We start from the raw sequence: 71,635 nt of genomic DNA on the forward strand, positions 1-71,635 counted from the left end.
AGGCCTCATAGAGGTGTGGATGATGCAGTGGTCACTCTGTTGAACTTCCTTTATCTCCATCTTGATGGCGCCAAAGCTCATGCTCGGCTCTTATTTATTGATTTTTCTTCAGCTTTTAATACTATCCAGCCACATCTTTTAGTTGATAAACTTCTTAACCAGTTTAAACTTGATTTTAATCTCGTTGGTTGGATTTTAGACTTTTTAACTGACAGTGAAGAGGATTCCCATGGGCCTGTTGTGGATGAGTTTGTTTGGTGGTGTGATCAGTCCTTCTTAATGATTAACACCTTGAAAACCAAGGACATGGTAACTGACTTCAGGAAGACATCCCCCCATCCTGCACTAACAGGGGTAAATGGTGCAGCCATTGAACTGGTGGACAGTTATAAGTATTTGGGGCTTGTTCTTGATAAGGCTCTGTCCTTTGAGTCACATCTTGCTGCTACAGTGAAAAAGGCTCAACAAAGACTGTACTTTTTAAGGAGGTTGAGAGGTTTTAATGTTTCATCTGAAGTGATGACTCTTTTTTATAAAAGTTTTATTGAATCTGTTTTAACCTTCTGTATCTGTCACGTCCGGTGTGGCAGACGTGTGGAATATATTAGGACCCAAAATGCGGCAGCTCAGGTGCAGGTGAGTATTTATTAAACAAAAGGAAATACAAACAACAATGGCACTGGGAACATGAACCTGGAACCTAAACTGGGTAAAACTAACAAAACAAACCAGAAACGAAGATGCAGGGAGGTCCGGGGAAATACACACGGAGAGACGCAGGGAGACCGAGGGGAAACAACACAGACGAACCAGCAACGAGAACGGGTGAACACACACTATAAATACACACCAGTAATCAGGGGATGGGAAACAGGAGGGAAACACATCTGGGAAACATAACAGCTGACGGGGCAGGGGAAACGTAAACAGAACACGCTGACATAAGACAGAGACCTTCAAAGTAAAACAGGAAACACATGCACGTAATGACACAGACTCAGAGACGCGGACTAAACACTGAGACCTACTACACTAAGGGGATGCACAAGCAGGGAAGACACCAAACAGAGGGAACACCACTAAACCCTAGGAAACCCAAATCAACAGTCATAATACAAACCATCAAAAGTAAAAGTCCAGAACCAAAAACACTGGGTCACCGACCCAGGACCATGACAGTATCATTGCTTGGTACGGTAATATGTCCCTGAATAATAAGACCAGACTTAACAACCTGGTTAAAGTGGCAGGTCAGATTTCAGGGAGGCCTCAGGTCCAGCTTGTGGACTTTTATAACAGGCAGGTGCTGAGGAAGGCGACCTCTGTCCTGTTGTGTTCAGATCATCCTCTCTTTAATGATTTTCAACTGCTTCCATCAGGTCGTCGTTATAAAGTGCCTGCAGTGAAGACAAAGAGACATAGATTGTCTTTTGTACCTACTGCTATTATCATAGTTAATAACACTAAACCATAAGTGTTGTTGCCATTGCATATTGCACTTTTTTGATGAAAAATCTAGGTTATTTTCTCAGGCTTATATTATATTATATTATTTTGGTGTGTGTATGTGATGTGTTGGTTGTCTGTTTGTTTGTTTGTACGGACATACTGCAAATCAATTTCCCGTTAGGGACAATAAAGTTACCATTGACCATTGCTGGACCCTTCAGTGCTTTAGGTCAGTTGTACTGTCTTTTTGTCTGCTGTTAATTCTTCAAGTCCACGGTGTTGTTCTGTCTGTCTTCTGTCTTCATCAGGAGATTAACTGTCCTTTAAGCGTCTTCTCAGGATGAGGACAGGATGAGAGGTGAAGCTGTGAAATCTGAAACCAAAGCCTGTTTTCGTCCCAATTCTGTTAATCTATCATTTTTCTGCTGTATTCTTCCAGGAGGTTGAGCAAGTCCATGGGCACCTGTATTAACACACTAAGACATTTATTTAATATCATTTTCATTACTATTACTTTGCACTTTCATTCTCTAATTCCTCTGTTTTCATTTTGAAACGTCTCTCACAAGCTCACAAGCTCTATTCAGACTTCCTGCTTCACTTCCTGCCAGACACACACACACACACACACACACACACACACACACACACACTCTTCACTCACTGGACTTTCATCCGTTTCTACAGCCTAATCGAGCTCTTATTTTATGTTCACACTCTATATACCCTCTGTAACTCTACTAATTTTATTATAAAAAGAATGCACCCTCAGCACACACACACACACACACGCACACACACACACACACACACACATATACTAAGCTCTTTGCATTTGCAAACATTAACCAAACGACATCCTTCACATCAAAATCCTCAGCATGGTTAGCAGAATTCTTGCACACTTGCAGCAATACACAATAATCAGACAACCCAAGTACATACAGACACAAACACCATGATCCCTACGGGGGTTTTCTGGCGTCCAACGCCCGGGTCCAACCCTTATGCCCGCTTCTGCTGATACCAGACTTTTCTTACACAATTTCGACAAATTTAAAAGCCTCTAAGCCCAGGTCCAACCTTGCTGGTCAATCAACCCGCTTCGGGAACGCCCTCACCGATAACGGTCAAATTTCTAGGCCCTATATTAATTTAAGCGCTCCCTGCAGCTTGACCGGAAGCTCCACTTAACCAGCGTCTCAGTATTTAACTGGCGCCTGAAGCTTTACTTAAAGCTGTTCCTGTCACCCGCATTGAAATGGTCACGCCTGAGCCAAGCTCTTCGCTCAAACAGCGCAGAAAAGAAGTGATCCTCGACCACTTGGTTATTAACGGGAGTTCGAATCCCCGTGGGAACCACCCGGGCTAACTGGACGTCACCAGGCCTGACCGCGCGTCCACGATCAGGAGTCGTTGCCACATGCTGAACACTGCGCTCCTAGGAGTCCAACCCCAGTCCTAGATCAAATTAAATACATTTAGAAGCACCACTGTGGACTGTAATCGCCAGTTTATTTATCTGATGCTCGGGTCCAAGCCTATAATCAATTTGGGAATTAAATCCCTTAACCGAATGTCCTAATCATGGTGCCCCGGAAGCTTATGTGAAATGGACTCAGCTGCTCTACCGTAATGTCACAAGCGAGGTCCGATGTTCAGCGGGAATATCACCAGCCTTCCCAATTACCGTTGGTGTCCACCAAGGCTCGGCCCTCTCGCCCCTGCTGTTCACTCTCTGTATGGACACCGCGACGGCTGATCTGCAATCACCACATCCATGGAGCCTCCTGTATGCAGATGATGTGTGCCTATCAGAAACAGAAAACTGCCTAGCCCTGCAAATCCAAACACAAGCATGGAAAGACCGGCTCTCCGAAAACGGCATGCGCCTGAACATCAAGAAGACAGAGTACCTTGAATGCGGCCCCCAGACCAACAGTACCATCACTATCGACGGCGAGCCGCTGACTAAAGTTGCCCAATTCAAGTACCTCGGGTCCCTTGTCACCTCAGACTGCGAAACCCTGCCAGACGCCAGACTCCGTGTCAACACAGCGTGGATGAAGTGGCGTCAGGTGAGTGGAGTCTTATGCGACAAGAGAATGCCAATCTATCTTAAGGCGAAAGTCTATAAGTCGATTGTGCGCCCAGTGGCACTCTACGGGTCAGAGTGCTGGCCAGCGACGACCAAACATGAACAAGCTCTTCACACCATGGAGATGAAGATGCTGAGGTGGCCTCTGGGTCTCACACGTGACCGAGTGAGGAACGAAGAGGTCAGGAAACAATGGGGAGTGACACCGATCACAGACAAGATGCGAGAAGCGAGGCTCCGATGGTATGGCCATGTTGTCCGTAGCGATAAAAATTCTATCGCAAAGACAGCCCACCAATTAGATCTGGAGGGAAACAGGCCACAAGGAAGACCAAAAAAGCGCTGGATGGACCGAATCAAGGATGATATGAAGGCTGTGAATGTTACACCAGAAGACGCCCTTGATAGGAAGAAGTGGAGGAAGGCATGCAAGATAGCGGACCCTGCGTCGCGGGATATAAACCGCTAGGAAGAAGAAGAACCGAATGTCCTAATCTAATCTCTTTTCTTGGCTGACGTAACACAATTGACACACATAACACATCAACTTTAAGCACACGTCACATCAACTTTAAAATTCACCCCAGCATTAACAACAAGTTTTCATCAAATATTCCCCAGACTTTACTTTTTATTTATCACAAATGACCCAAAATCACCATGGACATGTCACCCGAAATCTACTTAACAGATTTTATAATTTACTTTGATGTCACCACTACTGAGCCAATTTAATGGTGAAGATCATCAGCTCGGCGAACAGATAATTTAGAATTCATCCAATCTGCACAATTGGCTTTTTTCTTTGAACAGGCTGTGCTTACCTTTAAATCTTTTTAGACCGGTCTCCTGTTCGCCTCATCGGCTTGGTTTATAAAGGCCTCTCTTATTAAAATACATAAAACAATCTAATCAGAAAATAAGCTCTAAGAATATATATTTATCTTGTAACATTGTTTAAGTTAATGAACAATTGTGTTGAAAACTGAGATTACAATATCAATCAAGATAATTATAATTATGGTTTTTGCTGTAATTAAACAGTCATGTGGAAATGTGTCAACCACAGAACTTTAGAGGCCTTTTGTTCAATTATGTGTGGACTGTTTCTTTAGTCTCTACACAAATTGTTCTCAGTGTCTATGAGACTGATGAAATATCCATGTGTGCTGAAAGAGACTGTGCTGGTCTGACCCCCTCAGCCGAGGTATTGTGGGTAATGAAAGAGCAGATAGGTTGGCTAAAGCAGCTGTTAAAAAAGTAGACATAGATGTGCAGATACCATTGTTGAAATCTGAGGGAAAAGTATAGTTTGGACACAAAGTAAGAATTTCTGGAGAATGGCATGGGATCATGGAACAAAAGGGAGACATGGGGTACAAAACACAATAGAAGTTAAGAGGAGTCGTGGGTTAAATAGGCAGCAGGAGAAAACAAACAGGTCATTGCTTTCTGAATGGTTCTCTTTTTATGATGGGGAAACATCCGACTGGGTTATGTGATGGTGTAATGCTATGGAGACGGCTGAACATGTGGTTATTAGTTGCAGGAAGTATAGAAGTCAAAGGAGAGTGTTGAGGGTAGGAACTGGTGGTGAAATGAAACTTACATTTGAAAAAGTGGTTAATCAGTTAATTCACTATGAGGTGAAAGGAGTGGTTTTTCATTTTGAGAAATACTGATGTCATCAAGAGGATCTGAGGATCTGGAAGAGAAGTAAGAGTAAAAGCCAGGAGATGGCAGTAGTTCAACATCTTTGGATGCAAGCTGCTGTTAAAAATGACAGAAGAAGAAGTTTGCTTGATCATTCCTCAGCTCGTCTGTGTGAAGCTGAGTGTAAAGAGGCTCCTGCTGTTAGAGAAACACTCTGTTTAACAGAGTCAGACATGTTCAGACTCAATTTCAGTCAGAAACTCAGCATCACATTGATGAAGCTGCAGATTCATTGTGGTTAATTTCTCATTAATTTCTTTGCTACCAGCTGAAATTTAAATGTAATTTAAAAGAAGGATTCAAGGTTATTGGGTTTTTGAACCCAAAGATATCACATGAACGTATATGAATTGTATGATATGTCTCTTCTATTTTTCCATCCATCCGTTTGCTTCCACATATCCTTTTCAGGGTCGTGGGCGGTGCTGGAGCTGTCATCTTCTTCTTCTATTTTTCTATGATCATATTTTGATGTTGATTGTGATTGGTTTTATTTGTTTCTTCGGCGGTTGTAGTGTTTTAATATTTAGACTTTTTTCCATTATTTTAATTGTGTATAAAGTTTGATTTGAATGAAATTTACACTCAAATGCTTTCAGTGTTGCTGTGTTGAGTGTTTGCATGTTTAACGTTTGTATGGAAGACTGGTGGGGGAGGCTGTTACATCTTGCAGGAGGTCTCCTCTCTCCAGGAACTCACTCTGCAGGTGGGGGAGATACAGGAGAGGTGGAGGAAGAACTCAGCCTGGGTGTCTATTGTCTTGTGTAGTCTGGAGGATGAGTGGATGACACGGTGGGTGCAGTTTCTCTGTGGTGGGATCGGGTGGGCCGTCCCGAGCTCTGTGGGGCCGGGCGGCGCTGCTGAACTGGGCCCCGGTCCGGATGGGCCTGGGCCCCCTTGCCCCTCCCTTCCTTCCCTCCCCATCTCCAGCTGCCTCCCTCTTCCCGCTCCACCACAATCACCCACACATGCAGGGCCTTGGGGTAAAGGTGTGTCACCAGGGTGCAGGGAGGCATCCCCCCCCCCCCCCTCTGTCCCCTTCTGGCTGCCTGTGCCTCAATTTTATCCCACAACTTAGACATTCACATTACTCACACTCTCATAACACATACATATAGGACCTTGGGGGTGGGCACGCTACACGGCATCCAGAAGACCATCAGGGTGTACAACCTCACCCCTGGCGCCGTTGCCCACCTCTCAATTTTAAATACACGTATACATTGAGGGCTATCAGGAGGGGCTCTGTGCTTACCTGCTGCTGAGTAATTGCATATGATAGCATGAGGGTGGGAATGGATGTTTGTATCTGTGTGTGCCTGTTTGTCTGTGTCTATATGTCAGGTTGGGTATCAGACGCCAACTCTCTGGGGACATCTCAGGCCCTCCAAGGCACGGAGGCCTATCTCCCCCCACCACTCCCCCTGCCAGTGGCAGACGCCCTCAGACATCGGTGCGTTGGTGGTTCTTTGTGTCCAGGGATGGGCGTCCAGGTACGCACTGGCTCACTCCTGGTGGCTGCTTGTCGGGGCCTGGAACCTGGGGCTCGCTCGGGCTCCTTCGGGGGTGGGGTGCCCTCGGCCTCTCAGCCTGGGGCTCGGTCACTCTGGCACAGCTGGCTGCCGGCGGAGCTCACGGGCATGTCACTGCAACCCCCCCTGGCTTCTGCTCCGTGGCTGACCCCTCATCTGGGACTCTCCTCAGCTCTTTCCGGGATAGTGGCGCAGCTGCCCCTCTGTTGGTCTTCCTTGCTCTCTTGTGCTCTGAGGGCCTCTGGATGTCTGGAGCCTGGATCTCCTCCATACCTGCTTCATGCTCAGGAGGAGGAGGAGGCAGAGCATCGTCTTTGACAACTTCCTACCAGACCAGTGGAAGTGGAAGCTTCAATGAAGAAAGATTCCTGCTCCCAGCCGTTCATTGGCTCGGCATTTTAAACCCCTAAAGGGCCACCTGACCTGCATTAAATAAACAGGGTCAATAAAAACATTCACAAGAATAATACAAAACTTTCAGCCAGTTTAGCTTAATACATTAACTTTTTCTTGTGTACACAGTAATTCATAAATAAATAAACAATGTATATTATCAATAAAGATTGATCTAAACAGTTTAACTGCTATGTACAGATAAAGGTTGCATAGCTTTAAAACATTTGCTATCCAGCAAATATCAGTCAAACTCAACACAAAAGGCAACATAACAATCGTTCAAATTGTTTGGACCGCTGATCCAAATCAACTGGCTTTGGTCAAACAGATGTGTGCCGTGTTGGGCAGGTTACTTTGAAAAAGTAATTAATTATAGTTACTAGTTACTTCTTCAATAAAGTAACTGAGTTAGTAACTGAGTTACAATATTCTAAAAGTAATTAATGACTTGAAAAGTAACTATTGCGTTACTTTAAAAAAAACGTTTAACCCTGTGGGCTCCTGGGTATAATTGGTCATTTTTAACTACTTTTAATGTTTCCTCCACATTTCACCTTTAAAAACTATTTACTTTGTCTTGTTTGGTATCATCAGCACAACCTCACGTGTCTGAATTTACAGTTATGTTTTCATTTTGACATACTGTATTAACACAATTGATCTAAAATCAGACAAAAAATATAAAATAAGAGTAGAAAAAAGTTCTATTTTTACTGTAACAACCACAAACATGTTTAATGAATCATATTTCATAACTTTAAATGCAAATATAATTTGTCAATTTAAAAATCCTATGCACAAGTTTTGCAAACAACAAAGTTATTTGCAGCCATTTACCTTTTACCTTGATTTTTTAAATAACCATTTCAAACTATTTACAGAACAATCAGCTGTTCTTCAATAAGATGCCACAAATTATTTGTGCCACTCCAAAAAAATCATTTCTGTCCACTATAAAGGAGAACATCACAGCCTGATACCTGCAGGTCTGACAGCAGCAGGTGTATCACTCCTGTTTCTACCTGGAGACAGCAGTCGCCTCATTGTTCTGACACACAACACAAACACAACACTACACACTAACTACACAAGACAACACATTAACTACACACTCCAAACACGCTAAACGTCACAAATCTCTCACATCTCAAAACTCGCTCTCTCTTTTTCTGCTCTCTCTCTCTCTCTCTCTCACCCACACACACACACACACACTCCTAAAACTTCCCCAGAGTGCTTGCTAGCGCTGTCCTTACATGATGAAACTATTGAGGAAAAAACACGTATATATTGTTTATCATGACTCTGGTTTACGTGGCCTATAAATCTATAAATAAAAATAAACTATCAACACAATTTATAAACTGGTATATATCACGTGTTGCTTTGTCTTTAAGTGGTCATGTGATTGGCTTACCATGACTACTTTATTCTTCCTCAGTCACAGCAGCACTCATGCGATTGTTTTGCCCCCTGAGCTCCAGGTGTTGTGCTAGACAGTGATCGTGATTACCGCCCGCGGGAGCGCGCAGCGGGTTGCGGGTTTACCTGGTCATGTTCTCATTCACGGGGCGATCGCAAAATCCAAAGCAAAAAATTAACACCACGCCGATGCTGTTCACAGGACAGCAAGAGTAACGATCAGGAGCATCTCGTCTTCGTTATCGTTCCCCTCGTACGTGTTATTACTGCCATTTCAGTGTTTTCGCTTCACAACTAAAGAGTACAGTTTACTTTGTGCGCACTCAAATGGAGTCAAGTCAATTACTATGGGCTCAAAATGTGGTCATAAATATTTTGTACTTGTAAATCAGGATTTGTATGTGTAAAAAGAATTTGTGTGTGGACTTAGCCAAAAAACCCCTTGCAAGTTACAAGTATGAATTTTGACCCTATTTTTCTTCCTGTCATCTGATTGGTCAATGTCATGTCAATCACAAATGTAACAATCCAATCAGAGAACAGATGGGTTTGGCTGTCGGAGGGGCACTTTTTTGAACTGCAGGTCTTTGAAGGGAATAAATGCACTTTTACATGCCAACCCAGCGTTTTCCTTCATCACCACGAAGGAAAACAGTCTGTGGTCGTCCGAGTTTGGTGATTTTTGTGTCACAGGTCTACGTGTTTAATACAGCGCTGCGGACCGCGGGGGGGGGGGGCAGTGTTTTGGAAATGACAGTCTTCATTACAAAGCTTTCTTCGTTATGAATTAGCATACATGAACATTTGAAGAACTAGCAAAAAAACCCAGAAACTCTTGTAGAGGACATAAAGTCAGAGATAGAAACAACAAGGAGCAGGTGCATCTAGTAGAGCTGCTGCAAAAACCCACAGAGCTCAGCAGCCAGCGCAACAAATTCTGGATCCTTTGCTTTTAGTTAGCAGTTAGCATTAGCAGCACATGCTGCGTCGGATGTGAAAGGACCTTTATGCTGCGCACTGTGACTCACAGCAATGGTCCCGGGTCAGCCCTGACTTTGTGTTAAACTAATCCTAAAGTAATGATGGTATTTCTAACCACTGACATACCACAACTTTATCCTTTCAACAGCTGCTGAAAGTTAGCGGACCTAGCTGCTATCGGATATTTATATAGAGATCCTCCAGCTTCAAACTGTATTACCCTTCAAGGACCTGCACTTCAAAAAAGTGCCCCTCCGACTGCCAAACCCATCTGTTCTCTGATTGGATTGTTACATTTGTGATTGACATGACATTGACCAATCAGATGACAGGAAGAAAAATAGGGTCAAAATTCGTACTTGTAACTTGCAGGGGGGTTTTTGGCTAAGTCCACACACAAATCTTTTTTACACATACAAATCTTTTTTACGCACGCACAAATTCTTTTTACACATACAAATCTTTTTTACACACATACAAATCTTTTTTACACACACACAAATCTTTTTTACACACACACAAATTCTTTTTTACACATACAAATTTTTTTTACACACATACAAATCTTTTTTACACACACACAAATTCTTTTTTACACATACAAATTTTTTTTACACACACACAAATCTTTTTTACACACACACAAATTCTTTTTACACATACAAATCCTGATTTACAAGTACAAAATATTTATGACCACATTTTGAGCCCATAAATTACCGCCACCTGTGGTCAAGTGCCATAGCCTACAGCCAGATTAACTTGTGACACACATCTGAGCCACGTTTGAATTCCTGTTTCATGCACAATACATTTGTAACTTTTAGTTTTTTTTTATTTTTAAAGAAAACACCAGCAATAACAAAAACGCTGCAAAAGCACAAAAAACACAACAGAAAGAGGAAAAAAGAAAATGCAAATTCAAAAAACAAAAACACAAATAGGAAAAAAAAAAACGGAAGTGTTTCTGGGGAGACAATAGTAATTAGTAATAAACAGAGCCAGTGTGACTAAGTGGAGCTTGTGAGAGTGAGTGGATTGAAGAAAGTGAGGGACTCAGATGTGTCAGTTGGTTTGTCTTTGTTTTTGAGTGTGGAGGAGAGTTAGATTGGGTTGGTTTTAAAGCTAAGTTAAGAATATTCTGAATTTCAATTCAGTTTTATTTATATAGCACCAAATCACAACAACAGTCGCCTCAAGGCGCTTTATATTGTACAGTTTAATTTCCAAAACTTGCATATGATCTTCAGTTTGCAGCTGGACTATCACATAGCAGCTGGAGCAGTCTCACATGGAGGCCAGTCCACTGCTGCCACCTGTGGCCAAGTGCCATAGCCTACTACTAGATGAACTTGTGACACACATCTGCAGTAGAGGCTGAGTGGCTGCTCTCACACCTGGAGCATCCAAATCGACCCACAAACACGTTGAAAGATGCAACGCCATCAATTTGGATTGTCCAGTGTGCTTCTTAATTCAGATCAAACTGAGGTTATTGTACTCGGCCCTGAAAATCTTAGAAATATGGTATCTAAGCAGATTCTTACTCTGGATGGCATTACCTTGGCCTCCAGTAATGCTGTGAGGAACCTTGGAGTCATTTTTGACCAGGACATGTCCTTCAACGCACATATTAAACAAATATGTAAGACTGCTTTCTTCCATTTGCGCAACATCTCTAAAATTAGAAATATCCTGTCTCAGAGTGATGCTGAAAAACTAGTTCATGCATTTATTACTTCCAGGCTGGACTACTGTAATTCTTTATTATCAGGATGTCCCAAAAACTCGCTGAAAAGCCTTCAGTTAATCCAAAATGCTGCAGCAAGAGTCCTGACAGGGACTAGAAAGAGAGAGCAGATTTCTCCTGTACTGGCTTCCCTTCATTGGCTTCCTGTTAAATCCAGAATTCAAAATCCTGCTCCTCACATACAAGGTCTTAAATAATCAGGCCCCATCTTATCTTAATGACCTTGTAGTACCATATCACCCTATTAGAGCACTTCGCTCTCACACTGCAGGCTTACTTGTTGTTCCTAGAGTATTTAAAAGTAGAATGGGAGGCAGAGCCTTCAGTTTTCAGGCCCCTCTTCTGTGGAACCAGCTTCCAGTTTGGATTCAGGAGACAGACACTATCTCTACTTTCAAGATTAGGCTTCAAACTTTCCTTTTTGCTAAAGCATATAGTTAGGGCTGGACCAGGTGACCCTGAATCCTCCCTTAGTTATGCTGCAATAGACGTAGGCTGCCGGGGATTCCCATGATGCATTGAGTTTTTCCTTTCCAGTCACCTTTCTCACTCACTATGTGTTAACAGACCTCTCTGCATCGAATCATATCTGTTATTAATCTCTGTCTCTCTTCCACAGCATGTCTTTATCCTGTCTTCCTTCTCTCACCCCAACCAATCACAGCAGATGGCCCCGCCCCTCCCTGAGCCTGGTTCTGTCGGAGGTTTCTTCCTGTTAAAAGGGAGTTTTTCCTTCCCACTGTCGCCAAAGTGCTTGCTCATAGGGGGTCATATGATTGTTGGGTTTTTCTCTGTATTTATTATTGTGCGATCTACTGTACAATAGAAAGCGCCTTGAGGCGACTTCTGTTGTGATTTGGCGCTATATAAATAAAATTGAATTGAATTGAATCCAGACTGAGAGACCTCTTCCCTCTGACCCCTCCCCAAACCCTCAAACCCTCCTACCCACCTCGACATACAAACTCTGTGAGGCTTCACGTGTTCTGTTGATGTTTAGCCTCGAGGCTGGTGAGTGTTAACATGAATATGTTTCTTCTTATGACATAAAATAATTCCACGCTGTTCGTGTCTGTGGGTGAAATGTGAGGCCGGTCGGCTCCTCTGAGCGCTGGTTTCCTGTAAGTAGAGAGGAAGTGAGTTTAGCTGAGCCTCCGTTTAGTGTGAGAGAGCAGGAGGAGAGTGAGAGCTGTGCTGAGGCAGGGTGAGTGTTAACACCGCTCTGACATTACTGTGTCTCTGTGGCGGGAACAACAGGCTCCGTCAGTGGAGGCAAAAATAATCAGACTTTGGTTTTTCAAAGGAAACAACTTTATGTCGGAAGTTCCCGCACGCTCATTGGATAACGATGTGTCAATCTCAAGTTATTAGCCAATGGGCGCGTGGATTCACAGAAAGACCCGCCTTTATCACGGGACTTTAAAAACTACAATGGCGACAGAAACTCGGTGAGTGGAGTTCAGGCTGACGTCATGAAACTGTGACGTTTGAGCCACTTCCTGTTCTCAGTCCCAGCGTCCTGATCACCGAGGTTTCTGGGGTCCGTTCTTCGTACCTCGCTTACTACATCCAAGATCAAATCATCGCGCTAACTTTGAGCTCACTAATCCGGTTCTCCGAACACACCTGTTGTTGACGATTAGTATAGCTGGATGAAGTAATCTGAGATCACTGGGTGGCTTAAAAAGGGCTACGCATCGATAGTAGAAACATTGATCGGCAACCCTGTGATTGGTCGGCGAAGATGTCGAAGGAGCGCGCTCAGTATTTTACGGCAGCAGAGCAAGAACTCTTGATTGAGGGATATCAGGAGTTTCAGAGTTTAATTAAAACGCAGGGGAACACTGCAAAGGCTGCAAAAGCAAGGAGAGAGGGCTGGCAGAAAGTTGCTGACAAATTAAACTCGTAAGTAATTTATTATATTATATTCCATTATATCCTCTTTCACATTAGAGCCACAACAGGACCCACCAGAACATGGGAACAAGTAAAAGTGAAATATAAGAATATTCTACAGAATGGTAATATTTATCACTTATATTGCTTTTAGTCTCTTGAAAAGACACCCTGCAATAAGACAGGTGGTGGTCCTGCACCCCCTCGTCACACCCCGGATTTCTGTACCGTGACATTTATTGACATTGTGGGTTTTTTTGTGTGTACTTTTACATAACACTCCATCACTTTTACCTGTTCCCATGCAAGGGGTGACTGAGTTGGGAGATATATCTATCTATCTATCGAGAGAGAGAGAGTGTGTGTGGTAAGTAAATAACAAAAAAATCGATATCTCTCTATGAGCACACTGTCGCGCTGAGCTAAAGGATCCTGTCTATCCCGCAATATCCGCTGAATTCTGTAAACTCTCCTTATCAATCTTGCACCTTCCTTGCTCGCGTACAAACGGACAGGACATGGCTGCGACAGACTTCCCAAATCCACCTTCGCTTTTATAGCCGTGGTCTCTCATCTTGATTGCACGAAGTAATTTACTATTACTACTCTAAAATATGAATTACATCTGAAATAATCAAATACATGTAATAGAATGATTAATAGTACATTTCCCTTTTTTTCGGAAATGACCTGTATGTATCTGTATGAAATCAATAAAAGAATCAAATGCTGCATTATCTTTAGTTACATTGATAATATTTATTTATGGAAAAACAGTGGAGAAATATCGCTGTTGCTTTCATATAACTGCAGCGGACATACCTGAGAGGCCGCGATCTAATCCTGTTTACATAAAGTAAGCCTGCTCCCGAGCAGGTTTACGCTTACGGATCTGTTGCTATGACAGCAAGTCCCGGATGAGCTTCGGAGAACCGAACGATCCAAGATCACGCGAAATCGTCAACAATCAAATCCGGCTAACTTACTTAGCGAGGTACGAAGAACGGGCCCCTGTTGCTCTGATATCTGATATTGATTATATTGGTAAACAGGCTGTAGCATAAACATCAGGTCTGTTCTGAAAACTGTCTTTATTTTTTCAAAGTAAGGGAATATCTGTGGTGTGATACCGCGGGCTCATGGGCTAAGGACTTGGATTGACAAGCGCAGATGATTGTGTTGTTTCTTATAAAGGCTTGTGTGTGTGTGCCTTCCTGTGTGTGTCCTTGTGTCAGTGGAACTGAATCAGTGTGTTAGAGAAAGTGCTCCTCTGCTGTGCCGTCATCGTGTGGATGCTTCTTTTAAAGTTGGAACTCATGTTTTTATGATCTGCTTCATTTCATTGAACCTTTATTTCTAATCATGAAGTCCCTTTGAGGTTACAGCCTCCTGGTTAGGTTTAGGCTGTTCTTGTGCTTCAGGCTGAAATATGAGGAGTAAGGAGTGGGGCTGGTTAGCCCTCATGACCCTCACCATAACACATACGTCACAGGACAGTGTTTACCACAGAAACTCCATGAAATGATCAATGAGAACTTTAGAAACCCGTCAGTGTGATGCTTCCAGTACAACAGCACCTCTGAGTGTGTGTGTTTACCTCTCAGACTAACTGCACCCTGACATCAAGAAGATGGAGGAAGAGGATGGAGCAGGATCTGCAGCATCCAGCTGTGTGTCTGTGAGGAGTGACTGGTCCAAAGAAGAACCTCCAGAGTTCAGTAATGAACCTGCAGCAACAATGTAAGAGAGCTGCTGACTCATTTATTCAGTGTAAATAATGATTTTTGATGCAATGGGAGAAGAAAACAGTTTTAAAAATAAGGATTAAAATATTACAAACTATATTTTTGAGTTTCCTGATGTAGTACAAAAATATATGAACATAACTGTATATAGGACAGATATTTTACGGTTCTTTTAGGCAGCACCAAAAAACAAAAAGACTATTTTTAAGCTGTCTGAGGTAGTGAGTCAACATGTCACACTGGGTCAAAGGTCAGGGAGTAAAAGTGTGTTTTAAAGGAGCTTTAAAAGCAGTGAGTGAAGGAGCCTGTCGAGGTAAATCGTTCCATAACTGATCAAATTCAGTTGGTGGACCTCTGTGTGAAATCAAGCATCTGGTTCACAGAGAGGATAACCCTCAAATGGGCTGTACAACATTATATAGGGAGACAAAAACAGAGATTATCGTAGCCATCGCTCTCTCGCATGGACGTGGCAGTCTTGCTGTCTGCTGCCAATCCTCCCCGTACCTCCGTGACCTCGTCTGGTATCTGCTCCCTCCTCTGTAAGAGACAGTAAAGGAAAACACGTCTCTGCCTAGTCTTGAAAATCTAATTCAATTCAATTCAATTTTATTTATATAGCGCCAAATCACAACAAAAGTCGCCTCAAGGCGCTTTATATTGTACAATAGATCTCACAATAATAAATAAAGAGAAAACCCCAACAATCATATCATATGACCCCCTATGAGCAAGCACTTTGGCGACAGTGGGAAGGAAAAACTCCCTTTTAACAGGAAGAAACCTCCGGCAGAACCAGGCTCAGGGAGGGGCGGGGCCATCTGCTGTGATTGGTTGGGGTGAAAGAAGGAAAACAGGATAAAGACATGCTGTGGAAGAGAGACAGAGATTAATAACAGATATGATTCGATGCAGAGAGGTCTATTAACACATAGTGAGTGAGAAAGGTGACTGGAAGGGAAAAACTCAATGCATCATGGGAATCCCCGGCAGCCTACGTCTATTGCAGCATAACTAAGGGAGGATTCAGGGTCACCTGGTCCAGCCCTAACTATATGCTTTAGCAAAAAGGAAAGTTTGAAGCCTAATCTTGAAAGTAGAGATAGTGTCTGTCTCCCGAATCCAAACTGGAAGCTGGTTCCACAGAAGAGGGGCCTGAAAACTGAAGGCTCTGCCTCCCATTCTACTTTTAAATACTCTAGGAACAACAAGTAGGCCTGCAGTGTGAGAGCGAAGTGCTCTAATAGGGTGATATGGTACTACAAGGTCATTAAGATAAGATGGGGCCTGATTATTTAAGACCTTGTATGTGAGGAGCAGGATTTTGAATTCAATTCTGGATTTAACAGGAAGCCAATGAAGGGAAGCCAAAACAGGAGAAATCTGCTCTCTCTTTCTAGTCCCTGTCAGGACTCTTGCTGCAGCATTTTGGATTAGCTGAAGGCTTTTCAGTGAGTTTTTAGGACATCCTAATAATAAAGAATTACAGTAGTCCAGCCTGGAAGTAATAAATGCATGAACTAGTTTTTCAGCATCACTCTGAGACAGGATATTTCTAATTTTAGAGATGTTGCGCAAATGGAAGAAAGCAGTCTTACATATTTGTTTAATATGTGCATTGAAGGACATGTCCTGGTCAAAAATGACTCCAAGGTTCCTCACAGTGTTACTGGAGGCCAAGGTAATGCCATCCAGAGTAAGGATCTGCTTAGATACCATATTTCTAAGATTTTCAGGGCCGAGTACAATAACCTCAGTTTGATCTGAATTAAGAAGCAGAAAGTTAGCGGCCATCCAGGTCTTTATGTCTTTAAGACATTCCTGCAGTTTAACTAATTGGTGTGTGTTACCTGGCTTCATGGATAGATAGAGCTGCGTGTCATCTGCATAGCAGTGAAAATTTATGCTATGTCTTCTAATGATGCTGCCTAAGGGAAGCATGTATAATGTAAATAGAATTGGTCCTAGCACTGAACCCTGTGGAACACCATAATTGACCTTAGTGTGTGAAGAGGACTCTCCATTTACATGAACAAATTGGAGTCTATTAGATAGATATGATACAAACCACTGCAGCGCAGTACCTGTAATACCTACAGCATGTTCTAATCACTCTAATAGGATATTATGGTCAACAGTATCGAACGCTGCACTGAGGTCTAGCAGGACAAGCACAGAGATGAGTCCACTGTCAGAGGCCATAAGAAGATCATTTGTAACCTTCACTAAAGCTGTTTCTGTGCTGTGATGAGCTCTGAAACCTGACTGAAACTCTTCAAATAAGCCATTCCTCTGCAGATGATCAGTTAGCTGTTTGACAACTACTCTTTCAAGGATGTTTGATATGAAAGGAAGGTTGGAGATTGGCCTATAATTAGCTAAGACAGCTGGGTCTAGAGATGGCTTTTTGAGTAAAGGTTTAACTACAGCCACCTTGAAGGCCTGTGGTACATAGCTGATTATTAGAGATAGGTTGATCATATTTAAGATTGAAGAATTAATTAATGGCAGGACTTCTTTGAGCAGTTTTGTAGGAATGGGGTCTAAAAGACACGTTGATGGTTTGGAGGAATTAATTATTGAAGTTAACTCAGAAAGATCAATTGGAGAAAAAGAGTCTAACTTAACATCGATGGTACTAAAAGTAGCTGTAGATAATATTACATCTGTGGGATGATTATTGGTAATTTTTTCTCTAATGATAAGAATTTTATTTGTGAAGAAGTTCATGAAGTCATTACTAGTTAACGTTAAAGGGATTGTTGGCTCAGTAGAGCTCTGACTGTTTGTCAGCCTGGCTACAGTGCTGAAGAGAAACCTGGGGTTGTTCTTATTTTCTTCAATCAGTGATGAATAGTAAGATGTTCTGGCTTTGCGGAGGGCTTTCTTATAAAGCAGCAAACTATTTCTCCAGGCTAAATGATGATCCTCTAAATAACTAATGTTATCATCCATTGTTCTTCTAGGGCCTCTTCTTCTTGTGGCCTCAGCTAACTGCTAATATTTAAATGGCTAACATTAACATGTGTGCCAGGTTGTTCAGTGTTGTGACAGTCAGCTGCTTCAGCTGCTGCTGGGATGGGCTGTGGCAAAGAGAACAGAGAAAATCAAAATCAGAGTTTTTCTCTGGATTAAAAGCAAGGAAACAACAATATATTCTACATGGTGAAACTGATGGTTTGTGGTGTTTGGGTCTGTTTTTGTGTATTTATGCAGATAAAGTGTAAACTCAGATGAATTATACCATCAAATGTTAAAGGAAAATATCAGGATGAGTGTCTGTGAGCTGAGAAGGACGTGAAGTGAGGAGTTTATCCCAGAGCTGAAGCTGCTCTGTGTGCAGAGATGAGCTCAGATTCCTGCTGTGATTGATCAACAGTCACAGAAATGTAGACTTGTAGTTATTACTGCAGGATGGTCACAGCAGATACTGATGAACATGGATTATGAGGATGGATGATCAAGTTTCTCACTCTCTCCTTTAAATCTCAGTTTTCTTCTTCTTCACAGTTTATCTGTTAATTTATTCATGAATAACACTGAAAGAGTTTCTGTTATATTTCCTCTTGAACATCACCTTATTAGGGCGGCATTAGGAAATAGCCCCCCTCCAAAGAATGAATAAATGAATGATGATAATAATAAAATGATTAAAAAGCAGAGCTCAGAGTGGTAGAATGGTCAAACATGGATCCACGGGTGGTTCAACTGCATTTGGTGACGTGACTAAAGCAAATCTTTCAAATAATCCCACCATCAACGGGATGTTGTCTCCTTTACTACGGTTACTTTACTTGGTCACCGTGTGAATTTCTTTGAAATGAACCAAATTCTTTTATTTGTTGGTTGTTGCATATTTAAGCTCTACAGTCAGGAAAGGAGGAGATGAGGCCTCAACAATGTTGGGTTGTAGCTGTGGTTCAGGTTAGAGTGAGTGTCCATGGAATAAATGTAAGTCAGTGAACTGGAAACATGACTGTGTTCAAACTTTTCCTTTTTATAATGAGTCTAATCAAAGGTGGACAGAAGTATCTCCACTTTGACTTTTCTGTGTCACCATCAGAGCTTCTGCACAGTGTGGAGAAAGATCCAGAAGCAGAGCTGGACTGCAGACAGCCAGTCAGAGCAGCTGTGTACAAAGTAAGACTGAACATCTGTCTGCTGATGGACTCATTTCTGAAAACTGGACTTCTTGTGTTGTTCAGACATTGAAGAGTTTTCTTTCTGTTTTTCTTTCTTTCAGCAGATGTTGGTCTGCAGGAGGTTTTAGATGAACATAAGATCAGTCTGAGGAGGAGATGTGAACGTGTGACTGAAGGAAGTGATGAAACAGGAAGTAGAACCCTCCTCAACAGGATCTACACTGAGCTCTACATCACAGAGGGACAGAGTGAAGAGGTTGATACCCAACATGAGGTGAGGCAGCTGGAGACAGCTTCCAAGATGGACGCCCTCCATGACGCTCCAATCAGGTGCCAGGACATCTTTAAAGCCTTCCCTGACCAACAGAGACCCATCAGAGTGGTTCTGACCAACGGCGTGGCTGGTGTTGGAAAAACCTTCTCAGTGCAGAAGTTCACTCTGGACTGGGCAGAGGGCTTGGAGAACCAACATGTCAGTGTGGTGGTTCTGCTTTCATTCAGGGAGCTGAACCTGATCACAGATGAGCAGTACAGTCTTCTGGAGCTGCTCCATGTTTTCCATCCAACATTACAGAAGGTCACAGCAGAGAAGCTGGCTGTCTCTCAGCTTTTGTTCATCTTTGACGGCCTGGATGAAAGCAGACTTTCATTGGATTTCACCAACAGGAAGCTGCTGTCTGATGTCACACAGAAGTCATCAGTCAGCCAGCTGCTGACAAACCTCATCCAGGGGAATCTGCTTCCCTCGGCTCTCGTCTGGATAACTTCCCGACCTGCAGCGGCCAATCAGATCCCTCCTACATGTGTTGACAGGCTAACAGAAGTACGAGGCTTCACTGACGCCCAGAAGGAGGAGTACTTCAGGAGGAGATTCAGTGATGAAGAGCTGTCCAGCAGAATCATCTCCCACATGAAGACATCCAGGAGCCTCCACATCATGTGTAGTATCCCAGTCTTCTGCTGGATCACTGCTACAGTTCTGGAGCACATGTTGACTACAGAGCAGAGAGGAGAGCTGCCCAAGACCCTGACTGACATGTACTCACACTTCCTGCTGGTTCAGACAAAGAGGAAGAAGAACAAGTACCATGAGGGACGTGAGACGAGTCCACAGGAGCTGACGGAGGCTGACAGGGAAGTTCTTCTGAAGCTGGGGAGGCTGGCGTTTGAACATCTGGAGAAAGGAAACATCATGTTCTACCAAGAAGACCTGGAGCAGTGTGGTCTGGATGTGACAGAGGCCTCGGTGTACTCAGGAGTTTGTACAGAGATCTTCAAAAGAGAGTGTGTGATCTTCCAGGAACCAGTCTACTGCTTTGTTCATCTGAGCATTCAGGAGTTTCTGGCTGCTGTCTACATGTTCCACTGTCACACCAACAGGAAGACAGAGGTGCTGAAGAACTTCCTTAAACCAAAATCTTTAATTAAGATGATTTCCAGTCTTTTTGATAACAAAGATCTCCAATCACTTGATGTATTTCTGAGGAGAGTCATGGAGAAATCCCTCCAGAGTAAAAATGGCCACCTGGACCTGTTTGTTCGCTTCCTTCATGGCCTCTGTCTGGAGTCCAACCAGAGACTCTTAGTAGGTCTGCTGGGTCAGACAGAGAACGGTCCAGGAACCATCCAGAGAGTCATCAACAACCTGAAGGAGATGAACAGTGATGAAATCTCTCCTGACAGAAGCATCAACATCTTCCACTGTCTGATGGAGATGAACCACCTCTCATTATTTCAGGAGATCCAAGAGTTCCTGAAGTCAGAGAACAGATCAGAGAAGGAACTCTCTGAGATCCAGTGCTCAGCTCTGGCCTTCATGCTGCAGATGTCAGAGGAGGTTCTGGATGAGTTGGACCTGAGGAAGTACAAAACATCAGAGCGGGGACGACTGAGACTGATTCCAGCTGTGAGGAACTGCAGAAAGGCTCGGTGAGTCCAGATGTGATCATTAACATCATTGATCAGTGTAGGTTAGTAGTTTAATTTTGAAAATAAAATCAGATTGTAAGCACAAAGTGTTTGTGTCTGTACGCTGCAACCTTCCACACCATCCTTTATTGTACAGACTCAGCAGCAGCTCCATGGATCCCAAATCCAAGAGTGGAGAACAGATTTGAAGTGTGTCACATCCATGCAGTCACAGCTGTTTCCACCATGTTTCCACTGATATTAATCCTGTTCAATGACACGTTTCATATCAGTGAATATGTTCTTTAGGACGTCCACTGACATGTTTAAGTGTCCTGCTGGAAATCACTCAAATCATCCATGAAATCCATGAAAAATCCTTTTAGTGTTTCTAACTTCACCCTCTGTCCTCTCTCTCTCTCCATCCTCCTCACTGCTTCTTTCACTGATAATCACACAAACATCGTATTCAGCTACAAAATAACACAATAATATCATCTGATGATCATTATTATAAGAGCAGGATCCATATTTGATATCAGAGTAACACACTGCTTGGTTATGTGCAGTCATCATCAGTGACTGTGGCTCAAACAGAAGCTCTCTGATTGGTTGCTGACCTTGGTCACCTGTCCACTCTCACCTGTTTGTGTTTGCTCTCTCTTTGCTGTCTCCATCCTCTCTCTCCTTTCTCTCCCTCTCTGTCTTTGTACCGTCACTCAGGTCCAATGGAAACAGTGACATTTACAAACCAATCAAAGACAAACTGATCCATGTCAGGTTATAACAATATTCAAAGTGAATACAGGCTGCTGCTGGACACAGACAGGTAACATCATTTTGACTTGCTGTCACCTGGATCTGGACTCATAAACACTGAAGCCCTGAACAGGAATACAAATCATTTTCTGCCAACTAGCGACACACCAGCAGATAATGGCTCAGAAAGCTAAAATGAGCCAATCATTTCTGTGTTTAGTTCCCCTGAAATCAGATCTGATATCAGCAGCTCTGAGTTCATTCATCATTATTGTCCAGTGATGAGATTTCTGCTCCGTTTGGTAACAGTCAGCAGGTTTTTCCTGCGTGTGGACGTGAACAGTCGTACCTGACAGCAGGTAGCAAACAGAGATCATCTTTCCAGCTGGAACTCTTCACTGAGCTGAACTCATTCAAAATGTTCTGGAGTCAAAACAGGAAACAGTCCAAATGTGTGTCTTCACTCTGACTCTGGATCAGATCTCAGTGACAGACTGTGGACATTATGGAAGCCTAAATGTGACACCATCTTCCTCCTTCATCTGCAGATTAAAGCCAAACAAAGATTCTCATTAAAAGTCTGCAGGTCTGAGAGAGACTCAATCGTTGTGTCATGTCAAACACAGTAAGAGGAGCTGAAGCACAGATGTGAAGAGCAGATGTTCATCAGATTATGACCTCACTCTGTTTTGTCTTCATATACATTCAGTCTGTGTTTATAATGCAGATTTTCTGCTTTTATAATAACACATTTTATATTTTCTATCATCACAGACTGACTCAGTGTGGACTCTCAAAGACTCACTGTGAAGTTGTGGCCTCAGCTCTGAAGTCCAACCCCTCCCATCTGACAGAGCTGGACATGAGTTGGAACAACCTGCAGGGTTCAGCAATGAAGCTTCTGTGTGCTGGACTGGAGACTCTGAGGTGAGTTCACTGACTGTGGCTGTTGTAGTTGTTCTGTATTTCAGGTCTTTGATTGATGTTTGAAACTTTCTTTAGTGCCTAAATGTTCAGGATGTGTCTGAAGACAAATGTGAAGAAGTTTGAGTGCTTTCAGAAATGTTGTGTCTTTCCAAACGACTGAACAACAGTTTTTCCTTTTGGCTCCAAACAGAAGTGACAGACTTGAGCAGGGTTCATTTAAAGGCTGACAGAAGTGGAGTGGTGACGGGGAGATGTTTGACAGGACAGTGTTTCAGCCTCCACAGGTTCATGTTGTGCTCCATCAGTCAGTGAAGATGAAGTCAGTGCTGATGAGGCTGTAGAGTGTGTGAGGGATGTGAATGAGGATGATGAAGATCTGATGATAGCAGATAAAAACAGGCTGCAGAGACTTTGAGCCATACAGGGCACACAGTGTGTGTACAGAACAGCTGAAATCATTCTGGAGGCCTCACTGGAATATGGAAGCATCACAGTACAGCTTCACTAAAGTCTCTGATATGAGATGAGAAATGAAGCAGCCAGAGCTTTTTCATGAGTGGAAATCCACTGTGACTGTGAGCTGCTGCTACAGCCTCCAGATTAGCCAGCAGCTCATCCTGCTCAACATTTTCTCACCAACTTTAATGGAAGTGTGATGTTTTCAGCTGGAGTGATGGTCAGGGTGGCCTCCCTCTCCTCTTCTTCTCCTCTTCCTCTTTCATTTGTAAAGCCACTTCTGCTGCTTTCATTCATTTGGAAGTCCTGTAGCTGAGTTTGGGAGAGACTAACAGCCTCGGCAGCAGAGGGGAGAAAGGCTGTAACACCACCACTTTACTCTGTTCTACCTGTCACATCATTTTATCAGGAAACAAATATGTTTTTACTATGTTTGTCTTGAAGATGTAAGAAGATCACATGGTGCTTTTTATTATTGTGTTGGTTTGTTTCCTGTCTCTTGGATGGAGCCCAGCTGTGCGTGGCCCCTGGGCCTGTGGTCAGAGTGTGTGCTGGATAATCCGGCCCAGGATGAGGCCAAACTGACATGGGATGAAATGTCTGTCACATAATTGAGCTTAGTGTAGTTTCATTTCTGCACAATTTAAAAACAACCAAAACTTTTTTCTGTCTTTTCTATGTTATACTGTAGACTTTCTTTGATACTGTGTCCAAACGGAGCAGCTTTTACTTTGAAGGGGAGCCGTCTCTGTTTCCTCTTCAGGTTGGATGATGGAAGCAAATGAGTGTGTGATGTTCTTTCAGTGTTGCACTTTGTAGACGCTCCCTGAGCACTGGTCTCACAGCCAGCTGCACATAGAGACCAGTGTTGTTAGTCCAGGTCAGAAGATGACTTGTTGGAATGAAAATGAGCTTGTAGTTTGTCTGCTTTAATCATGTGACTGGAAAAAGGTGTTGGACTTCAAATATGTCCGTTTCTTTCACACTTCACCTTTAAAAGTGAAGCCATGTGGTTCCTGGAAGGAAAAACACGACTTTTTCAAGTCTTTGTCCTGTTTTTATGATAAATGTACGACTTTAATGTGAAACATTCAGAGTTTTTTCTCTTGTTGTGTTTGTTTGAAGCTGCTTCCTGTTGGCTTCAGCTGTTTGGAGTTTCCATTTTCTAAACTTCTACATTCTGAACCTTCTTCAGCTCTGAACAGATGATGAAACACTGAATGATTTCAAGCTCACACTTTGTCTAATAAACTTACATCTTTCATTCTTTATACAGATTGAGGGGCTGTGGTTTGTCAAAGATCAGCTGTGATTATCTGGCAGCAGCACTGAAGTCCAACTCCTCCCATCTGAGAGAGCTGGACCTGAGCTCCAACAACAACCTGCAGGATTCAGGAGTGAAGCATCTGTGTGGTTTCCTGGAGAGTCCAGGATGTCGACTTGAAACTCTGAGGTCAGTCAGCATGTTTTAGTTGTGCTGAGATGAATATGATGTGAAAGTTGTGCTGACACTAAACTGCAGACATCAGGCTGATATTATACTGATCCACACTGAGGATCTTCATGGTAAAGTCTGTTTTCTTCTTCTCTGGTTTAGTCCATTGACTGCAGCAGAACAATGTTCACATTTCAAACAGTGAGACTCAACGTATGGCCCGCGGCCCACACGCGGCCTGCCCACCTTTCCTGATTCAGAGAGAGGGGACCCTGATTAACTGTGTAGTGTTCTTCCTCACAGTTCTAAGTATCAGACACAACAATGAATAATCCACAGCTGACTGTCTTTAGCAGGTCAAAGGTCACGGCACACAGCAGACAGTGGGAAATATTCTAATTCTGATCATTTATCAGCACATATCCATATGTATGAAAACAAAGCTGACACTGTGAGACTTGATCAGAGGTAGGGATGGGTATCGTTTAGGTTTTATCCGATACCAGTACCAAAACGGGTACTTTTCAAACGGTGCCGGTGCTCAAAGCAGTGCTTAAAGAATGGAAAAAAACACAAACTTTGTCCAAAAACCTCTCATGTTTAGCTGTTTTCCACTTTTTCTTTGGTCATTTTAGCCTTTTTGGCCAGGGTGAAGGGAGCATCTGCCATCAAACAAGAAGACAGCCGCATGTAACTACCACGGTGTTTGCTAGTTCACCTTACATGCATTAATGTAATAACGTGGTTAGCCTACTCAACGTAAATTACACACGAACAACATTAAGCTACTCACGCAGTGAAGAACAGCTGCTGCTGCCATCATCATCCGTCATCATTTCTGCTACACAGGCAGGGCTAGGGGCCAGGACTCTACTCTTCGGGTTCTTGGGGCATGTTGCAAACTCCGGGTCCGATAACAGGCACCACACCCGCAGTAGATGTGCTCGGTGTGAGGTCTTGCAGCAAGCTATCAAATACGGTGCATTTCTCGGCTTTTAAAAAACCGCTATGCGTCGCCAGGTGTTTCATCAGATTCAAGGTGTTACCTCCTTTGCACAGTATCACAGTATCACCTTAAAGCACTTGTTGCAGGCTGCTGAGTTTGCATCTTTTGCTGTGAAGTACAGCCAGACTTTTGATCGCTTCGCCTTGGGCATTTTTAATCTGTAGCTCTGCTCTAAAAGAACGTACGAACCTGGGCCCGCCTGCTATCCTTGGAAAGGTAAAATGATTGGCTAGAATCCAAAGTGTATGACCTCTCAGGAAAAAAAAGCACTGAAATGTGCGCTGCTTTTCGGTCTGGTTACTACCGTTTATGTCAGAACTGGTGCCATAATGGCACCGGATACCGGTACCCATCCCTACTGAGTGCCAGAGGACACTTAACCTTTGTTTCCATATGCTGGGAACTTCCTGTTGTTCCAAGGAGGACTGGAAAATGTGTGAAAATCTCCCAGTCAGTTCCTCACAGCACACTTCAATCATTTCCCTCCCACAGCATCAGGACCAGGCCTTTTTCTCTCTTTGGTCCCACTAAGAGATTTCCACACAAACACCTCATCAGTGGACTCTCAGAGCTACCAGCCCTTTGCTACAATCACAAAGCTCTTCATTGAAATCAATGATATCAAAGCTGGAATCCAATGAGTCCAAGTCTTCTGCTGATTCAGCATCACATTCATCTTTGCTCCTTCGTCTGCATCCCCACCATGGACTTCATTCCTTTCCAAGCCAGCCTTGAGTGTCCTTTATTCAGCTCATCCTCTGCTTTACTTTTACACCTGATTTTAGCTGCTTTATCTCTCTTTCAACAAGTTTCTGTGCCTCAGTCTTTTTCTTCTCTCCCTCATAACAAGACAGCTTCTTCTGCCTGAGAACATGTTGGAGTGATTTACAAATAGACTATGTGCACGTTAGCATATGCTACTTCCGGTGCGGAAACTCCTGTGTGAAGCTTTGTTTCCGGTGTCCTATTCGCGCCTTGTTTACGGTCCAAAGCAAGTTAAGCAAATGAATGAATCAAGCGGCGATTTACATTTCTATAGATGTCTTGGGCATTTACCTAATATATCTGTAAATGATGTTCATTGACTTGTCGATATTTTTCCTCCGCGCCTCAGAGCAAAAGAGAAAAGGGATTCAAATGTTACATTTCTCAGCTGTCCCTCGTTTATCGCGGGTGTTATGTTCTAAAAATAACCAGCGATAGGTGAAATCAAGTAGCCAATTTTATTTTTGACGGTGTAAAACGTTTCGTGGACATCGTGGACATCCAGTACTGCACTTCAGAGTCACACTGCTAGCATCGATGCAGCGATTCTGTACTGTACAGGAGAGACGGCACGGAGGAGATCGTCTGCAGCGATCAGGACGCAGGACACAATGTGACGTAAAAAAAGCATGCAAACTTGTACTAAAAAATCTGTCAAACAGCGAGGTGAAAGGTGAACCGCGTTATAGCGAGGGACCTCTGTAATTTTGAAGGTAAGTCACAACATACCCTTCGTAAATACTAATGTATAGAAACCCTCACCAGCAATCGTTCATTTTTGTGTGGCTTTTTTTCACGGTTTGTTAACATGCTGTGTAGGTGTGGACATAACGGGAAACATCTGTGACTGTTGTTCACCTGTAGTTTGAATGCTGAACATGTGCCTGTTTAAATCATAAGACCAGTCACTATACAGAGATGTGCTTCTGAATGTGGACGATGTGTCTTCTGCTGCAGTGATGCAGTTCTGCTTGTGTTGAGTGATGTAAACAACTGATCGATCTTTAAACGTCAAAATTGATCATTAGATTTTTTTATGACACAACAGTGGTGAGTGTTCCCACCTTCTGCTCTTTGTAACTTAACGCCATCTTTCAGTTTTCGAGTTTTGGACATGATTTTGGAGAATATCTTCGCAGTACCGATTGACCGCAAAGTAAAGCTACCGGAAATGTACAACCCCACATCCGGTCTCAAACCAGGAAGTTAGCATTTTCTCGTGCACAGGGTCTATCCAGGGCTGCTTATTGGGGAAAATACTTCCTGTTTTCAAAGTAATCCCCATTTTTCCCTGAAAGAAATGTAAGTCGAAATCGATGATCTAAGTGAGAACATGAGCCTTTAAAAAGTCCCAGTGGGTGCAGTCAAAGCAGTCCCTCTGTCCCAGTATAGAGTCTTTGGTCCAGACTGGAACAACTGTGTGCCCAGTTTGAGCTCTCTTCAGTGCTGTGACCTGACAGACCCAGAGGGGCCATCACATCACATGTAGAAGCTCCCCTAATGGAGCCACAACACATGTCCAATACTTAGTCTGTCTTGTTGGACCAACTGGAAGAAATGATTCAAGGACTTAGTCACAGAACAGAGATTCAAATCTCCAAAATCCAACTGGCTGCATCAGGACATATAGTCTGAAACTCTGCACAGTTTCCTGTTTGAAGCTGCTTCCTGTTGGCTTCAGCTGTTTGGAGTTTCCATTTTCTAAACTTCTACATTCTGAACCTTCTTCAGCTCTGAACAGATGATGAAACACTGAATGATTTCAAGCTCACACTTTGTCTAATAAACTTACATCTTTCATTCTTTATACAGATTGTGGGACTGTGGTTTGTCAGAGATCAGCTGTGATTATCTGGCAGCAGCACTGAACTCCAACCCCTCCCATCTGAGACAGCTGGACCTGTACAACAACAACCTGCAGGATTCAGGAGTGAAGCATCTGTGTGGTTTCCTGGGGAATCCAGGATGTGGACTTGAAACTCTGGGGTCAGTCAGCATGTTTTAGTTGTGCTGAGATGAATATGATGTGAAAGTTGTGCTGACACTAAACTGCAGACATCAGGCTGATATTATACTGATCCACACTGAGGATCTTCATGGTAAAGTCTGTTTTCTTCTTCTCTGGTTTAGTCCATTGACTGCAGCAGAACAATGTTCACATTTCAAACCTTCAAAGAAGAAGAAAAATCCTCCACTGGATAATTCACTGTGAAACTCTCCAACTCTTCATTCCACCTTAAAGTCTGTGTGACACTGAAATCCAAAGCAAAATGTGCGTTTGCTTTACAGACAGCAGTCCAACACAAACATACACACATCATCCAAAACACAGTCCAACATCCAAATCTCCTCCACTGCCAGCATGAATGATGGGAAAGAGAAGGAGGAAGACTCTGACATTCAGGGTTAGAATGAGTTTCATGAAGCAGACTGTGAAGATCAAAGCTGCATTAGAAGCTTACATGAATGAATGAGTGGACAGAAGTGGACACAGATCATCTGAAGCACTTCAAAGGCTTTAAATCAGCACATTTCTCTTTATTCTTTATCAACTCTGTTAGTTTCTCTCAGTTTTCTGTGGAATGAAGCTAACAGCAGGCTAATAAGATGCTGACCAATAGGTTTCTATTAAAGGTTGTAATTTGTATCTGAAAAAGTGCTTTGGCTCAGCAGGGATCAGCTTACAGGTAGAATACAGCTGCTGGATGGGATTAGCATGTCATAGCTATCTACCAAACTGCTAACTGGGGGATTTCAGGCCATCTATGGATCATTTTTGCTAACTGTTTATTCAGCTTACGCTCACAGGGCTGCAGCCTGTGCCCTAGCTGTCATAGGGCAAGAGGCGTGGTCCACCTGCACAGGTGAGCAGTCCATCACAGGGCCAACAGAGAGAGACAGAGAAGCACTCTCTCACATCCACACCTACAGCCGATTTAGAAGCACCAATGAAGCTAAGCAGCATTTCATTGGACTGTGGGAGAACATCCAACCTCCACAGAAAGGCCAACAAGCTTCAACCTACAACCTTCTTGCTTTAAGGCACTAGTGCCAACCACTTTTCCCCATTTCAGCCCAAATCCTGCATCTTCCTGTTTCTGACTCCAGGCCAGCTCCACTAACACTTTCTCATCAGACACTGCCACCTAGTGGAGGAAGTCTTAGTTCCATTTGAAGCTTCAGATTACAGTTAGTTCCTTTACAAAGAGGTGGAGGTGGTGGGGCCACAGCACCATCATCACTGAGTGCCATAGGACACTTAACCTTTGTTTCCATATGCTGGGAACTTCCTGTTGTTCCAAGGAAGACTGGAAAATGTGTGAAAATCTCCCAGTCAGTTCCTCACAGCACACTTCAATCATTTCCCTCCCACAGCATCAGGACCAGGGCTTTTTCTCTCTTTGGTCCCACTAAGAGATTTCCACACAAACACCTCATCAGTGGGACTCTCAGAGCTACCAGCCCTTTGCTACAATCACAAAGCTCTTCATTGAAATCAATGATATCAAAGCTGGAATCAAATGAGTCCAAGTCTTCTGCTGATTCAGCATCACATCCATCTTTGCTCCTTGTTCTGCATCCCCACCATGGACTTCATTCCTTTCCAAGCCAGCCTTGAGTGTCCTTTATTCAGCTCATCCTCTGCTTTACTTTTACACCTGATTTTAGCTGCTTTATCTCTCTTTCAACAAGTTTCTGTGCCTCAATCTTTTTCTTCTCTCCCTCATAACAAGACAGCTTCTTCTGCCTGAGAACATGTTGGAGTGATTTACTAATCCAGGGCTGCTTATTGGGGAAAATACTTCCTGTTTCCAAAGTAATCCCCATTTTTCCCAGAAAGAAATGTAAGTAGAAATCGATGATCTAAGTGAGAACATGAGCCTTTAAAAAGTCCCAGTGGGTTCAGTCAAAGCAGTCCCTCAGTCCCAGTATAGAGTCTTTGGTCCAGACTGGAACAACTGTGTGCCCAGTTTGAGCTCTCTTCAGTCCTGTGACCTGACAGACCCAGAGGGGCCATCACATCACATTTAGAAGCTCCCCTAATGGAGCCACAACACATGTCCAATACTTAGTCTGTCTTGTTGGACCAACTGGAAGAAATGATTCAAGGACTTAGTCACAGAACAGAGATTCAAATCTCCAAAATCCAACTGGCTGCATCAGGACATATAGTCTGAAACTCTGCACAGTTTCCTGTTTGAAGCTGCTTCCTGTTGGCTTCAGCTGTTTGGAGTTTCCATTTTCTAAACTTCTACATTCTGAACCTTCTTCAGCTCTGAACAGATGATGAAACACTGAATGATTTCAAGCACTTTGTCTAATAAACTTACATCTTTCATTCTTTATACAGATTGAGGTTGTGTGATTTGTCAGAGATCAGCTGTTATTATCTGGCAGCAATGCTGAGGTCCATCCCCTCCCATCTGAGAGAGCTGGACCTGAGCTACAACTACAAGCTGCAGGATTCAGGAGTGATGTGTCTGTGTGGTATCCTGGAGGTTCCAGGATGTGGACTTGAAACTCTGAGGTCAGTCAGCATGTTTTAGTTGTGCTGAGATGAATATGATGTGAAAGTTGTGCTGACACTAAACTGCAGACATCAGGCTGATATTATACTGATCCACACTGAGGATCTTCATGGTAAAGTCTGTTTTCTTCTTCTCTGGTTTAGTCCATTGACTGCAGCAGAACAATGTTCACATTTCAAACAGTGAGACTCAACGTATGGCCCGCGGCCCACACGCGGCCTGCCCACCTTTCCTGATTCAGAGAGAGGGGACCCTGATTAACTGTGTAGTGTTCTTCCTCACAGTTCTAAGTATCTGACACAACAATGAATAATCCACAGCTGACTGTCTTTAGCAGGTCAAAGGTCACGGCACACAGCAGACAGTGGGAAATATTCTAATTCTGATCATTTATCAGCACATATCCATATGTATAAAAACAAAGCTGACACTGTGAGACTTGATCAGAGGTGTGATCATCACAGCAGAGGCCTTTGTGTCAAAGTCACTGAGGATCAAACAGAAACACATGAAGCAGATTTTCCTCTTCTGGCTTTTTATAGCAGATAACCTTCAAAATATTCTGCAGTCGATCAAAAACTGAAGCAAACCATGAATCAACATGTGAACATGAGCTGATGCTGCTGAAGTGAAGCAAAGTTACAGAGGTTTGATTACAGACACAGCTGAGAGTTTGTAATCTGTCATCATTTTAAAAGCTTTCAATTTCTTCAGTATTGAACAGCAGAAATGAGGCTTTGTTTTCGGAGGCCGACAGCAGTGAACACAACAGCAGACTGGTGCGTAATAAGCAGTGAATAATGCAGAAAACAGATTTTGAAGGTAAACTGTTCTTGAAGTACACTGAGAGAGAGAGAGCTGTGCAGGAAGTAAAGGTCAAAGTCAGAGAGAATTCATGAGGATGTTCATCAAACGTAAAGCGTAGTTTGGATCTTCTTTGCTGCTGGTTCACTCAGTTTTGGTTGGAGACAGATGAAACCTGCAGCTTCAGGATCTGTGAGCTGTCCACTTTCAGCCCCGACGGCGTGTCCGTGTACGTGCCGTCGAGTGAACGATCCACGCTCTGTGTTTCCATCTTTGTGTGTTTAGCTGCTCTCATTTACTGTTTTATCTGTTTGCTTGTTGTTGAAATACTTTTGCGAGCTTTAACCTGAGATTCTGGCAAAATACATTTATATTAAAAATCCATTCAGGATTGAATGAATCAACATCGCTTTATTCAAATTAAAACCATTAAATAGGAAAATCCATTTTTTTACAGCCGCCTCTAATGCTGGGTAATGTCAGCTGGTCCATGTGCAGCTGGCTGTGAGGCTCAGGGAGCGTCTACAAAGTGCAACACTGAAAGAACATCATCCATAAATATTGAGGAATAACTGGACTCTCATACAGCGAGACTCAAATGCCTTTAAACATCAGCTTATCCTGCTGATCCAAGTCCAACACTGAGTTTGTAAAAACATGTTTGTCAATCATTTTGTTTGGTTTCTGAGGAAAATGATTCAATAACTTGCTGCTAATACACAACATTTCATCATATTTCCTCATAACCCTCTTTTGTCTGACCATTTGATCCCATTTGAATTTGCAATAAAGGATCCACAGAGTTTGGTGACAATAATGACAGTAGATGTTTGTGTGAAAGTGCTGGAAGCAAATGAGTGTGTGATGTTCTTTCAGTGTTGCACTTGTAGACGCTCCCTGAGCACTGGTCTCACAGCCAGCTGCACATAGAGACCAGTGTTGTTAGTCCAGGTCAGAAGATGACTTGTTGGAATGAAAATGAGCTTGTAGTTTGTCTGCTTTAATCATGTGACTGGAAAAAGGTGTTGGACTTCAAATATGTCCATTTCTTTCACACTTCACCTTTAAAAGTGAAGCCTTGTGGTTCCTGGAAGGAAAAACACGACTTTTTCAAGTCTTTGTCCTGTTTTTATGAGAAATGTACGACTTTAATGTGAAACATTCAGTTTTTTCTCTTGTTGTGTTTGTTTGAAGCTGCTTCCTGTTGGCTTCAGCTGTTTGGAGTTTCCATTTTCTAAACTTCTACATTCTGAACCTTCTTCAGCTCTGAACAGATGATGAAACACTGAATGATTTCAAGCTCACACTTTGTCTAATAAACTTCCATCTTTCATTCTTTATACAGATTGGAGTTCTGTGGTTTGTCAGAGATCAGCTGTGATTATCTGGCAGCAGCACTGAAGTCCAACCCCTCCCATCTGAGACAGCTGGACCTGAGTAACAACAACAAGCTGCAGGATTCAGGAGTGAAGCATCTGTGTGGTTTCCTGGAGAGTCCAGGATGTGGACTTGAAACTCTGAGGTCAGTCAGCATGTTTTAGTTGTGCTGAGATGAATATGATGTGAAAGTTGTGCTGACACTAAACTGCAGACATCAGGCTGATATTATACTGATCCACACTGAGGATCTTCATGGTAAAGTCTGTTTTCTTCTTCTCTGGTTTAGTCCATTGACTGCAGCAGAACAATGTTCACATTTCAAACCTTCAAAGAAGAAGAAAAATCCTCCACTGGATAATTCACTGTGAAACTCTCCAACTCTTCATTCCACCTTAAAGTCTGTCTGACACTGAAATCCAAAGCAAAATGTGCGTTTGCTTTACAGACAGCAGTCCAACACAAACATACACACATCATCCAAAACACAGTCCAACATCCAAATCTCCTCCACTGCCAGCATGAATGATGGGAAAGAGAAGGAGGAAGACTCTGACATTCAGGGTTAGAATGAGTTTCATGAAGCAGACTGTGAAGATCAAAGCTGCATTAGAAGCTTACATGAATGAATGAGTGGACAGAAGTGGACACAGATCATCTGAAGCACTTCAAAGGCTTTAAATCAGCACATTTCTCTTTATTCTTTATCAACTCTGTTAGTTTCTCTCAGTTTTCTGTGGAATGAAGCTAACAGCAGGCTAATAAGATGCTGACCAATAGGTTTCTATTAAAGGTTGTAATTTGTATCTGAAAAAGTGCTTTGGCTCAGCAGGGATCAGCTTACAGTTAGAATACAGCTGCTGGATGGGATTAGCATGTCATAGCTATCTACCAAACTGCTAACTGGGGGATTTCAGGCCATCTATGGATCATTTTTGCTAACTGTTTATTCAGCTTAGGCTCACAGGGCTGCAGCCTGTGCCCTAGCTGTCATAGGGCAAGAGGCGTGGTCCACCTGCACAGGTGAGCAGTCCATCACAGGGCCAACAGAGAGAGACAGAGAAGCACTCTCTCACATCCACACCTACAGCCAATTTAGAAGCACCAATGAACCTAAGCAGCATTTCATTGGACTGTGGGAGAACATCCAACCTCCACAGAAAGGCCAACAAGCTTCAACCTACAACCTTCTTGCTTTAAGGCACTAGTGCCAACCACTTTTCCCCATTTCAGCCCAAATCCTGCATCTTCCTGTTTCTGACTCCAGGCCAGCTCCACTAACACTTTCTCATCAGACACTGCCACCTAGTGGAGGAAGTCTTAGTTCCATTTGAAGCTTCAGATTACAGTTAGTTCCTTTACAAAGAGGTGGAGGTGGTGGGGCCACAGCACCATCATCACTGAGTGCCATAGGACACTTAACCTTTGTTTCCATATGCTGGGAACTTCCTGTTGTTCCAAGGAAGACTGGAAAATGTGTGAAAACCTCCCAGTCAGTTCCTCACAGCACACTTCAATCATTTCCCTCCCACAGCATCAGGACCAGGGCTTTTTCTCTCTTTGGTCCCACTAAGAGATTTCCACACAAACACCTCATCAGTGGGACTCTCAGAGCTACCAGCCCTTTGCTACAATCACAAAGCTCTTCATTGAAATCAATGATATCAAAGCTGGAATCAAATGAGTCCAAGTCTTCTGCTGATTCAGCATCACATTCATCTTTGCTCCTTCTTCTGCATCCCCACCATGGACTTCATTCCTTTCCAAGCCAGCCTTGAGTGTCCTTTATTCAGCTCATCCTCTGCTTTACTTTTACACCTGATTTTAGCTGCTTTATCTCTCTTTCAACAAGTTTCTGTGCCTCAATCTTTTTCTTCTCTCCCTCATAACAAGACAGCTTCTTCTGCCTGAGAACATGTTGGAGTGATTTACTAATCCAGGGCTGCTTATTGGGGAAAATACTTCTTGTTTTCAAAGTAATCCCCATTTTTCCCAGAAAGAAATGTAAGTAGAAATCGATGATCTAAGTGAGAACATGAGCCTTTAAAAAGTCCCAGTGGGTGCAGTCAAAGTAGTCCCTCAGTCCCAGTATAGAGTCTTTGGTCCAGACTGGAACAACTGTGTGCCCAGTTTGAGCTCTCTTCAGTCCTGTGACCTGACAGACCCAAAGGGGCCATCACATCACGTGTAGAAGCTCCCCTAATGGAGCCACAACACATGTCCAATACTTAGTCTGTCTTGTTGGACCAACTGGAAGAAATGATTCAAGGACTTAGTCACAGAACAGAGATTCAAATCTCCAAACTCCAACTGGCTGCATCAGGACATATAGTCTGAAACTCTGCACAGTTTCCTGTTTGAAGCTGCTTCCTGTTGGCTTCAGCTGTTTGGAGTTTCCATTTTCTAAACTTCTACATTCTGAACCTTCTTCAGCTCTGAACAGATGATGAAACACTGAATGATTTCAAGCTCACACTTTGTCTAATAAACTTACATCTTTCATTCTTTATACAGATTGATGTACTGTGGTTTGTCAGAGATCAGCTGTGATTATCTGGCAGCAGCACTGAAGTCCAACCCCTCCCATCTGAGAGAGCTGGAGCTGAGAGGAAACAGCCTGAAGGATTCAGGAGTGAAGCATCTGTCTGATCTTCAGCAGAGTCCAGACTACAGACTGGAGACTCTGGGGTCAGTAGAGTGATGGAGTGAGTGGGTGGTGCTGTCAGCAGTATTGTACTAAACACAGTCAGTATGAAACAAAGATCCAGTGTTTCCTGTAAAGCTGCAGCTTCTCAGTGAAGCTGTGAGAGGAGAATGGTGACAGGCTTCAGGATTGGACACAAACACTTCCTGTTTCTGACCTTTATGGTCACCATAGTAATGGCTGACACGCTCTGATCAAACGCTGTCAACAGCCAATCAGCTCTCTGAACAAAGCAGCACGCAGACCAATGACTGCATTCATTTCCAAGTTTAAAGCAGTGAAGAACACAGTCTGTAGGTGAGGAAGAATTTAGTGAGAGCAGATGTTTGGATGGAATTCCTCCAGTTAACAGCTGGAACCATCTGGATTGTTGGGCTTGTTGTTGGGGTTCCTACAGAGCTCAGAGTGGACACACCAAGGTTCTTCTAATGAATGAAAGTCCAAACTCAAACTAGGAGGGAAAAACATCTTCATCAACTTCAATAAAAATCCAAAGATTAGAAAAAGTGAAGCAACAATGAGTCCTAGTACAGTCCCAGCACTGAAGTCCCTGCTGCTCTTTATACTGGATGTGCTGCATCACTGACTGACAGCTGATGAAGAGTCTCTGGAAACACTCGTTTATCTCCTCTGCTCTTCCTTCTTCTCTCTGCAGGTGGAGGCGATGATGGTAAACAGGACGGTGTGTGTGCTGAGAGAGGAGCAGCTGTGTCCTGATGATCCAGAGAGGTTGAAGCAGCAGCAGCTTGTGTGTAGAGACGCTCTGACTGGGCCATGTTACTGGGAGGTGGAGAGGAGAGCTTCATCCAGCAGTGACTGACAGAGGAATGAAGTGCAGATGACTGTCAGTGCTGCAGAGTGAACTGCTCTGAGAACAGCTCCACTGTCAGACACAATGTAGAGTCCAGCATCATCCCTGTGTGTCCCTCTGGATCTGACAGAGGATCATCAGTGTATCTGGACTGCTCTGCTGCTGCTCTGTCCTTCTACAGTCTCTGCACAGTCTCTGTCTGACTCTGGCTTCAGACCCTCCTGGATCAAACTCACCTGGAAAGACTTTCAAACATCACTCAATAGATTTGAATACAGAATAGATTTGATATATACTGTAGATGTACTGTAGAGTTGCAGTTTGTCACTTGTAAATACAGTCTGTGAGCAGCTATGAGCTGAAAGATCTTTCTAGAAACACCAAATGTTTTCACTCTTCTGTTGCTTTTTCATATATTTCCACAACATTAATATTGATCCCACCTGTCTCACCTGTTTCATGCTTTTATACATAATAACAGGACACGTGTGATCTGAGCGCTGCTGTGGTTGCTGTGCTGCACGTCTTCATTTAGATAACAGAGACATCTAGTGGTTCAGAGGGAGAACTGCAGGAGGTGGAGCTGTGTTTTAGCATGGAAAACTTTTTATCTTTTAGGCGCAGATACAAATATGACAAGTATCAGTGTAAGATACAAAAGGTCACATCAGTCAGCAGAGGGAACAGTGATCACACAGCAATGTAAGAATAGAAACATAACAGTGAATCTGGACATGTGTACAGATGGAAGCAAACAAACAGGATGTAACGCTACATTAAAGCCACAAATGGGAAGAAAACAAAGCCAAAGGAAAATATATTTGATCTCAGGAATCCAAATCAGATGCTTTAGAGCAGGGGTCGGCAACCCTGGGCACGCGTGTCACAGCTGCCACGTGAAGGGTTAACTGATGGCACGACCATAGCTGGACTGGCCATCGGGCATAGCGATGGTGATTTTTAGTTTTTATTGGCCGATGATGTTTTTTGTAACGGCATGAACGATGGAAGGTGGTGGATTGGCCGGATGCTGGTCGATGTGTAAAAATAAGTCAGTTGTTTGGTGGTGGCTATGGCGGAGCTTCCACAGAGGCAGCAGGTGGATGAGGGAAAGGGGAGGCAGGAGGAGGAGAGATCCGAGGCGGTGTTCCAGATTAACTGGCGCTTAGATTAACTGGATTTGGTTGAACAGATGTGTGGCAGTCTTGCGTTTCAGGAGCTGTTACCGACAAACCAGCAAAAAAATGCCAGATGTGTCATCTGTGACACTTGTGAGGTTATCTCAAACACACTCCGTCAGTCTTGTTGCTGTTGAACAACAAAATGTTTAAAAATGTCGCGAGTTTACCTGGTGATATTCTCATGCGCGACGCGATTGCGAAAATAGCAAACAATTAACACCACGCCGATGTTGTTCACAGGACAGCAAGAGTAAAACGATCGGGAGACTCTTGTCGTCCTTATCGTTCCCCTCGTACGTGTTATTACTCTGATTTCAGCGTTTTTGCTTCACAACTAAAGCGTGCAGTTTACTTTGTGTGCACTAACATGGACTCGAGTCAACCAGCGCCACCTCTGGCCAAGTGCCACAGCCTACAGCCAGATCAACTCGTGACACACATCTGCACCACGTTTGAATTCGTTTCATGCACAATACATTTGTACCTTTCAATTGTGTCTGTTTGTGCGTCATGCAAATAAACCTTTGAAATGAATGAAATGATATCATGTATTTATTATTGGCCTACATTTGTACAAAATTCCAAATTATATACACAAAGTCATAGGAATCACCACTCCAATTGGTCATCATGATTTTAATATTTTTGCCCATAAGAAAAACGTCTTGAACAAATATATGACACTAATATTTCACTAGTGTTGTAACACCACATGTCGTTAGCATAGTCTGCCTGTGTCTTTTCTCTGCAAACGAACATTTTAGAGTTGGTTGTTATATACAGTCTGTATAAGTGTGGTCAATCTAATAAAGATTTGTAAGGAGATGGCAGTTACTGTGAATTTACAGCAGTTACACAGTGATTAGTAATAAACAGTCTCCAAAACTTGCATATGATCATCAATTTGGAACCCATCTACTGACTATCACACAGCAGCTGGAGCAGTCTGTGACAACAGACACTGGACACTCATTGTAAGACATCACACAACCATGAGAATTTAAAATGAAATTACTAGCTTTTTCATGATTGTTATTTGTTTTGCAAGATAATGTATCTAAAAGAGATGAGGGTTGTCTTTGTTGACCCATTTGGGGCAACACAAGCACAAATGGATAAGTGCAGGGATGTAACAAGGTAAGCAAAAAAGGCTAATGTTAACCACAGTAGTCATTTTTCTAACTTGTACATGTGAATTACATAAGGCTGCTGCACTGAGTAACATTCAGTACCTGTTTTTTACAGAGCTCTGGTTGGGAGAAAATGTCCAGCCATTGGCAAATGGACATGCTCAACTGTTGCCCATCCAAAACAGCAGGACCTTACATCCTGTGGCGTCTTTGTATGCAAGTTAAGTAAAATGCTCACGGTGTATTGTACCTGAATGAACGGGTTCAGCTTGCAGAACAAATTCGTTCGGGGACCAATATACTCTACCCTGTTGACGAGGAGGGGGTGCCAGGCTCAGACTGGACATAGCGCTCTCTCTGATCCAAAACTCAGGGCAAAAAACAAAACCAACAAAATAAGCAGACAAAAAATGCATGTATCAATCACCTGGATCACCTGTTGAGAAAGAAAAAAGAAAACAAGCAGAAGAAAACGAGAGCAATAGAATAAACAACATCATGATGATATATGGGAATATAAGACTAAATACTTAATATTAAACATTATTGTGCAGCACGTAAGATCGACAGCGCACAGTGTGCTTTGAGGTAGGAGCCAAAAAGGGTGTAGTTTGTGTGTGAGAGCACCCGTGTGTACACCTGTGAGCATGAGCGCGCTTGTATTTAAAAGGTTCCTTCATGTAATGATCTGTTAGAGGGTGTGGGGGGCCACTGCCCCGTCCTCCAGGGCATGAAGCAGGTATGGAGGAGATCAAGACTTCAGACATCCAGAGGCCCCCAGAACACAAGTGACCAAGGAAGACCAATAGAGGGGCAGCTGCACCACTATCCCAGAAAGAGCTGAGGAGAGTCCCAGATGAGGGGTCACTCAGCAGCCGCGGAGCAGAAGCCAGGGGGGGTTGCAGTGACGTGCCCGTGAGCTCCGCCGGCAGCCAGCTGTGAGGCCAAGGGCACCCCACCCCCGAAGTGGCCCGAGCGAGCCCCAGGCTCCAGGCCCCGACAAGCAGCCACCAAGGAGTGAGCTGCTGTGTACCTGGACACCCATCCCCGGACACAGAGAACCACCAACGCACCGATGTCTGAGGGCGTCTGCCACCGGCAGGGGAAGTGGTGGGGGGAGATAGGCCTCCATACCTTGGAGGGCCTGAGATGTCCCCAGAGAGGTGGCGTCTGATACCCCTGACATATAGACACAGACATACAGGCACACACAGATACAAACATCCATTCCCACCCTCATGCTCTCATAGGCAATTACTCAACACTCACCCAACGTGGAGACAGACATAGAGAGACACTGTACACACAATCACTCTCCCCAAGCGTACTCTAAGCCCCGGGTCTAGGTACCCTTGCCCCTGGAGGGGGAAACTGCGCCCAGACCCAGGTGGTGTTACCCTTTTCCCTGCGGTGGGGAGAAGCAGACCGCCCCAACTCCGCAGCGGCAGGGAGGCCCCACATTCCAGACCCCAGTCGGATGCCCAACTCCTCCTCCTAGCCCCCCCCGCTCCAGCAGGCCGCAGAGAACGGGGGTGTAGGAAGACTCCAAACCTCCCTCCACCCGCTCATATGTAGTGTTGATGCATGTGTGTTCTAAGGTGCATTTAAAACCCAGGAGGGCATGGAGCTACCTGCCAAAGAGCAGCAGGTAAGCGCATAGCCCCTCCTGCTAGCCCTCAATGTCTACATGTATTTAAAATTGAGAGGTGGGCAACGACGCCAGGGGTGAGGTGTACACCCTGATGGTCTTTTGGATTCCGTGTAGCGTGCCCACCCCCAAGATCCTATATGTATGTGTTATGAGAGTGTGAGTAATGTGAATGTCTAAGTTGTGGGATAAAATTGAGGCAGAGGCAGCCAGAAGGGGACAGAGGGGGGGATGCCTCCCCTGCATCCTGGTGACACACCCCTACCCCAAGGCCCTGCATGTGTGGGTGATTGTGGTGGAGCGGGAAGAGAGAGGCAGCTGGAGATGGGGAGGGAAGGAAGGGAGGGGCAAGTGGCCCCTCCCTGGGGCCACCTCCCCCGCTGACCTCAGTAGGCACCCCCATACTCTGCAACCCGCCAGGGAAAGGGGGCCCAGGCCCATCCGGACCGGGGCCCAGTGCAGCAGCGCCGCCTGGCCCCACAGAGCCTGGGACAGCCCACCCGGCCCCACTGCAGAGAAAACTGCACCCACCCCGTCATCCACTCATCTTCCAGACTACACAAGACAATAGACGCCCAAGCTGAGATCTTCCACCACCTCTCCTGTATCTCCCCCTCCTGCAGAGAGAGTTCCTGAAGAGAGGAGAGCGCCTGCAAGATGTAACAACCTCCCCCACCAGTTGAAGAGCCCCCCAGGTGGCTCGATGCACTGGCGGCAGGGCTGGGCCCCCATACGCCCACAACCCCGGCAACACACCAACCAGGACCCAAGCCCCCGAGGCCCAGCCAGGGCCCCAGCCCAGAGATGGAGCGCCCCCAGAACCCCACGCCCGTCCCGGACCCACCCAGGGGCAGTCAGGCTACCAGGTCAGTAACCCACGTCCGTCAGCACAGACCCTCCCCTAGCCCTGCTGCACGCAGCCACGAGGAAACCATCACCTAAGAGCCAACAGAGCCCTTAATAGGCCATGACCACTACCCCGGGTTGAGCCCTCCAAGGAAGATGCTCCTGGGGAACCCCCCGATGCCCTAAGCCTGTCCCTACCCCCACACCAATCACAACAGTGAAGGCGGGACCAAACTATGATCCCCCACCCCCACTAGGTGATGGAGCTGATCAAAGGAGCCCAGAGCAATTGATCTGATGTGGTGGCAGAGGCTGTATCAAGACTAATGTAATCTAATAGATGATTTCTATATTGGTTAGAATTAATATTATTTTTATTTTTCCAGTTCATGAGGACTGTTTTCTTGGCTATCCATAGGGCAGTGAAAACCATATGGGCTATATTCTTTTCTGTAGTGACATTATCTATGCTGCCCAACAGACATACTAAAGGGGAAGTTGGAATGTTACATTTCAGACACTTTGATAAGTCTTCACATATCTCGCGCCAAAACTTCTGAACTGGTGGACAGAACCAAAGAGCGTGGATATAATTGTCCGGTGAATTGGTTTGGCAGTGTGAGCAGTTGTTGGTAGACGTAAAGCCCATCTTGAACATCCGATGACCTGTATAGTGCACTCTATGTAGTATTTTGTATTGAATTAATTGAAGACTGGGATTTCTAATTAGATGAAAGGTTTTTAAGCAGATCTGAGACCAGAAGTTTTGGTCTAAGTTAACTGATAAATCCACTTCCCATTTTGCAATAGGAAGTGATATTGACTCATCTATTTTAGAAAGCATTCTGTATATTTTGGATAGTAATTTGGGGGATTTAAGAGTAAGAAATTGAACCACACTTGGTGGTGTTTGTAGTTCAACTTGACCCGGTTTAAATTTCTTTTTTACTATGGATTTAATTTGTTGATATTCTAAAAATCTTTTCTTGTTGATCCCATATTGTGTAACTAGTCTGTCAAATGAAATAAATTCTGTTCCTTCTAGTATATGTTCTAAATATTTGATTCCTTTACCACTCCAGTCTGAAAAGTTTATCATATTATTGTTTTGTAATATGTCAGGGTTGTTCCAGATAGGTGTACGTTTGCATGGGATTAATGAAGACTCTGTCAATTTTAGAAACTCCCACCATGCTGTCAGAGAAGAGCTGATGTTGACACTTTTGAAGCAGTCATGTCGTTGGATGTTTGAGCTGATAAATGGTAGATCTGAAATCTCTAGATTATTGCAAAGTGCTTGTTCTACATCTAGCCAAGGTTCATCTAAGAGGGTATGTTTTTGCCATCCTGAGATAAACTGAAGCCTGTTGGCTAAGAAGTAGTGCTGAAAGTTAGGTAGTTCTAATCCTCCTTTATCCTTGGTCTTTTGTAGTGTTTTTAAGCTTATACGTGGGGGTTTATTTTTCCAAAGGAATTTGGACATATATGAATCTAGAGATCTGAACCAATCCTGTGGCGGTTTAGTTGGGATCATTGAGAATAAATAATTTATTTTTGGTAAGACCATCATTTTTATAGCGGCAACCCTCCCCATGAGTGATATGGGTAGACATTTCCACCTAGCCAGATCACCTTCTACTTTCTTTAAAAGTGGGATATGGTTTAATTTAGTTAGATCTGCAAGCTTGGGAGAAACATTAATACCTAAATATTTTATATTTCCAGATTGCAGTGGTGTAGGAGAAGAATTATGGGAGGAGCAATTAATCGGAAGGACTGTAGATTTTGACCAGTTAATTGAGTAATCTGATATTCTTGCAAAAGAATTTATCAATTCAATCACCCCAGAGATATTGGTTTGTGAGTTTTGGAGAAAAAGTAACACATCATCCGCATAAAGGCTGATTTTATGTTCCAAGTTCTTGCATTTTATGCCCTTAATTACTGAATTCTGTCTAATTGCTGCTGCTAGTGGTTCAATAAAAATTGCTAACAGTGAAGGGGAGAGTGGGCATCCCTGCCTGGTGCCCCTCAGGAGACAGAAGCTGGAGGATGTCTGGTCATTTGTTCTGACACAAGCTGTTGGGGAATTATATAATATTTTTAACCAGTTAATGAAAGAGGATCCAAAACCAAATTTGTGTAAAGTTGCAAATAGAAATTTCCAGTTAACTCTGTCAAACGCTTTTTCTGCATCTAAAGAAAATATTGTAGTTTCAAGGTTTTTACTGTATGAGTAGTCTATCAAATTAAGTAATCTACGTGTATTTGTTGATGAGTGCCTACCTTTTATGAAACCAGTTTGGTCAGGATGAATTAAGAGGGGGGTTATTTTCTCTAGTCTCTTCGAGAGAGCTTTGCAGATAATTTTAAGGTCTACATTTATAAGTGATATTGGACGATAGCTTGAGGGATATACAGGGTCTTTGCCTGGTTTTAGCAGGAAATTAATGTTTGCAGAATTCATATTTGATGGAAGTCTGCCCTTTTCTTTGATTTCCAACAACGTTCTGTAAAAAACTGGTGCTAGAATCGTCCAGAATTCTTTGTAGAATTCTGCAGGAAAGCCATCTGGACCTGGAGCCTTATTATTGGGCATACTTATCAGGGCTTCCTGGAGTTCACCTGATGTCAGTGGTGAATCCAGTGCCATTGCTTGAGTGTCTAATAATTTTGGGAGAGTTATGTTGTCTAAAAACTGATCAATTTCCTTTTTAGATGGGTTTATTTGTGGTGAATACAACGATTTATAGAAATCCCTGAAAATGTTGTTTATTTGTTTCGGGTCATATACTGTGTTCCCAGATGAATCTTGAACAGCACATATAGTTGTTTTTTCTTTATTTATTTTTAGCTGGTTTGCTAGAAACTGACCGGATTTATTACTATGTTCATAATTTTGTAAGCGTAGTCTTTGTACTAAGAATTTTGTTTTTTTTATCAATTATCTCATTTAATTCTAGTTTTGTTTTGCATATTTTGTTCAATGTTTCCTGATCTTGGTGGGACGCGTAGGCTTCTTCTAGTGATTTGATGGTTTTTTCTAATTCCTGAATATTTTTGTTTTCTTTTTTCTTTTTATGTGATGAGAAAGAAATTATTTTACCTCTCATCACAGCTTTCCCTGCTTCCCATAAAACAGAAGCTGATGTTCCGGGAGTGTCATTAAAGTCTAAATATGAAGTCCACTCTTTTTTAAAATATTTAATAAAGTCTTCATCTTTAAGCAGTGATGTATTAAATCTCCAGTTTTTACTTGGCGTAGTATTATTCTTGTGCATTAGTGTTAAAGATACAGGAGCATGATCGCTGACAGTTATAGGGTCAATCTCAGTGTCTGAAATGTCCCTCAGCAGTGAGCTGCTGACCAAAAAATAATCCAGACGAGAGTAGGAGTGATGAACATGTGAGAAGAAAGAATATTCCTTACTGGTGGGGTGAAGGGAGCGCCATGCATCGCAAAGACCAAAGTCGCTCATATACTGTTTGATTATATTAGTGGACCGCCAATTACGCTGAGTTCCTGCTGTATTGAGCCTATCCATTTCTTCATTTAGTCCAAGGTTGAGGTCGCCTCCAAGAACAAGTGTGCCATCTAAGTGTTCAGAGAGTGCACTGAAAAAAACGTGAAAGAATGAGGGATCATCAACATTTGGACCATATACACTTACAATACATAGCTTTTTATCAAGTATAGATAGTTTAATGATTAAGAATCTGCCCTCTGGATCTATAACTGTATCGAGTACTGTGAAATTAATTTTTTTATGGATTAAAATTGATACTCCCCTTTGTCTAGAATTATAACAGGCTGAGAACACATTAGGAAACTCAGGTGTTTTAAGTTCATTCGAACCTCTAAGAGGTCTGTGGGTCTCTTGTAAAAGGACAACATCTGCCTGTAGTTTTTTGAATTGGTTAAATATTTTTAACCTCTTTTCTCTGGAGCCAGCTCCATTTACATTCCATGAGACGAATCTCAGTGCACCCATAGATGTCTGTGTATAACTAGGGGTGTATGCTGTGTGTGTCTCTTAGACAGGTGGAGAGAATACATCACTTGTTCATAAATAAAGAGACGGAGAGAGAGAAGGAATATGTGGCGAGATGCTCTGACTATGTGTTTGCCAGTGTTGGGCAAGTTACTTTGAAATAGTAATTCAATTATAGTTACTAGTTACTTCTTCAAAAAAGTAACTGAGTTAGTAACTGAGTTACAATATTCAAAAAGTAATTAATTACTTGGAAGAGTAACTATTGCGTTACTTTAAAAAAAAACAAAGAACGTTTAACCCCCTGGGATCCAGGGTATAATTGGCCATTTTTTTACTACTCTTGATTTTCTCTCCACATTTTACCTTTAAAAACTATTTGCTTTGCCTTGTTTGGTATCATTCTTTTTAGCACAACCTCACGTGCCTGAATTTACAGTTATGTTCTCATTTTGTCATACTGTATAACCAGAATTGATCTAAAATCAGACAAAAAACATAAAATCACAGTAGAAAAAGTTATATTTTTACTGTAACAACCATAAACATGTTTAATGAATCATATTTCATAACTTCAAATGCAAATATTAATTGTCAATTTTAAAATCCTATGCACAAGTTTTGCAAACAACAAAGTTATTTGCATCCATTTACTTTTTACCCCTTTTTAAAATAACCATTTCAAACTATTTACAGAACAATCAGCTGTTCTTCAATAAGATGGCACACAAATTATTTGTGCCACTCCAAAAAAATCATTTCTGTCCACTATAAAGGAGAACATCACAGCCTGATACCTGCAGGTCTGACAGCAGCAGGTGTATCACTGCTGTTTCTACCTGGAGACAGCAGTCGCCTCATTGTTCTGACACACAACACAAAACTATCCACAACACTACACACTAACTACACAAGACAACACATTAACTACACACTCCAAACACGCTAAACGTCACAAATCTCACATCTCAAAACTCGCTCTCTCTCTTTTCCTGCTCTCTCTCTTTCTCTCTCTCCCTCTCTCTTTCTCTCTCTCTCTCTCTCTCGCCGTCACTCCTAAAACTTTATTTTGTTTTGTTTTTTTGCTCATAGGCAGAGAGTGCTTGCTAGCACTAACGTGGCGAAACTATTGAGGAAAAAACGCCGCGTATATATTGTTTATCAGGACTCTGGTTTTACGTGGCCTATCGACACAATTTAAAAACTGGCACCTTGTTGCTTTGTCTTTAAGTGGTCATGTGATTGACTTACCACGACTACTTTATTCTTCCTCAGTCAAACAGCAGCACTCATGCGATTGTTTTGCCCCCTTAGCTCCAGGTGTTGTGCTAGACAGTGATCGTGATTACCGTCCGCGGGAGCGCGCAGCTGCTTAAAGCTGTAGAACCCAGATTACTTACAGCTACTTCCTGCAGCTGATATAAAATGCGGTAAGCTGAACACAGCGTCAACCGTCTGTTTGTTGAAAAATAGTAACGGACCGCGTTTCCTTGTTAGTAACTGTAACGCCGTTGTAACGATAGGAATAGTAATTAGTTAGATTACTCGTTACTGAAAAAAGTAACGCCGTTACTTGTAACGCCGTTATTCCCATCACTGGTGTTTGCATATTTACTAATATGAGTACGCTTGGCTTAAGTGTGTGTATCCTGTAGGTCTGTGTGCGCTGTCTGACTGATGTAAATGTGCTGCCGTTGCGCGCATGACTGTGCGTGATCGTGCTGTGCGTATGTGTCGAAATAAAGGATGTTGTTTGTGGATGAGTCTGGAAGCAGGTGATCGAAGCAGTGAAAGAAAAAAAAGAGAGAAAGAAACCAAGGACAAGGGTGAGCAGCATAAAAACAAGAGGGGGAAAAAGAGAGAAGAAAAAACGAGAAGGGAAAAAACCCCCCCGGAAACATTCCAATCAAACCATTGACGGAGATTGACGGTGTTAATTCTGCTATGATATCACACCTAAGATGCGATTTGATACTAGTAAGTTAAACAGATGTTAATGCAAGTTAGTGTGAGTGGATGGGGAAAGGGTGTAGCAGATTCTTATCTGGTGTGAAGTTAATACAGCCACGGAGTGATGTCGGGGTCGCGGTGGAGCTGTCCGTCCACGTACAGCCGGTCCACAGCGATGACAGCGCGGGAGCCCTTCTGGATGAAGCCGCGTCGGATTGGGAAGAGGACCCTGCATCGTTCCAGGATCTCTTTGGGGAACTGGTCGTTCACGCTGAAGTCTGTTCCTTTTAATTCCCTGCCGCGGCTTTTCACATGTTCCTTTTGATTGAAGTGGCCGAATTTGGCCACAATAGGACGTGGTCTCCAGCCCGCAGCCCGCATGAAGCCGAGGCTATGCACCCTATCGAAGACGATGTTCTTCACCGTGTCCTCTGGCAGCTTCAGGTGGGTTTTGATGAAGCTTTTTACCGTAGTTTCCGCATCCTCTCCAGCGGCTTCTGGAATACCAGAAAATACCAGATTATCACGCATGACACGAGCTTGTAGATCAATACCTGTTTCTTTTATTTTTTTATTTTCTCTATTGAGCTGGGTAACATTGTCTGTGAGATATTTCACCGACTCCCTTAGCGTGGCATTTTCAGCAGCGAGCGTTTCCACCTGCTGCTGGCTGAACTCCAGGGATTCTCGCAAGGATTTAAATTCCCGGTGAAGAATCTACACCAAGGACAGCCTCGCGTCGAAACTGGACAATCGCTTGTCGATTGACTCCAGTATGTCGGCAATATCTTTGCCGGCTGGCGATGTTGTGCCGGGGGAATCTGCCGGGCGAAGTCTTTTCGACGATGGCGTCTCAGATTTGGCCGGGGAAGCTGCACTCTGGGCATTTCTTCATCACTAGATCCTGAAAGCACTGATCAATGTAATCTTGGAGAGCCTCTAAACTCTCCCCGTTGTTCTCCAGGGTGTTGGAGATTATTTAGACAAATGTTGTTAGTTATAAGACAATTGATAAGTGTATTTGGTAATACTGAAGCTTAAAGGAATTTGTTCAAATCTAAACTACCATTCGCTTTAATTTTCCGCCAAAATCTCCGGCGTCTGACGTCAGTTACAACATGAGTCGCTTACCTTGTCCGTCACGTCCGTCACTTACCTCCCACAGGAAACGTGTAATGTGTAATGAACTTCCCTAATGTGTAATGAACTTCCCCAAAACCATTGCTTTGGTCTGGTGGGCGTTCTTTTAGTGGGCTTTTCTGTCACGGCCTGCGTGGCAGACTATGATGAGGGGAAGGAGGACCCAAATGCTGGACTCTTTGATGAGGTCAGTGTGTTTATTTACAGTGATGCAAAATAATCCAAACAACAATAAATCCCCAGTGCGTTCCCGACTCTGACATGTCCTCTTGCCAGTGTTAGTGTTCTTTGTCTCCGCTCCTCAGTGTCTGAGCACCCCGTGCTCGCTGCCCTCTCGTCTCCACACTCCTCCTGGGGAATAACAAAGAGGCAGCCATCAGCAACACCACAATGCGGCAGACTAACCTTAACTAACTCGCCAAGAGACTAACGTGAAGTTACGCAGTGATCCAGCATCGGAGAGAGCTCCACCACACTCCTAAGTAGCTCCTCTGACGAGGCTTGATCAGCTGCAGGTGTGAGTAATTCTCCTCCGCAGGTGTGGCCAGGCTCCTGGCTGACACACACACACACACACACACATACCTAGATACACAAACATGGAAACAGGAGACAGCAGCACCAACAACACACATGTCCATAACTTCTTACAGGCCCTGGGTCACCCAGACCCCGGTCCCATGACAATTTCTCAATACTAAGTAGGCCTAAACACCAGGGTTTGGACATGTGTGGACCCAAACTATACTTAAACTTTACCCTTTTTTGTGTGTGACCAAATACAGTTTACAGTTTTTCTCAAATGCAAAAACACATTTCACAAACGTTCCCACCATGTTCCCCAATGTCTAAACACAACACCCTTTTCTAAAGCTACATAAACACAACCACACCTTCCCACTGCAAAACTCAAACTTTCACATCAAAAGAGCAGCTCGAAGCTTTCAAAAATGTAAACCCTATACACATCATTACACACTACAGCAAAACAATTGAAAACACAATGCTCAATTTGTGAGAAGGTTCTTTGTTTCATAACTGCCAATGCATATTTTTCAAAACTATACAGTAACGGATCGTCGTAGATCTCTGCAGAGGATTAGGCATTTAGATTTGTGAGTTTCATATGAAGAGTATAAATCTATAGAAAATCCTGCATGTACGTACACTACTGTAACACAACTCAATGCAAAAACAGAATCTATTGCACACAACAGTACTCTTGAAAACATGATCAGGGTGTGACGTTTTTTTATTTACTTTATTCACACCACACACACACCACAATCACTGTGCGGCATCATGTCGCTGAGCTGCATCGGGCCACATCACCTCATCCACATCGCAGGCTATATTGTCTCTCGCCAGGCACCGCGGGAAAAACGCCCTGGAATGGCGAATCCATCCTTGGAAGGCCTCCGCTGGGATGTCAACACAGGCCAGGTCCATTGCCCTTAGGAGGTTCTCTCTTGTGTATGGTTGTCTGTCATAAACCTTCCATCTCCACGATGAGAAGAACTCCTCTATAGGGTTCAGGAAAGGGGAGTAGGGTGGCAGACAGACGTTTAAAAAGTGGTCACTGTTGGTGGTGAACCACTCTCTGATTTGGTTTGTTCTGTGGAAGCGGACATTGTCCCAAATGATCACATAAATGTGATGTGCGTGTCACGGTCCTGGGTCGGTGACCCAGTGTTTTGAGTTTCTGGTGTCTCTGAGTTTTGTATTATGATCTTAGTTCCCTTTGTTCCCCCAGTTTATTCTTTAGTCTAGTGTCTTAGTTTGGCCTTCTTGTATTCTCTTTAGTTCTCTGAGTATTTAATAGCTGCCCTCTGTGTCTCTTTGTTGTTGTTCTGTGTTTCTTAGTTGCTCTGTCTCCCCTAGTCTAGTTTGCGTCTGTGCTACTTCCTGTTTTACTTTGAAGGTCCATGTCTCTTGTGAGTGTATTCTACTTTGCTCCCTCGTCTCATCAGTTCTGATTTCTCCCAGCTGTGCTCCCCTTCTGTGTCTCATTCCCCTCGTTACTTCCCAGTGTATTTTAGCCCTGTGTTTCCCTGTGTCAGTGTTGCGTTCTCCCTCATGCTGTGTGTGATTCTCCCCGTGTCTCCTGGTATGCATTATGATTAGTTTCTCCCAGTTTAGTTTTGTATTGCTTGTGTTCTGTTCTCCAGCAATAAAGCTATGCTTTTGAGTTCAAGTTCTGTCCCCGTGAGTTTGCGTTTGGGTCCAATCCCTGCCTGCCACACAGCGAAACATGACAGAAGAACGTGACCAGTAATGGATCCAGCAGACTCCGTATGGTATCGGCGACCCGCAGTTTCCACCTTCCTCAAGGAGAGGGAGAGGCAGAGGGCTAGGTGTGCCTGGGAGCACAAGTCACCCTTCGATGGGTCTCGTTTGGCTCTGGGTGGGCCCCGCAGCTTCCAAACTGCGATGGCTATCGCCGTTCCATCAGCTGTTCCGTCAGGGATGTGAGGGGGCAAGCGGTACCCCTCGACAGCAGTAGCTCCTCAGTTTGCTGGTGTCACTCCACCGCTGCTCTCAGAATTCAGGCCCTGCAGGAGGGGCAAGCAGCGGCGAAAGAAGGATTATGTGGTGGAAGACACTGGGCTTACTCCGCTGCAATCCTTTGCTTTGTTTTTGGGACTTCCACGTTCGGAGCTACACAAACTTCCCGCCTCCTCGTCCCAGCCTGGCCCACCAAAAGACTTTCGGCCCGGTCTGCAGGAGGATTCGCAGTCTGGCTTACCTCCCTCTTCCCGGAGTGAGCGACGCTCACGCAGCCGTTGCTCCGCTTCCTCTGGACAATCAGCAGTGGTGAGCAACAAAGACTGTCTTTCTCATGCTCCTCCTGAACTCATGAACGTAACAAACAATAAATCCACCCCTAAGATTCTGAAGACTACCTGCCATGCAAGTGAATCTAAATCTACTAACTTAAAGGTAGTTGAGTCTGTGTTTGTTAACCCTGTGAACTCCTGCTCTGAGGATTTAAGAACCTGTTTTCATTCTGCACAATCTGAACCTAGTGTTAAAATGACTAAGACTACTCTACTTAAATCTGGGGGGAGAAATGTTCGAACTGCTGTGAAATTTCCGGAGGCTTCAAGTTCTGTTTTCAAGTCAGCTGAAAGGGAGGTGGTTAATGTTTCTAAGCCAGCCTTTCAGCCATGTACTTTTTAGCAGGGGCACAGGCAGTTGGTAGGGACAGCAATTGCAGGCTGTAACTTAGGCTCTCTGAAGGAAGAGGCTGTCTGTTCCCCAAGGACATTTAAGTACTCTAGTTGCACCTCTCTACAATCTATTAAGAGTGTGGCTCCTCCCAGGAACTCTCCTGTGTCCCCGCTAGCTCGGTCTCCTGTGTCCCCGCTAGCTCAGTCATCTACCCAACCACCCACTCCACTCACACCACAACCGTTACTACAGCCACTAGTTCAGTGTCCAGTGTCACCTGCAGTGCAGTCCCCAGCTCAACTGCCTTTTGTTCACTCTCCTGCCCAGGTGCCACTAGCTCAGTCTCCTAAACCTCCAGTTCAGTCTTCAGTTCAGTCCGCTGTGCCGGTTCAGTCCGCTGTGCCGGTTCAGTCCCTTCGTCCGCTGCACACTCACCCACCTGGTCGTCTACACATTCAGCCAGGGGTCCCAATTACCTCTGGCCCTACATCAGCTCCTGCTGGAGGCTCGGGTGAGCACATCCAGCACTCTGCGGCTCCCACGCCGCCATCTGTCTCCGCTGGGGGTTCTGGAGAGTCCGGCCAGCACTTCCTCGTCTCCGCTGGAGGGTCCGAGGGGCCCATTCAGCCTCCTGTCTCCGCTGGAGGGTCCATGGGACCGCTCCGGCCTTCGTGTCGTGTCTCCGCTGGAGGGTCCGTGGGACCACTCCGGCCTCTGTCTCGTGTCTCCGCTGGAGGGTCCGAGGGATCCATCCAGCCTGCAGCGCCTCCGTCTCCGGCTCCCACGCCGGCTGCAGCCTCATCATCCACGCCTGGTCCAGCCTACGAGTCTTCATGCTCGCCTGGTCCAGCCTCCGTGCCTTCATGCTCGCCTGGTCCAGCCTCCGTGCCTTCATGCTCGCCTGGTCCAGCCTCGGTGCCTTCGCCTTCATGCTCGCCTGGTCCAGCCTCGGTGCCTTCGCCTTCATGCTCGCCTGGTCCAGCCTCCGTGCCTTCATGCTCGCCTGGTCCTGCCTCGGTGTCTTCGCCTTCAGCGTCGCCTGGTCCTGCCTCGGTGTCTTCGCCTTCAGCGTCGCCTGGTCCTGCCTCGGTGTCTTCGCCTTCAGTGTCGCCTGGTCCTGCCTCGGTGTCTTCGCCTTCAGCGTCGCCTGGTCCTGCCTCGTCTGGGTCCGCAGCTAATCGGCCACTTTCCAGGCCACTGGCCAGGCGCCATCACCATCGTGGGCGGCCCCCAGACCCCCTTCGCCATCGACGATGCCGCCGGCTTCCGCGCGGCCGGCCTCCAGACCGCCTTCGCCTGAGTCGCCGCCGTTGCCGTGCGCACGGTTGGCCCCCTGAGCTGTTTCTGCGTCGCCGCCGTTGCCGTCCGCACGGTCGGCCACCTGAACTGCTTTCCCCTTGGCTCCTGTACTGTCGGGACCAGGGTCGGCCCCCTGAACTATGTTTCTGGACTCCATTCCCTGCAACCCATGGTTGTTTTTGGCCCGCCTGTTTTGTTTTGAATGGTTTCCGGGGCCCCTGTGCTTTTCATGGACATTTTGTGTTGGGCTCTTTTCTGAGTTCCTCGGTTGGACATTTTGGTTTTGTTCCGAGCCCTCCGTCCTGGGCCCCCACCGCCCGCCCTGGTCGGGTTGTTTTGTGTTTTGGGGCGTTTTTTGTTTTTCCTGTTGGGCTGTCTGGAGCCAGCCCTTAAGGGGGGGGTACTGTCACGGTCCTGGGTCGGTGACCCAGTGTTTTGAGTTTCTTGTGTCTCTGAGTTTTGTATTATGATCTTAGTTCCCTTTGTTCCCCCAGTTTATTCTTTAGTCTAGTGTCTTAGTTTGGCTTTCTTGTATTCTCTTTAGTTCTCTGAGTATTTAATAGCTGCCCTCTGTGTCTCTTTGTTGTTGTTCTGTGTTTCTTAGTTGCTCTGTCTCCCCTAGTCTAGTTTGCGTCTGTGCTACTTCCTGTTTTACTTTGAAGGTCCATGTCTCTTGTGAGTGTATTCTACTTTGCTCCCTCGTCTCGTCAGTTCTGATTTCTCCCAGCTGTGCTCCTCTTCTGTGTCTCATTCCCCTCGTTACTTCCCAGTGTATTTTAGCCCTGTGTTTCCCTGTGTCAGTGTCGCGTTCTCCCTCATGCTGTGTGTGATTCTCCCCGTGTCTCCTGGTATGCATTATGATTAGTTTCTCCCAGTTTAGTTTTGTATTGCTTGTGTTCTGTTCTCCAGCAATAAAGCTGTGCTTTTGAATTCAAGTTCTGTCCCCGTGAGTTTGCGTTTGGGTCCAATCCCTGCCTGCCACACAGCGAAACATGACAGTGCGGGCCCAGGATGGTGTTGTTGGCGGTCCAGGAGGATGTTTTTTAGCTCCTCTAGGAAGGTGAGGAGACGTTGGTTGTTGTAAGACCCAAGGACAGCATGCCGGTGGACAAGCCCCTCCGAACCCATGACCGCACAAAGATGGTAAATGGTAAATGGCCTGTATTTGTATAGCGCTTTACTAGTCCCTAAGGACCCCAAAGCGCTTTACACATCCAGTCATCCACCCATTCACACACACATTCACACACTTGTGATGGCAAGCTACGCTGTAGCCACAGCCACCCTGGGGCGCACTGACAGAGGCGAGGGTATTATTACGGCCTCTTTGCCTTCGTTTCTGCAGGTTGAAGCCAGCCTCATCCAGGAAGAGGTACTCATGAGGTCTGGCCATCGCATCCAACTGTAATCCTCTGTGAAAATGTGAAAGTGCACAGGTGTTCAGAACAACAGTCAATCAGGTAGCACAGTATTGTCCAGAAGTAATGTAGGCCACTGAGCAACACAGTATGTCCACTAACTGTACTGTGAACATGCATGTATACTTACTTGCACATACTCGTAACGTAGGTCTTTGTGTCGCGTAGAGTTGCGTTCAAAGGGAACCCTATAGACCTGTTTCATCCGCGTCTTTTGGCGCCGGAGAACTCGGTCTATTGTGGCCAAGCTGACATCGTCAATGCTCTCAAAGTTGACATTATCGGCAATGACTTTGTCTCTGATCTCCCGGAGTCTGATGAGGTTGTTCCCACGAACCATATCCACAATGAGGGTTTCTTGTGCCGCTGTAAATATGGCAACCCTCACACCTCTATGTGGCATTCTTTCAACTCTAAAGAAAGAAACATGTGTTGTCAACTGACATGTGTTACAATACAGTCACAACTGATTTGAAACCAATAGACAACTTTCACAGGTTTGTAAAACTGTATTGTGACAAAGAAAGCAATAGAGTACAATACCTGTTGTGTTGTCTGAATGCCCTGATAATGGTGGCCACGGTGAACCTACTCAGGTTTGGACGGACTCTTAGTCCTGCTTCAGCCATTGTCATGCCATGGACAATGACATGGTCAATGACTGTTGCTCGCATGTCGTCCGTAATGATGGTGCGAGGTTGTCTTGCTCTCCCTCCTGGACCTTCTCCTCTCCCATGTTGGCCTCCTCCTCTTCCTCGTTGACCTGCTCCTCTTCTTCCAGGGCCAGCTCTTCTCCCTCCTCTGCATCGAATTCCTCTTCCCCTGACTCTGCCTTCATCCATTGTGTTTATTTGGAATCTTCAGAAAACTGTGCACTCTGAATTTGCTTTTATACATGTGGTCACAGCATTAGCAACAAGTGTCTTCAGTTTTAAGTCGTTGTGTGTAATGAATGACGCCAGGTGTGTTCATTGTGTTCAAATATTGCTGACTGTGGCAAGCATGTTGCATCACATGAGCTTTCATTTGAGAATATGAGCAGAGTTCTTTTGCAACTTGTGTTTTAGCAAGGCAAAATGTGGTTAGATTTATGACAACGGAGGATTGTGTTCTGTGAATTGTGTCTTCATGTGACATGTGTTTATGATATTGGTAAATGATGGCTAGATTTAGTAAATGTGTTTAGACAACTGGTCATTTGGTTTAGAGGTTTGGCGTTTGTGTTTCAGCATTTGAGAAAAACTGTAATATATTATCATGCTTTTTACAACTACATGAATGTACTATTGCTGTGTGTGTGTATTGCTATCACTGAAGGTTACTCGCCATACCAACTAGGTTTTTAAATCTTAATATAAAATGAGTAACAGTAGGCGGACATTAGGCAACGCTGCACTTTTTGCAGCGATCTCGTATAGAAAACTATTCTGTGCGTATATAAACAGGTCCGCGGCTCCGAACCGTAGTAAAGGGACCTCTGGCTAATACGTTGGGTTTGTGTCAGGCTCATAGCCGAAAACTAGCTTTACTTTGTTGTCTGGGTCAAGTTTGCTAGCGAGAGACAAAGAGAGGCGTTGAAAGGCTGCTCCAACGGAACTTATTGTTTCGGAGGAAAACACAAACACAGTGTACAGTCGAGTCTTAATAGCGTACTTACAACTGGGCTCGTCAGGCACTCTTCTTGGCTGCAGTGGTTATTATTATATTTACATGCTTCCAGCTCCCGTTTCTGCTCGGTGACAACTCGTACTTTTCCTTTTTCTCCCTTCCTCGCTCACAGACACATAACAGGTATGGCAGTCCATTCTCCCTGCAGCACGGACTACACTGCCCATGAGGCTACATTCTTTAGGGCTATGTCTGTAACACTTGGCCTATTGCCCTCATATTAAATAATTTTTGAACAATAATTTAAAAAAATATTTTTTCATGTCATTTTGCAATTAGAGGTGACATTGAGACACAGGCATTAGAGCCTCTTAATGCGTGTTTTGTTTGGGTTTCCAGCAGCGTGGAATTACCAAAAATAAAGAGGGCATAGCCTAACATATGAAACGGGAAAAGACCTCCCTGTAATCCATTTATTTCAACAAAGTATCCGTATTCTGAATACCATCTTTTTAAACGGTAACTGTAACGGAATACATCTGTGAAGGTTCTCAGTCATCCAGGTCATCGTAGTCTAAGGAGCTTGGAAAGAGAAGCATCTGGACTTCTTTAAGTTGCTTGAAGATGTTTCACCTCTCATCCGAGGAGCTTCAGTTCTAAGGGTCAAATGGTGGAGAGTCCCAGATTTAAACCCAGTGGGAGTTTCCCCCCCAAAGAGGGACAAAGGACTCTCTTTGGGGGGAACTTAAAGCAACTTAAAGAAGTCCAGACGCTTTTCTTTCCAAGCTCCTTAGATTAACGGAACACAGTTACTCATATTTTGCATTGTAAATACGTAACGGTGGTACATGTATTCCGTTACTCCCCAACACTGTGTGTTATATTTGCAGGCTTTCAGGCTGTCTGATCACAGAGAAAGGCTGTGCTTTCCTCAATTCAGCTCTGAGCTCTAACCTCTCCCATCTGAGACAGCTGGACCTGAGCTACAATCATCTAGGAGACTCGGGAATGAAGCTGTTGTTGACTCGACTGCAGGAGCCACAGTGGAAACTGGAAAGCCTCAGGTAAGGAGAAGTGGAGGTAGGGCTACAAACATTACCTCTATCATTCTGTAAGTCCACATGATAGTGTTTGATAGTAGGCAATACAATAAAAGTAATAACAGTACAGAATAAAACAAAAGTATGATACCTTGTTCAAGCGAGGGATGGAAACATGAAATATTTGCTTTTGATTGCTGAATAAGAATGAGCTAGTCTGACACTCTCCTTATTTATTTTGAATCTTTTTTCAATTTCAGGATGGAGCCTTGTGGAGTACAGTGGTTGAAACCAGGTTTAAGGAAATGTAAGTGTTTTTAAATCCAGGCATTAAATCACTGACAGCTTGCATTTAAATCCTTTTTATTGTGAAGTATAACTGATGTACTTTATTTATTCTCTTTACGTATGTATATTTGAAATAACGCGTTTACAAAAAAAATACAACCACAGCAAAGGTATACAAACAAGCAGTTCCATAAAGATTTGGCTGGATATTGTTCTTCATGAAGTGATGTAAAATCCAGAGTGTCTGCATCACTGGAGAAGATACACAGACAACTGACTAACAGTCTCCTCCAATCTTCCCCAACAAGTTCCAGAGATACTTAAACTTTTAATTTGGCACTGAAAGTGTCTAAATAATTTGCAGCTTAGAGCCACGGCCTCAGACTTGGAGGTTCACACATCTTCACTTCAGTCATCTTCACACTTGACTGCAAACTGATCGTTTGCAAACTGGAAATAACCACATGACCACATCATATATTAAATGAGACATAATCCACAAACCTTATTGCCATTGATTTCATCGACTCTATTTTCATGAATAGAGTCCATGGAAAGGAAAGCCCTGGTAGAGTCTGATGTAGACTAGTTAGGAAAGCCAACCACTCCATTAGGGACTTGCCATTTTACAGGAACAGCTCTGTTCTCCAACCTCAATAATGGAGATGCATCTAGCTGTGACATTTCATACTCAACATGGTGTTGACATCCTGATGCAAACGGGAGTTGAGGATCTCTTAGACCTCTGCTCAACACTCCAAGTGTACCCCTTTTTAAAACCATAAGTCAATAGAGTGGGAGTTCTTAAGTAGTAGAGTTTTTCAAAACACCCCAAGGGGAATTAACGCGGCGTGATTTAAAATACAAAGTTCAGATGTGAAATGAAAAAGTGGATTGTTGGATGTGAACTTGACTATAACAATTGCTAAAGGTGATATTCATCAAGTATAAGACAAACAAGACAATCTCATGACGAACCATCCTGTGAAGTGGTAAGTCATTTTTGTAGTAGACCCTGAGATGTGAAGATTTCAAGCTTGTAGTTAAAAAAATCACTGCATGCTGTAGTTCACTACTGTAGATGTCTTAATTTTCTTGGTAATCTCTATTCATGATTGCATTCCTTTTATTGCAGAATGTCTTCAGGCTGTATAGCACAGTAACTCTTGTACACTCAGAAAAATAAAGGTGCCAACTGGAACCAAAAGTGGTTCTTTAGACTGATGCCATAGAAGAACCTTTTTTGGTGCCACAAAGAACCTTTCAAACAATGGTTCTTTGAAGAACCATTTCTTTCAGTGGTTGATTGAAGAACCTTCAAAGGTGCCCCAAAGAACCATCAAGAAATGGTTCTTAGGGGCACCTTTAATGGTTTTTCAAAGAACCATTTTTAAAAAGGTCCTTCAAATGGCTCTTTAAAAAAACATTTTAAAGAACCTTTAAAAAAAAAAAAAAAAAAAAACAGCAAACAATTAACACCACGCCGATGTTGTTCACAGGACAGCAAGAGTAAACGATCGGGAGACTCTTGTCGTCGTTATCGTCCTCCTCACACGTTTTATTTCTCCGGTTTCAGCGTTTTTGCTTCACAACTAAAGAGTGCAGTTTACTTTGTGTGCACTAACATGGACTCGAGTCAACCAGCGCCACCTCTGGCCAAGTGCCACAGCCTACAGCCAGATCAACTTGTGACGCACATCTGCACCACGTTTGAATTCGTTTCATGCACAATACATGTGTACCTTTCAATTGTGTCTGTTTGTGCGTCATGCAAATAAACCTTTGAAATGAATGAAATGACACTAATATTTCACTAGTGTTGTAACATCACATGTCGTTAGCGTAGTCTGCCTGTGTCGTCTTTGTGTGAATCTCCGTGTGAAGGTAATCGAATCAGTATGTATTTTTTTCTGATAATATCAGCCGTGTGCAGCTTCACTCCAGCACAAATCATAGCATTGTTCATGATGACAGATATGAACGAGGTTGACTTGTAACATCGCAGTTATGTGAGCCGTCATTTGTATGCCTCTTAAACTTTCTTGCACTTTTACACAAAGTTTTATGGTAGTGCTTCTTCTTTGGGGATTTTTGTTCAACAGACTGAAAAAAGCTGTAATATATTTTTGAAATATATTTAAATTGGTATTTAAAGGACTATAGCATATTCTAATTAGATTTATGATACTGTGTTAAGACAGTGAAATTGTGCATGTGTGTGTTTGTGTCTGAATTTTGCTGGTACTGCACTGATTGATGATCATTGATGATCCACCTGACTAGTGTAAATTACAGTTTTATATAACAGAACAAATTTGATATCTGTAAAAGTATTTTTTTAAATTCATGCTTACTAGCTGACACAAAATTTTTAACTGATTTCTCTTCTGAGACACCCACACTGTGTGCAGTTTCATCTCAGCCCACTGTGTGATTCCACATTAAAGGACATTTCTCCACAAATTCAATAAGCTCAGTGGATTATTATAACAGCGTATCAAAAATTCATTTAAGAAATCCTTCTTAGTTATTGACATGAAAATCTCAGTGGATTCTTGATTTTGCTTGTCTACTCTACAGCCTGGATAGTTTCATTTCAAACTGCTGCCGTGTTTCTGCCAAATTAAAAAACAGTTCTACTCAAATTCAACAAGGTTCAGTTAATAAACAATGATTAACAAAAGATTCTGTTCATATTTCATTATATAATTGTGATCCATCAAAAATATTCCTTCTTAGAATCCTTTCTCTTATTGAAGATCGATTTATTTTTCCCATTTTGGTCATTCCTATTAACCCAACCATTTCCTTAATCACTCCCACACCACCGCCCCCAAAACCTTGGGAACACAGAGCAAGGAAAACACAAAGTACAGCAGAAGATGGGGACAATAAATACACACTGGATAATGTGACGAGAGGCAACAGGTGGGAGACATGATGCAGGAGAAAACTACAATAGTCACAGGAAGCAACAGTAAAAACAATAAAACAGGAAAACATGGAGAACAAGGGTTAAATTACATAGAGGGGAAAAGACTGGACAGGGGAACATGAGATAGATAAATGCAAACGAGACTGAAACACTGATGGGAACAAATCAGGATTAACCAAATGGGGGAAATAAAACTCAAAACTAAGTACACAAGACATGAGACGATACAAAAAGAGGAAATGATACACAGAGACATACGCAGACATGTAGAAAACAGAAAGGGAAATATAAGTGAATGGGAAACATGACAGAATCAGACAATGACAGACAAACAGAGAGACAAAGACAGACAAAGGGACATAACTGAAGTTAAGAAAGGGATCACAAAAGCAGATATTTAGTGTTACAAAACCAAGAAGACAAACTACAATATGAAAACAGGGTACATGGGATATAGTAAATCCTAAAGCAAACTATTAACCATCCTTATATACAAAGAGCCAAACTAAAACACAAAAGACTCTCAAAAACAAAAAGGCATCACAAAACCCTGGGGAAAAAACAGCGATCCTAACAAATAGCATTGCAGTGGTTGGAGATGAAACTTTGCTGACATGTAGTAAATGGACTGATTCTTATATAGTGCTTTTCTACTCTCCTGAAGTACTCAAAGCGCTCTATACAACAGGCCTCATTCACACAAGCACTTCTAAACACAAGTGCAAACTAATCTACATTCACACTCCAATGGACGCATCAGAGGGCAACTTGGGGTTAATATCTTGCCCAAGGATATTTAGCATGCAGGCTGGGGAAGCCAAGGATCGAACCACCAACCTTCCAATCAGTAGCTGATCTGCTCTATCACCCGAGTCACAGCCACCCATTACAAGTGGGTGAGACTGGTTCTGATATGGTGCTTTTCTACTCTGAGCATTCAAAGTGCTTTATACAAATGACTCATTCAAGGACTTTTCCTGTGCAGGAGAGTTTTCTATCTTGGGGTTAGTATCTCGTATCAAACAACCAACCTTCCAGTTGGTACGTGACCTGCTCTAACTCCTGAGCTACAGGCAGAAGAGGAGTTTGACTGTTGTCATAAAATTAACAAAGTTTTTTTCCTATTGTTTATTAAATTAATCTCATTAAATTTTAGTAGAACGTTCCTTTTATTTCTCTGAAACCTTGCAGCTTTTGGTGGTTAAACTGCAAATATATAAAGAAGTAACCCAGAGGAAGAATGCAGAGAGACTTTCAGGTCAGCTATCAAGAATCATTTTTATGCATTTTGATGCAATGTTATGATATTTGATGTTGAAATTGATTAGAGATGACCAATTTCATTTCTACAGAATTATGCAGTGTGGGTGTCCAAGAAGATGAATCTGTTCAGAATTTCATGTCAACTATCATATATGATTTAATACACCACCTTCATACACCTACCTGAAACCATTTAAATGACATTATCGAGTTCCTTTGAAGTTTCTCCATTTGAACAGAGTTGTTCTTTAATTTCTCGTGTATCAAGCAGCAGTTTGAGGTGAAACTATGGATGCATGAAATAGCAGCTGAGTCAAATGACAACTGAATTTCGACTATAAAAGATGATTTTCAGAAATATTTTACATTTTTTGAAGTTATTTTAGATTTGAATGAATCATGAATGAAGAAGCATTACCAGAAAAATCAAGAAGAAAAGACAACTTGAGTGAAAAACAAATGACACTGGGGCTTTATTTCTGTTAACTTCCTGAAAATCATGTGTGTTGTTATGTGTGTGATCAGCAAAAAGGTATAAGAAGCAGCACTACCGTAAAACTTAGCGTTGAAGCGCAAGCTTGGCAGATAACGGGTGGCAGGCGTGGCTCACACTTGAAACTCTGAGCTCCGGGTCTTTATAATCACTCTGCAGAGCTCACAGCGACTGCAGGGAGGACAGGAGGGCAGAGCAGACTTTGTGTATCATTTTTTATCATAGATGTAATATAAATTCAACACAGGCCTCTGAGGAAAAGGATTGTGCTACAAACTTTTGTGTCTCTTCCAACAGAAAGTGTCACGGCTGCCGAGGCGAGCCATGTGGTGTTGGAGGAAAAGGAGGACCCAAAATGCAGGCAGTGACTGATGATTCGAGTGACATTTATTTACAAATGGTGGAGTGGCAAAAAACAGGCAGTGAGGGAAGAGAGTTAACAGAACAACCTAAACTGGGAAAACTAAATAACAAACCAGAGAACATACAAACGGGGTGAGAGGCAGAGAGACGCAGATGAGGAACAGGACACCGTGGAACACAGACGAACCGGCAACAGGCAGGAGAACACACAGGGCTTAAATACACACACCAGTAATCAGGGGATGAGAAACAGGAGGGCAACACAGCTGGGAGAAATCAGAGCTGATGGGACAGGGGAAACGTAAACTGAACACACTCACAACAGACGGAGACCTTCACAATAAAACAGGAAACACAGAACCAGACCAGACACTGAACTAAACAGACAGATTCACAAACAGACAGTGTGACACCATGGACAGACGGAGGGAACACAGAGAAGTGGGGGCAGGCAGGCAAAGAACAGAAACCTAACAAATGGCAAATCACAACAGAATACATACTCGGAATGAACAAAAGCATAAGGAAACACAAAACACTGAGTCGGCAGGCTCAGGACCGTGACAGTACCCCCCCCCTCAAGGCTGGGTCCAGACAGCCCAACAGAAACACAAACACAACCAAAAAACAGAAAACGACCCGACCAGGGCGGGCGGTGGGGGTCCAGGACGGAGGGACAGAGTCCAAAAAGGCCCAGATGGCCAAGTTCAGGGGGCCGACCCGGAGGCCGACAGCACAGGAGGCCAAAACAGTTCAGTTCCGGAGGCCGACCATGCGAAAAGCAGCGGTAGCGGGGCAGGTCCGAAGGCGAGCCATGCAGTAGGCAGTGGTGTGGAAACAGCTCTGGGGCCGACCGTGCACACGGCAACGGCAAAACCAATCAGGTGGCCGACCACTTGGAAGGCAGTGGCGGCCACAGAGCAGGTCCGGAGGTCGGCCGCGATACCAGCGGCGGCGACGAACTCTTTCCGGAGGCCGTCCCCGACGGCCATGATGCCAGCTTAGAGGCCTGGAAAACGGCCGGCTGAGGCAAGGCAGAACAGGCCGAGCTGGGTCCAATGACAGTGTGGCAACCGCGGGACCAGACGAGGCGGGACCAGACGAGGCGGAAGCTGGGCCAGGCGAAGACGAGGCTGAAGCTGGGCCAGGCGAAGACGAGGCTGAAGCAGACGAGGCTGAAGCTGGGCCAGGCGACGGCGAGGCTGAAGCAGACGAGGCTGAAGCTGGGCCAGGCGACGGCGAGGCTGAAGCTGGGCCAGGCGACGGCGAGGCTGAAGCTCGAGGTCATCAGGGATCTACTCCTGCCCTAGTAGATCCTCGCCCTCCATCATATTGTCGGCTCCATTCTCCAACTGGTTACCAGGCCCGTCGACCGTTGGAACCAAGTTCCCAGGTCCCTGAGCCACTGGCAGCTCCATTGGGTACTGGACCTCCTCCATCAAGGCAAACTCTGGGTGCTCAAACTCGGTGTCAGACTCTTGGTGCTCATCTGCAGAACTGACTTCCTGGTCACGTAGCCTTGGCTTGGGTGCAGGTATAGACCCCACGCATGGCCTCAAGTTAGATCTGTGGACTCTTTTCACGGGCCCTCCTTCTTGTGGCACTACTGTGTATGTTGTCCCTTGGATATCAACCACTTTATACACAGGGGCTGCCCAGGCATCCTGAATTTTATTCCTTCCTGGTGGTTGGTAACGGAGATACACGAACTGTCCGATGTCAACAGGTGGACAGAACACCTTTCCTTGCTGCTGAACCACTCTCTCTGCAGCCTTCCGTTCAGCAAATTCTCTGGCTCTGGCATGTGCATCCTGGAGACGCTCCTGGTGCACTGCTAACCAGTCCAGTTTGTCATCCTTCACTTCCTCCCGGCCCAACAATGCATCAACGGGTAGATGTGGGTGGACCCCAAACAGCAGGTAATGAGGCGAATACCCTGTGGTCGAGTGCGGTGTGACATTGTAAGCATACACCAGCTCTGACAGATGCTCGGGCCAGCGCCGCTTCTTCTCAGGGGGAAGCGTACGCAAAAGGTTGTGCAAAGTCCTGTTGAACCTCTCACAATGTGGGTTACCCTGAGGGTGGTGGGGTGTTGTACGAGTTTTCTTCACTCCATACAGTTTGCATAGCTCAGCAATCACTGCGCTTTCAAAATTCCTGCCTTGGTCTGAGTGCAGGCGCTCTGGTACCCCATATTTCATGAACCACTCTTTCAGGATAATCTTAGCTGTGGTATCTGCTTTTTGATCTCGTGTGGCAAATGCCTGACTGAACTTGGTGAACACGTCAGTTATTACAAGAACGTTTTCACGACCATCCGTAGCCCGCTCAAGAGTGGTGTAATCAACAGCAACAACTTCAAGTGGGCGGGTAGCTAAAAATGGAGCATGGGGTGCCTGAACTTTGGGTTGAGGCATATTTGTTAACACACACCTCTGACATTTCTTCACCCAGTGCTCAACATCTTCAAACATGCCCCCCCAGAAACATCTTTGTTTCAACAATCCCAGTGTGCGTTCGATTCCCTGGTGTCCCATGTGATCATGCACACTCCTGAGCACTTTTTCTTTAAGGCAGGCAGGTAGTAGCAGCTGATGGCACTGTCCAAGGTGAGCATCCTCAATCACACGGTATAGCAGTCCATCTTTTTCTCTGATCCGAGTCCATTGCTTCAGTAGAGAACGTACCGGTTTAGACAGACCCCCTCTCTCTCTGTAGGTAGGTCTCTTCTGTCTGCACCAAAACTCTTTCAAGACACCAATTGTTGGGTCTGACTCTTGAAAGCGATAGAGTTCTGCATTGGAATAACCAGGCATCGTTGGGGTGTTGCCCAGCACAGCCTCACTGACTGCTTCGTCACCTGGTTCGGAGGCCTGCAGCAGTCTGATCCTACAAGCCTCAACTCCAGCCATGACAAGATCTGAACCTAGACTTGTACCTGCCCTTAGCACATTACATATGGCTATAGAACCATCATATTCTGCATCCTCACTGTCAGGTTCTGCCGTGTCAACTGTTGGTTGCCGAGAGAGGGCATCAGCGGCAGTGTTGCAGCGGCCAGGGCGATACTTGACATCAAAGTCAAACACAGACAGCTGAGCTACCCACCTCTGTTGAATGGCTCCTAAATTAGCAGTGGGCAGGTGACACAGGGGATTGTTATCCGTTATGATTGTGAACTTGGACCCCAGCAGATAACTCCTAAACTTTTCTGTGACCGCCCACTTTAATGCTAGGAGTTCGAGCTTCATGCTGCTAAAGTTTTGATCATTCTTCTCAGCCCCTCTGAGCCTCCTACTAGCATAAGCTATGACTTTATTCCTTCCCCCCTGCTTCTGGGACAGAACAGCACCTAATCCAAGACTGCTAGCATCTGTCTCCAGTGTGAAAGGGAGACTGAAGTCAGCATAGCCTAGAACAGGGGCACTAGTCAACTTTTCCTTAAGCAACTCAAAAGCTTGTAAGCATTGTGGTGTCCAGGCTGAAGCAAAAAGCTGTTTAGCCCTGACAGGACTTATCTCCTTAACACAGACGTTCACTACATCATGGAGTGGCCCCGCAGTTTGGGAAAAGCCCTCAATGAATCTCCTATAGTAGCTGCAAAATCCTAAAAATGACCTTAGCTCTTTCACAGTACTAGGGATGGGCCATTTTGCCACAGCGCTTATCTTGTCAGGATCCGTGCTTATTCCCTGAGCCGACACTTCATGACCGAGAAACTTGACCTTGGGCTGGAGGAAATGGCACTTTTCAACCTTAACCTTCAGCCCCGTATCCCTCAATCTTTTCAATACAGTCTCCAGTCTCACAATGTGATCCTGGAATGTTGTTGAAAACACAAGCAGATCATCCAAGTAGATCAACACAATCTGAAAGACCAAATCACTCATTGTGGCCTGCATAAGACGCTGAAAGGTCGCGGGGGCATTACATAGCCCGAAAGGCATCCTCAAGTATTCATACAGGCCAAATGGTGTGGTAAATGCTGTTTTGTCTCTGTCTTTCTCATGTACCGCTACCTGATGGTAGCCACTGGCAAGATCTATGGTTGAGAAGAACTCTGCACCACTCAAGGCATCCAGGCTCTCCTCAATGCGAGGGAGTGGAAACGCATCACGCCTGGTCTTTGCATTTAGTCTGCGGTAGTCTACACACAGTCTAAGACTCCCATCTGACTTGCGTACCAGAACAACTGGTGAAGCATAGGAACTCGAACTCTCCTGAATCACCCCCTTTCTCAACAGTTCAGAAATGTGCTCCCTGACCTCTTTGTACTGATTTGGTGGAATGCGCCTGTATGGCTGAGAAACAGGGACTTCATCTACAACAGGAATTTCATGCTTCACACGATCAGTGTACCCCAAATCCTCATCATGAAGTGCAAAAACATCCGCATACCTTTTCAAAAGAGTTCTGACCTCGACCCGTTGTTCCGGTGTGCCACCTATGTGTAATCTTCCCAATAAGTCCTGAACGCAGCTGTTGGCCCCCTGACAGTCCTTTTGGTTAAGAGTCACCTCCTCATGGTTGGCAGATATGCGCTCAAATTTCACCTCGCATGGGTCACCCTCAATGCAGCGGCCAGGACTAATGATGCCTAGTCTAGCCTTAGGTGGAAGCCAAACATCCTCTTGTGAGATGTTCATCACCTGTACTGGGAATACCAGGCTGTTAGTTGACACCAGAGTTGGGATCACCAGTAAGCCACCTGGGAGCTGAACATTCCCTGGCTCAACCAACGCACTACCAAACTGCTTGCCATGGCCCCTTGCATAGACAGTGGTCAGGGATGAGGCAGGCACCCGCACTTTGTGTTTGCTTGCAACACAGGCAGTAGACACCTTTTCCACCAGTTCAGCAGCTTGTACGCAGTGGCAGGCCTTCCTCCAGCTGGACTCCAGCTCTCCCCCTAGAGTGGTGTCAAACTCTGAGAGTACTAACTGTCTACATCGTTTTGCAATGTTCATCCCTATAATGCCATGAGGTGACGAATCCAACCATTTGGGACTGTCTCTTTCTGCTTTATCATCTTTGATTATAAGAAAACCACATTCTGGTATAGTGAGCCCCATAACCTGTACATCTAACTCTACATAGCCTAAATAGGGCAGCGGCAACTGGTTGGCTGCTGTGATTTTAAGCCACTTGGCTGTACAGTGCATATCTTCATCTTCTCCCTGGAGATGATTTCTGAAAAAGCTTTCTGCCAAAGTGCTTACATTACTTCCTGTGTCTAGCAGACATCTAAGGGATGCACCACCTATCTGGATATCTACTTCAGGGCACTGACCTACAGCATGTTCTAGAAAATGTTCCTTGGTTAGAGCTTCCTTTGAGCCTTCTGACTTGCCTCGCATTGCCCGGCTCATAGCAATGGAGGGTTCCCGTTTCCCGTTAGCGGTGAATTGGGCATGGTTGCAGACTGGCTCGTAGATTGTCGGGGTGCATTACAGTGCCTGGCCATATGTCCCACCCCTTCACATCGGAGACAAATGGGCTGACCCTCTCTAGTGTACTTAGGCTTGGGCTTAGCTTTAACACCTCTACTGTCTTCGGAACTGGCAGTCTGTGTTGTGAGCTCCCTCACTGCATTAGTTAACTCCCCTATTGCCTTACCCTGTTGTGTGATTATTTTAACCATCTCTTGCAAAGCCATGGTAAAGTCTGTCTGTACATCACTTGTGGAGGTTGTCTTTTCACAGCTTTCATCTGGCCTGTCACTCACTATATTTCTATGTCTTGCTACATTAGTGCTGCGTGGACGATCTTCCATAGTCCACATGATTGCCTCCTCTCTAACATCAAAGAGACTACACTCAGGCTTCTCCCTAGTGAGCCTACGCAGTTCACGCCGGAGATTTGGGGCATGCACACCTTCAATGAACTGATCCCGAAGTGCCAGCTGTGTGTTGGGTACTACATTCGGGGACTGTTGTATTGCAGCATTGAGCAACTGAGAGAGTGCATGTGAATAATCTCGTAGGTCTTCCCCATCTAGTTGGCGGCGTGCATAGAAAGCATGCAAGAGCTGTGGTGTGGTGCGCTTCTCTCTAAATGCCTCCCTCAAATATGAAAAGAGATCACTCGGTTGCTTCACCTGGCCTGCCATACGTAACTTAACTTCCTCTAGGGCAGACCCTTTCAGCTGTGAGAGGATAAAGTCGGTTTGATCCTCTCCACGCAGACCCCTAGTTCTTATTGCTCTTTCCACCTCTTCTATGAATTCATCAACAGTGTAAGCATCTTTTGCTGGTTCCCCACTAAAAGGTACAATCACCTTTTCTCTTGGAATGTACACAACAGATCTGGTTGGAACATTACCCATGTTAGCAATACTAGATATAACAGCATCATGTTTCCTACTCAGTTCGTTAATCTGTGTTTGCAGCTGCACCAACGGGTTACCTGCACTGTCCAACAAAGAGGCAGCTTGACTGTCTTCAGTGGGGATAGCTGCAGCCCCTGAAGGACCTTCCCCCTCGTCCTCTTGTGACATACTGCAATGTCTCTGAGTCTTTACTGCAGCAGATTCCCACAGTCACTTGTAGATGAGATTCAACAGTCCAAAATCTGTGTCAGGCGCCCTCCTCGTCCAACGGCTGAAGCAGGCTCCTGCTGTACCAACTGCCACTGCACAGGACCACCTCAGGACGCCCACACTGCAGTTGCCGCCCTCTGGGAAGGACTGGAATCTTCTCAGCCACTACTGTTGTCTATAAAGTCCCACTCACTGTGTCTCTCTATACTGAAACTCAAAACTAAACTGAGAATCCCACTTCTGACACCAAACTATGTGGCCCGGTCATGGGGAATGAGACAGGACACGGGAAATACTCTTTTGTGGGCTTTTTTATTCTCCGACTGTACTCGGAGAAGCACAGTTTTAATACTGTAGTTTTGAGTGAAACGGCAAAATTTAACTTATCCACTGGCTCAGCCTAAAACTGTCTTTCAGGGTCTGAGACAACAGTAACTATCATAGGTACACATTAAATTCAAACAGTATAGACAACAGTAGTGACCTGTCTAGAAACAAATACAAAAGAAAGAGAAAACAAAACAAATAAACACATTGTTTACATCCCACAATTTCGCAGTTCAACTGGCAATAAAGTACACAGTAAACTCTCTTTTAAACATACACATTTCTATGGGAGAACATCATGAACTCACTTTGGTTTCTCCACACAGCCACTGCTAAGACAAGTACACACACAGGAATCACACAGCAAGTGATCTCCCCTCTGAATCAAACAGAAATATACAGAGTTATGCAAAATGAATAACAGTATAAACTTGACAACTTTGAACTCTGTTATGACACTGTCACTACTCACGCCAACTCGCTCTTCAGTCCCTCTCACAGCACGTGACCATTAAACATACACCCGTCGCGCGTTAAGAACTCTCTTGTGTAGCTAGCCACAGAATCGTTTTCAGCCTCTGACTCTCCAGTGCTCCCGCTCACAGCGCTCAGTGTGACGCAAACTTGAGTGCATGCGTGCTCTGGCTTACAGCGGCTCTTAAAGGGACAGTATACCCCCAAAACGCGAGGTCTAGTCATCACCATGACAACTCTACAACAGACCTCTGGTAGACAGGCAACTAGTCATAAACACAATCCCCTCTTTTTACACCCTTTCCATACATAGTATAAGTTCACTTGGCTACACTAACAAATGGCAAATCACAACAGAATACATACTCGGAATGAACAAAAGCATAAGGAAACACAAAACACTGAGTCGGCAGGCTCAGGACCGTGACAGAAAGTAGAGGAGTGGAGTTACTCAGAGACTGACTGGATTAAACACACCAAAGGTTCATATTCCAGTTGGACCGTATCTCTTACCAAGGTCTGCACCACGTATCAGGATTTGATCTTATTCAGGTAATATCAGGGTTCTTATAGGGGTTTGTTCACAATAGTAACTTATGCAGCTATTTTTCAGTCTCACTGACCAAACTTTTTACAACATGCCGCATTTTTAATAGTAAACTTCTGTTCAGTTCTTTTCCTGTCACACACTCATACATGTGTTTTGTCTGCAGCAGCTGTGTTGTTGTTGTTAGCTTGTATTATCTGTTTAATCTCTTCAACATGGTTTTAGCTTTCTTTGTAAAGTCAGCAGCTCTGTCACTTTTCTCTGACTCCTCTTCTGCTCCACACTCAGCTGACACTCAGTTTCATTTCCACATTCATTAAGTTGTTGTCCAAGCGAATCATAGGCTCCATGATTGGTCAGCAAACTGTGTCCAGGCAGACAGGTTGGATAAGAATAACACATTTATGTTTGATTACGCCCGTTTCCAATTCAGTTCCAATCATTCCTGGCCCCAGGAGGTTGATGAGGGTGGGAGATGGAGGGCAGTGGGTTGTAAGTACAATGTAGATGAGTGGAGGCTTAATGTACTTAAACTTCCAGTCACAGTGAATCAGTGTGTGTCAATGAATGCATCATGTGTGCTTGATGGCTCCATCTAGTGGACTGATAGTAGAAGTAGAGCAGCTGATGGCAGCTTCCTCTGCCTCACACTGCTGTCTGACTGCATTCAGCTGATATTTGGACAGCACACATGATGGAAAGGAGGATTCCAGGTGATGTGCACATGAATGATTTGTGTTTGCTCTGCAGGTGAAGGTAGAAAGTGTGTGTGAGCTGATGTGAGCAGCATGGATCAGTGTGAGGACAGAGAGGAGGGAGTCCCTCCCTCTAAAAGCACTCTGTGTGGGGAACATGAGAGCCAGACCAAAGCTCAGAGGTGAGATGACCATCTCTAACTGTCCATGACTCTTCTCCATGTCACAGCTCAGCACTCACATCACTGCTCCATCATTATTCACACTCATACCTCTGTGTGTGTTGTTTTAAAGCCCAGAGCTGTGGGGCGTACCAGGCTCAGCTGGACATAACCCTAAAACTAATCCAGAACCTGGACCTGAACCCAGCTGTGTTTCCTTAAAGAGCAACGAGTCGAAGGATTTTGGTGTAAACTTTAACAAAAAACTGTTATGTGACAAAGAGTAAGTACATTATTTTTATGAGTTTCAGATTGTTCATCATGTCTTTAATTTAATATTTCCAGTTTTTCCTTCCTATCTCATGAAGCTGTTACATTTATTGTTTTTCTTTTAGGATCAATAAGAGGCCAGAATCTCCTGGACCTGAACCCAGCTGTGTTTCCTTAAAGAGCAACGAGTCGAAGAGTATTGATTTAAACTTTAAAGGATGTTCTTCTGCTGCTGAGAGGTAATGTGTGTCTA

General features: G+C 44.2%; 3 protein-coding genes and 4 long non-coding RNA genes across 7 annotated transcripts in view; 6 read left to right on the forward strand and 1 right to left on the reverse strand.

Annotated features, from left to right (window-relative positions):
* Nucleotides 1–3,137: 3,137 nt before the first annotated feature.
* LOC109196133 (uncharacterized) lies at nucleotides 3,138–4,246 on the forward strand. Its single transcript, XM_019349429.2, has one exon. The coding sequence runs from the start codon at nucleotides 3,192–3,194 to the stop codon at nucleotides 4,014–4,016; it is 825 nt and encodes a 274-aa protein (XP_019204974.1). The 5' UTR covers nucleotides 3,138–3,191; the 3' UTR covers nucleotides 4,017–4,246.
* Nucleotides 4,247–14,838: 10,592 nt separating this feature from the next.
* On the forward strand, nucleotides 14,839–19,281 carry LOC109196144 (uncharacterized). The gene is made up of 3 exons (XR_002057608.2): nucleotides 14,839–14,977; nucleotides 19,046–19,122; nucleotides 19,226–19,281. It is a non-coding gene; the product is annotated as an uncharacterized LOC109196144 (long non-coding RNA).
* A 9,031-nt stretch (nucleotides 19,282–28,312) lies between these two features.
* Nucleotides 28,313–33,076, forward strand: LOC112845440 (uncharacterized). The gene is made up of 3 exons (XR_003218258.1): nucleotides 28,313–28,366; nucleotides 30,732–30,908; nucleotides 33,059–33,076. It is a non-coding gene; the product is annotated as an uncharacterized LOC112845440 (long non-coding RNA).
* A 2,536-nt stretch (nucleotides 33,077–35,612) lies between these two features.
* Nucleotides 35,613–37,260, forward strand: LOC112845435 (uncharacterized). The gene is made up of 2 exons (XR_003218252.1): nucleotides 35,613–35,778; nucleotides 36,450–37,260. It is a non-coding gene; the product is annotated as an uncharacterized LOC112845435 (long non-coding RNA).
* An 11,304-nt stretch (nucleotides 37,261–48,564) lies between these two features.
* On the forward strand, nucleotides 48,565–49,069 carry LOC112845442 (uncharacterized). The gene is made up of 2 exons (XR_003218260.1): nucleotides 48,565–48,679; nucleotides 48,798–49,069. It is a non-coding gene; the product is annotated as an uncharacterized LOC112845442 (long non-coding RNA).
* A 3,768-nt stretch (nucleotides 49,070–52,837) lies between these two features.
* Nucleotides 52,838–55,151, reverse strand: LOC109195263 (uncharacterized). The gene is made up of 3 exons (XM_019347223.2): nucleotides 54,924–55,151; nucleotides 54,511–54,793; nucleotides 52,838–53,122 (listed from the first exon to the last, which is right to left on the reverse strand). Exons 1-3 carry the CDS (start codon nucleotides 55,052–55,054, stop codon nucleotides 52,838–52,840), a joined length of 699 nt encoding a protein of 232 aa, XP_019202768.1. The 5' UTR covers nucleotides 55,055–55,151.
* Nucleotides 55,152–71,076: 15,925 nt separating this feature from the next.
* The window catches only part of LOC109196096 (protein NLRC3-like), a 111,411-nt gene continuing 110,852 nt past the window's right edge, over nucleotides 71,077–71,635 (forward strand). Inside the window, 3 exon segments of the mRNA XM_025904843.1 lie at nucleotides 71,077–71,133; nucleotides 71,246–71,395; nucleotides 71,508–71,621. The gene's annotated coding sequence lies outside the window, so the exon portion shown is untranslated.

Source organism: Oreochromis niloticus, unplaced genomic scaffold, assembly GCF_001858045.2.
Source record: "Oreochromis niloticus isolate F11D_XX unplaced genomic scaffold, O_niloticus_UMD_NMBU tig00007365_pilon, whole genome shotgun sequence".
Classification (NCBI taxonomy): Eukaryota; Metazoa; Chordata; class Actinopteri; order Cichliformes; family Cichlidae; genus Oreochromis; species Oreochromis niloticus.

What these genes read in the sequence shown, in the direction of transcription:
- LOC109195263 (XM_019347223.2), bottom strand. Translation starts at nt 55,054, where the DNA reads ATGCGAGCAACAGTCATTGACCATGTCATTGTCCATGGCATGACAATG. An exon ending in GCATTCAGACAACACAACAG is followed by an intron (nt 54,794 to 54,923) that starts GTATTGTACTCT and finishes TTCTTTCTTTAG; the next exon opens with AGTTGAAAGAATGCCACATA. An exon ending in TACGTTACGAGTATGTGCAA is followed by an intron (nt 53,123 to 54,510) that starts GTAAGTATACAT and finishes CATGGGTTGCAG; the next exon opens with GGAATGGAGTCCAGAAACAT.
- LOC109196133 (XM_019349429.2), top strand. Translation starts at nt 3,192, where the DNA reads ATGGACACCGCGACGGCTGATCTGCAATCACCACATCCATGGAGCCTC.